The following is a 72089-nucleotide window of genomic DNA, read 5'->3' on the forward strand; positions in this document are numbered from 1 at the left end:
CTCCTTCCCCGCTGCCAAGTTCTATGGGAGAAATTGCTCCTGGTATCACGGTTCCCGAAGATGTGGAACGAGCTTGCACTAAAAACCATCAGCAGTTGTCCGCTGTTACATCCATTATTGAGGCAGCTCCAGCAAGAGGTAAAACTGACCTACAAGTGTTACAGGCAGAAGATCTAGAGATACAGGCGTTCTTGGTGTATTGGAAACGTGGTGGGGTCCCCTGAGCTTTGGAGCGGACAAAATCTCCAGCAGTCTTGGAAATGGTTCGCCAGTGGAATAGAATCCAAGAACAGCAGGGAGTCTTGTATCGGCGGAGTCATGTCCCTGGGGGTAGCGAGGAAGTGTTACAGCTGCTGTTACCACAGAGGCTGAGAAGTGAAGTGCTTACTAATCTCCATGACCATCACGGTTATCAAGGGGTGGAACGTACTACCACCCTTGTACGTCAACGCTGTTACTGGCCCTTTATGCGTCAAGATATTGAACGTTGGTGTCAAGAGTGTACTAGATGTCTGGCAGCCAAAGCTGTACAGCCAAAGGTGACAACTTTTATGGGCAGTCTGCTTGCTTCTAGACCTCTAGAGATTGTGGCCATTGACTTTACCACGCTGGAACGAGCTAGTGATGGTAGAGAGAACCTCCTTGTTGTGACGGACGGGTTTTCTAAGTTTGCACAGGCATATCCTACATCAGACCAGAGAGCTGGGACGGTCGTTCGAATTCTTATGGAACGATGGTTTTATACCTATGGTGTCCCAAAACGGATCCATTCAGATCGGGGACGAAACTTTGAGGGAGAGCTACTGAAACGCCTTTGTCAGTTGTATGGAATTGAGAAGTCCCGTACTAGCCCTTACCACCCAGAAGGTAATGGGCAATGTGAACGCTTCAACCGGACATTGCATGATTTGTTGCGCACTTTACCCCCAGAACAGAAAAAGAGATGGCCTCAACATTTGCCGCAGTTATTGTTTGCTTATAACACCTCAGTGCATAGCTCTACAGGATTTTCTCCTTATGAGTTGATGTTTGGGAGAAAGCCTCTTCTTCCTATAGATTCACTTCTGGGACTAACCGAGGAGGTGACATCGGGGGGGACAGCAGAAGATTGGGTTCGAGAACATCAGACGCATTTAACCTCAACATATCTTAAAGCACGAACTCAATTGGAAGCTGCAGCCGCTTCTCGAGCACAACATCGCTCTGTCCCTTTGCCAATTTTGCCTATTGGTTCATGTGTGTACAGGCGAAGTCATCCCCCTGGTCGCCATAAAATCCAAGACCAGTGGGAGCCTGTTGTATATGAAGTAGTACGATGTCTGGATGAGGTTGGGGTATTATACAAGATCAAGCCCAAGGGTCAGTGGGGCCCAGAGCGGAATATCCATCGACAAGAATTGTGCCCATTGCCAATGGATTTAGGCTCCCCTCACCCATGTGCGATTGATGTGGAGTTATCTAGAGATGTGCCCAAGGGTGACGTGGCATTCAGTCCTGACCCTAGTACAGACGAGGAATTTGACTTGGGGGTGTGTGCAGGGCCGCATTAAGAGCTCACTGGGCCCCGGGGCTATGAGTTACTGCAGCGCAAAACATGCGCAAAACTCAAGTGCGCTGCCGCTGTGCAAAACCGTCTCAAGTTCACCATGGTCTCAAAACGAGCATTTACAAAATGAATTCTCTCCCGCTGCTTACTGTGCCTGAGCAGTTTAAAATAATTTGTATTTAAACCACAATGCTTAAAAACGCGTTTAAATTCTAAACTTACATCATGATGGCGCAGCAAAATTTACATATTTCTACCGGATATATTATCGCCAGCCCTTTAGGCGAATATAGAGTTTGATCAGACACAAAAAGCAATATCATACATCCATCATATTAATAATCAAACTTACTGAAAATTGGTTCATGTTTTGCGCATGTTTCCTCTGCTGTTTAGCTGTTAAAAAATTCATTTTTTGAGCCCCACTCGCACATGCTTTTTTTTAAAAGATGACATTTTTATCTATGCTATCTTAGACGAAGATAATGCGTGACAATTTTAAGAATAGTCTAGAAAGTGAAGAGTGGAGCCGAATGATTGCGTATATTCTAATAAGGCGCGCGCAGCTAGCCATCATCTGATAGGCCTACGTGCAGCAGCAGGTCAGTCGTTCATAAGTTAAATATAGAATAAATGTATTTGAATGGTAGGCCTATATCAAATTAAAACGTGACGTTTCAATTCACCATGCCCTGCTGCCCACGGGGGTTTGATTGACAAGCGACCTGACCAATCATAACGCAGAATACGCAATTTTGTCCGACAACAAAACTTTCAGTAGATTAACGTCGGTGGACTTGAACTTGAAAAACGGTATTGTTTAAATTACTTAAATGACAATATTTGAAAGTTGAGACTTTGTTTCATATCAACAGTTAGCTGCTCTGAGCTCTCTCTTGTATGTCTGCGTGTAGTCACTCAGTGTAACGTTAGTCTTTGCCCCGCGATGTATTTTTCACTGCATGAGTGAGAACATGATGTGCGTGACTCGTGAGAGCCGCCTGGCTTGTCACACAGTAACTAAAAAAGGCGGGTCTTTGCGAACGGTCACTATAATATTAATGATAATGATTCCATGATAATGCATGGAATATACAGCAAAGCGCAACTGAATAACAGGGCTAATTTGTGGGGGGCGTGGTAAGGCAAGTAGTCAATCTGCTCCACAGCCAATCACGGGCCCCCTCCTTGCTCGGGCCCCGGGGCTTCAGCCCCGCTTAGCCCTATTGTTAATGCGGCCGTGGGTGTGTGTACCGTCTAATCCACATGATTCAGAAAGACAGAGATGTGGTGCAGCCCCGTTGGTATCCGGGCAGCTATATGAACAACCGGCTAGTCCAATTTCCAATTCCATGGAATTGAGTCAAGACCTTGAGCGTGGTAGATCGGAGGAAGAAGAACAAGCATCAATTCAAATAATGCGACGGACCGCACGGCTAACAGCAGGCCAGCACTCTAATCGGTTTCATCTCCCTCGTGCGGCCGTAAGAAATGGGGATGGTGGGGAGGAAGTTACAACTCACCCTACAGTCAATTCATTACATGTTGTGTTTAGACCCTGGTGTTGACCTTATTTTGTTTCTGTTACCGGGACGGTGACATTTTACGAGGGGGTGAATGTAGGAGGTAGGACACTAGGACCCAGTAGACGCCACCTTCGAGCGCTTCATTGCTCAGCCGGCTCTTTAGTGTGACGTAGTCACAGCGCGACAAGTAAAGCTAGCGTTGCAGCACAGTGTGTCGGTACAGCGTGGGGGATGAAAGCACCAGGATCGCGGGTTTAAACCAGTGCTGTTGTTTCTGGAGATTGGCCAGTGGACAAATCAATTGTTCTGGGCAAACTGCTGCAGTAACACTGTTTGAGATGCTTTGAGTTTTGAGGATACATCGTGCAAACATTTTGTTCGCTATTCAGGGAACGTGTCCAGTCACTGTTTTTCCTAGTAATTTTAGATATACAGTCTGCCTACCATAATTTATAACGTTGTGTTTGCCGAATGCCCTGTGGGCATGTGAAAAGAGAGAGAGAGGGGTTTGTTTGTTTTATATTGTATTTTTGTTTTGTTTTGTTTTGAGTCCTCTTGATAACCTTATGTATACTCTGTGAGGTTCGTTTCATTGAAACACTTATTGGGTAACGTGTAGTTTCCCAAAGAGACAAACGCCTGCAGTGGTGTGTGGGTGTGTAGAGTGGAGGGGGAATATTGCTGTGAATCACGTGTACTAGATTTAACTGGGTTATATTTACCAGTTGTATTCTTCTTAAACTTTATTTATTAAGAGTGACGTGTGGTGTGATTTAAATACTGGCACATCTCTGGAGGGAAACTTAGCACATGCTCTTAACCCTTCTGTGTTCTTAATTGAGGGAAGTTTCATGAGAATACATTTGTCCTCTTTTTTCTATTATTGAATTACTGTGAAATAAATGTATATTTTTGACACACCAGCTTCCATCTGCATCCTTTATAAAGGGTGGCTTGCGTGAAACCAGGTAGTTCTTTTGAACTGACTATTTCTCAATCATGAGTTTTTGATCTATATAAGTAGCAGTTTGAAGGAAGAGCTAAAAGACCCCTGGTGGCCACACATATACTGTATACAGCCTGTAAAAATAGACCTTAAAAATAATCTAGCCTATAGAATACTTTTGGGCTACTCCGTTTCTTCCTCTCTGTTAAATATGCAGCAGCAGCAGGTAGGGGAGGAGCTAGCACAGTCAACCGCAAGAGTGCGAGCTACAGTCTATTTATGAGTGCGAGTTAACAACTGAGACAGAGCGAGCAGGAAAGAAAAAAATAAAGAAAAATGAAGCAAACGAGACTTTGGGGATTTTTTGGAAAGAAGTCAGTGGGTAAGAATTCATTTTTTTTATCCTTAAAGTCTGAAGATCATCATCTGGCTGGCTTTCACTGTACTGTAGACCTATTTGTTTAACTAGCTAGTTATTATTACCATACCATAGGCTAACGTTATACGTTAGCACTTGTACTGGCATCTTCTAGTACAGAATCTCCTCCGGATAAAAACACAGGTTGTAACGTTCGGCCTAATCGGCAGAGTTACGAAGTAAATTAGGGGTCAGATTAAACTGTGTGAGAATTTTCTTAAGTGTTTTAAAAGATGAGACAACAACAGTGCTAACGGGAATAAATAAAGTGTATTTACAAATTTCACAAAGAACTTAAAACAACACCACAAAACTAGAAAACTTAGGTTGTAAAAAGCATAGAGTCCATAGGTTCCACACCTTAAAACAGTCCTTAGAAATCCTTGTGTGCTGAAAGTCCCAATGTGAAAGTGTCCACCGGTGTATATACAATCCAGCTGCAGTGAATCCAATGAAAAGTGATGAGGTTTTGCCGGAAAGGTAAGTCCTTAAGAGAAACTCCTCGATCCTGCTTTGGTCTGCTTGACAGAGACCTTGTTAGTTTGCCATGCTGCCTCTTTTATCCTGGCTACGTCCTGTTTCCTGTCAGGTGATCGCTCACCTGACAGTCAGCCTCATAAAAATTTAAAGACATACACACATAAAATAGGGAAGAGGAATAAAATGGACTAAAATGACTATGACAACATGTAAACCTATTAAACTCTAATATAAATAAAATCATCATAATATATACATAGAGTGGTTAAAACATGTGCCATGTGTGACAGCGTCACAAGGTGAAGAAGAAGCTGAAACAAGTGATAAAAGATTGCTCACTCACTCAAATATAAAATAACGTGATCATCATCAAACATTAAACAGTGTGCAAATCAAAAACCCGCTAAATATTATCAAAGGGGGACCACCTGTCCCGCATTTTGTGAAGCTGTGAATGTGAAGCTTTGTTGTCCTGCATGACGCAAGTCATAAGCAGTATGCCGCATTTTAATTTTGTCTGCATCATTTTATTTAATCGTCCTTTAAATTACAATTCTAAAAAAATGTAATAAGAAAACACTGAACATGCGCAGCCGTTGTAATTGTTTTTAGGCTAGCTAGAGCGGGAAAACAAACAAAAAAACTCCTCTTCGTGGAGAGGGTCTCTGCTGCATGACCATAGACTGTAAAAAAAAATAGTGCATGACAGAGACAAGGAACCACGCAAATGTAGACCTCATAAAAAGTGAACTCCTGGTGAAAGTGAACTACTAAAGCTATACCTGCCAGGAGTTCTACTGACATAATAATGTAATGTCTCATAATTAATGAGAAGACCCTACTCGAAGCTGCCAGATCAGACCAAAAATATAAATTTAAGATGCACTGAATCCAGTCAGAACGCATTTAATCGTTCTAGTCTTTCCTAATGGATTGAATTTATGTGCTTTTTAGCGATTGGATTATTATTTTCACTTAATTATTTAGATTGAATAGACACGTGCTGTTAAAATTAGTTTTATATTATTAGTGACGTGGTCAGCGGCGTCATTAACATTTTTATAAAGCCTATTAGCAATTTAAAGCATGTTAACATCACTGCAAAAAGACATCTAATATGAAATATATATTTATACACCTAGTATAATAGTAGGTTCTCTCCCTCGTGTCCCGCATTGTCCCGCAAAATCAGGTCTGCTGTCCTGCAACAGAGCAATAGCTAGGTGGTCACCTAAAGCCTAGTTCACACTACATGATTTTAAGCCCGATTTAAGCCCGATTTGCAAATCGTTGAGCTCGCCGACAGGTCAGGGTGTTATCGCGTGCAAATCGCGGGAGATTAGCGGGCGATGAACGCTCGCCAATCTGTTAGAATGAAAGAGCCAACAACGCATCAAAGACGCTCGCAGACGCCTCGCCGAGCCCAGAAAAATATCTAGCATGCTAGATATCCAGAGCTGTCGCACGACTCAAGCTCACGTGATGTCATGAGCTACAGCCAATCAGAGCAAAGCATGTTCGCGTGTTGCGTTCTTCTTCGTCTTCTTCGCTGGGTATTGGCGCGCGTGCTGTTTCGCGTCATTTCCGGTTCGTTTTATCGCGTGATTTTTCGTGACAAAACGTGGTTTGTAGACAAGATAGAATCGTTGGGTGACAAAGTTGTTGGCAACTCGTGTAGTGCGTTACCCCCTGTTGCGGATCAATCACGTTGTGTCGTGTGGTGTGAACTAGCTCAACAACTTGAACACTCCTGATTTCACAGAGAGCAAGTCATGTAGTGTGAAACGCACAGTTCAGCCTGACGTTTTAAAATCATGTAGTGTGAACTAGGCTTTAGAAAACAACTGTCTGTGAAGCTTTGGTAGTGTTGGACTCGTAGTCTTTGACATGCATGTGATTTTCTCAACTTTTTTGTTTAAAATGTTGCCTTTCTTTATGAAACTTACCAATATTCAAGTGTTGATAAAAAAAATAATGCATGAAGCTAATGAAATGTCTTTAAAATTAAAGTACAGTTAAAGGTATTTTTTAATTAAAAATAATATCTACATTTGAACATAATAGTATACTGCAAGTGCAAAAATAATACATAAATAGTGAACTATAACAAGTATAAGTTTATAAAACTTGCAAGTATACTTGCAGTATAAACTACTAAACTAGTAGTTTACTGAGAGTACACTTCAGTGTGTACTTTCATAAACTAAAAAAATACTAATTGTATTAAAATAGTAAACTACTACTAGTATACTTATAAGTTCACTTGTAGTACAGATGCATTACAAATGAGAAACCTAGTTGTGTACGTTGTATCGTGGCAAAAGCTGTCCGCCCACAGGTGAGAACTTTCCCGGGGAACCTGACTGCGTCCAGACCTCTGGAAGTTTCACCACTTTGGAGAAAGCGACAGACGGGCGTGAACATGTTCTGACATGACATGACATGACAGACGTATTCTCAAAGTTTACGCAGGCATACCCAGCCCGTGACCAGAAGGCCAGCACAGTAGCTAAATTACTTACAGAGGGTTGGTTCTATCGTTATGGGGTGCCCAAGCGGCTCCACAGCGACCAGGGCAGAAGCTTCGAGGGAGATCTTATGAAACAGTTGTGTCAGTTGTACCATATCGCTAAGAGCAGAACGACATCATATCATCCGGAGGGTAACGGGCAGTGCGAGAGATTTAATCGCACGTTACACGATCTATTCCGCTCGTTACCCCAGGATCAGAAACGTAAATGGCCCCAAGCACTTCCCCATGTTCTTTTTGCTTACAACACCACTCAGCATCGTCAACTGGACATTCACCCTTCGAACTGATGTTTGGACAGAAAGTGCGACTGCCGGTGGATTTTCTTTTAGGCAGCATCGAAGAGGAAATTGGCCCCGGGCACCCTCACGATTGGATGATACAACATCAGCATGATCTCAGGGCAATTCACACACATGCACGGGACCACCTAACCCTCTCAGCAGAACGTCAAAATCAGCAGGTCACCCCGTCAGCGAGCCAGCCACTTGCCCCTGGCACATTAGTCCACAGGAGGAATCATCCTTTGGGCCGCCATAAGATTCAAGACTTTTGGGATGCTACAGTGTATCGAGTACAAGAGGCCTTGGACCAGGATGGGAGAGTGTACAAGATCCGTCCACTGGAAGGGACGGGGCCAGAAAAGAACATTCATAGATCAGAGCTTCGAGTTATTCCAACTAAGGCACGGGCAGACTTGGACCCCTCCACAATACTTCACAGGGTACGGGACAGTCAAAATCCGGAGAAGTCAGGAATAAGTAGCTTGCGGTCGGCAGAGGATGGTGATTCTGAAGATGGGATTGTGCTGATGGAACCATGGACTAACATGGAGAATAACAGTGATGCGCCTCTCGAATACCATCTAAATCCACCTAAACCCCCTGGGCCGATGGCAAATGTGTCCAATAGGACGGAGGACCACACGCGCATTGATGTTTACGGCACCTCCACAATGGAGATCGAGCAAGGTTTCCCCCCAAACCCCGACATTGTGGTAAGGCGCTCAGCAAGGGCTACAGCAGGTCAACATAGTAACCCATTCCATCTGCCTAGAAATGTCTATGGGAATGTGGGCCAAACTAATTCAATTGAGGGTAGATGGTAGATTTACACCTCCCTTGTTAGTAACATTTAGACCGTGGGTATAACTAGAATGGGGGATATCTGAGCTCTCAAAGCTGGGGTGGATTCAATTCAATTCAAATTTATTTGTATAGCGCTTTTCACAATACATATTGTTTCAAAGCAGCTTTACAGAAAGTGCATTTCAGAAATGTACATAGAATAATATAGTTAGTTAATCATCATGTATTAATTTAGGGCATAACATATCGCCGGCGTTGAGTCATCTCTTCACAGGCGTCGAGTCGTCTCATCGCAGGTGTTGGGGCATCTGAAGTCTCCGTGAGAGGCTGGATACAAACTGGAGCTGACGAACGCTATTTACCTCGGGACTAGCGTCCCGAGATAACAGCAGAAAAGCAGATGGGAAATAATTAGCGTAGCTGCTGTTCATAATATTAATGCATTCGATCTGATTCAACAGTGGTATAAAAGGTAAGCATTATGTGAATGCTTATGGATGTAACCGGATTAAGTAGGCTATTTATACCTACTCCCTTCCTACAGAGGGAGTTTGTTGCAGGCTAACCTCCTTTGCATAGTTTTCCACGCAGGTGCTATAGGGTGTGGTTGGAACTAGGAAGTGGATAAAAGCAGCGCACAGGGTTGATGAGTTGTTTGGTTGGTTGGCTCAGTAAGTGTGCGTCAAGCGCGACATTTAAAAGTTGGACGAGAGTAATTAACTTATCCCGGGGGAGCAGCGCCTTGTTCTCAGCGTGAGCTGGAACAACGAGAGCTTTTAATTCACACTGGCGACGTATTGCTGTTCGTCGTTGTAAACAGGAACGTCTCTTTGGTTGTAAACGGGAAACATAGTAGCCAAGCGGGGATCCTTAGTGCAAGGTACATTGAGAAACGGAGTGCTTCCGGGTGTAATTGCCGCTTTTCCCCATTGTAATTTTAAGAATTATACTGTACCTCCAAGTTTTATTGTATATTTTGTTTATTTGTTTTGTTTGTTCTTTTCATTCTTTTTCTGAAGGGATGGTTGTTGTTGTTCTTTTGTCTGGCAAACAGTATTCTAACATTGTGCAGCACTTGCCCAAAGCTAGCCTCTAGTGTAGATTTGGTGTGGTTTTATATGTACTATTCAGTTCCGAGCTTGCTGTGTACAGAGTTTTTCCTATTTGTGGTGCTGTGCTAACTGAGATTGAGGTGCCTGTTGCACTGTGTTTTGTGTACTAGTGAGGCCTTGCTGTTGGCCGTTTGTGTGCCGCTGGATAGTATTATTTTCCAACATTCAACATTTTATCCATGCCATTGGTGATAATAAATTAAGAATAAATGTTTTGGTATATCAGTCTTTCTTCCTTTCTTTGAATCCTTTAAGATACCAGTTGAAGGGTAACAAGTAATGTTACTAAAGAACAGTAGTACAGTACCATAATGTTACATATAGATGTATATGTGATCAGATATGGAACTGCATGTGTAAAATATTGCATATATAATAGTGCTGCTGGCAACAAGGGAAAGACCTTGTGACAGCCTGGAGAGACAGCTGACAGAAGGAAAGAGACCCCAATGGGGCTGGTAAGCGTTAGCTACCCTTGTCGGCAGTATCCAGCTCCGTGTTTACAGGATGCTGGAGACACCCACCCAAGGCTTCTGAGAAATTAAAGAAAAAAATACCCCTAGAGTCTGCGAGAGCGGGGGCGGAAGATGACTCAATGTTGGACAACACGGTTAACGACATAGGAATGGAAACGGATATGAGTATGGAGAGTAAGACTAGTTCAAGATCTGCAGTTAGTAAAGTCATTGAACTCCAAGTTTGTGTCTGTGGCTGGAGCAAGGCGACAACGGTCAGGGGTTTGAAGGTTCATCAAGGGAAAATGAAATGCTTGAGGGAGAAGGGACAAGGGCCTCGCATTGATCAGTACTTCTTACGAAGTCAGTCAAGTCAGTCGAATGAAATCCAGCGATAGGAAGCAAACCACAGCTCGCAGGATATCAGCACCCCTGTCATAGAGGAGAGGAGGGCTTGCACAGTTAGTGATGAACATATTCATACTTGTGAACCCGGTCAGACTAACCAGCATAAAAGAGAAAAGAACCTCAACGGCATAGGCCTGGAGTTAGATGACCAAGAGCTTGTGAGAAAACTGCATGGGACAAGGTAAACACAGATCTATGCTTTGCATTGGAAAGATTAACTGGTACAGTTGAAAAGAAGCTGGATAAATTTGGGGACATCATTTACGCATATGGAAGTGAGAGGTTTGGTGTGGAAAAAAGGAAGGAAAAAGTACAAACTACTCCTGGAATGTCTAGACGGCAGCAGAAAATTGAAGGGTTAGTTAGAGAAAGGAGACAGCTGAGGAAGCAATGGAAAAGAGCAGAACAAAGTCAGAAGGAGGGACTCAATCTCTTACAAAGGGCCATAAAAGATAAGCTGGCAACATTACGCAGAGCTGAGCGCCTATGGAAACGCTACAAAAAGAAGGAACATGCGAGGGCTAATTTCTATAAAGACCCATTCAAATTCGTAAAGAAGTTATTCACCAGGGAGAAGAATGGCACTTTAAAAGCATCTAGGGTTGAGCTAGAGAGATATTTGGAGGAAACGCATACAGATGCAAAAAGGCATGAGCCTATGTCAATTCCATCAGACATACCACCTATCAACCCACCAGAATGCCAAATGGAAGTCTGTGCAGCTAAGTGGAAAGAGGTAGAGCAGGCTGTGAGAAAGGCAAGGGCTTCATCATCTCCAGGGCCTAATGGAGCTCCGTACAGAGTGTACAAGAGTGCTTCAGGAGTTCTGCGAATTCTGTGGAAATTGATAAAAGTGGCATGGGAAAAACAGGTTGTACCTAGAGCATGGCGCAGAGCAGGTGGAGTCTTTGTTCCTAAAGAAAAAGATGCTACAAGCATCAGTCAGTTTCGTCCTATTTCACTATTAAACGTTGAAGGTAAGATTTTCTTCAGCATTATTGTCCACCTACATATTAAAGAATGGCTTCATTGACACTTCAGTTCAAAAAGCGGGCATTCCAGGGTTCTCATGATGCTTAGAACACATCAATGTTATCTGGCAACGAATTCAGTCAGCTAAAAAGGAGAGGAAGGAGCTCCATGTGACATTCCTGGATTTGGCTAATGCATATGGTTCAGAGCCACATGAGCTTCTTTGGGCAGCATTTGATTTTTTCAGAGTACCAATGTCAATAACAAATTTAGTGAAAGCCTATTTTGGAGATTTGCAATTTAGTTTCTCAACTCCAAAATTCAGCACTGCATGGCAATGCTTAGAGGTTGGAATAATGGCAGGATGCACCATTTCTCCACTGGCTTTTACCATGGCAATGGAAGTAATCATTAGGGCATCAAGATGGGTAGTAGAAGGAGAGCGCTTGGCTTCTGGGATGCGACTACCACCAATCAGAGCATACATGGATGACATGACAACCATGACTACAACAGTAGCCTGCACTAATCGGTTATTGGGGAAGTTAACAGATAATATTGAATGGGCACGAATGCAATTTAAGCCCTCTAAATCAAGGAGCATCTCGATAGTTAAAGGAAAGGTAGTAGATAAAACATTCTTCATTAATGGTGAGGCAATACCAACAGTTTCTGAGAAGCCAGTGAAAAGCCTTGGGAGATGGTACGATGGGGATCTAAAGGACACAGTTCGAGTGGGAGAAGTTAGTCGACAAGCAGTGGAAGGGTTGAAGAGCATAAACAGCTGTGCTCTACCAGGCAAACTAAAACTCTGGTGCTTTCAGTTTGGTCTACTGCCGAGGTTGCTGTGGCCACTGACTGTGTACGAGGTTTCTTTGACAACAGTGGATAAGCTGGAAGCGTTAATAAGTTCATACATCAGGAAATGGTTGGGAGTTCCACGCTGCCTCAGCAGAGTGGGACTTTATAGTAAAGGATTATTGCAGCTGCCAGTCTCTGCTTTAATCGAGGAGTTTAAGTGTGCCAAGGTCAGACTGGAAATGACCTTAGTAGAGTCACGCGACAAATGTGTAAGGGAGGCAGCCCCTGTGTTAAAAACTGGTAGAAAGTGGTCAGCAAAGAAATCTGTAGTAGAGGCAAAGGCTGACCTTCAAATTGGGGATATCGTGGGACAGGTACAGCATGGAAGAGGGGGTTTTGGGCTCAGTTTAGCTCCTCCTAAATGGCACAAGGCAGGCCCAGCTCAAAGGAGGAAGCTGGTAGTCAACGAGGTGCGAAAGCAGAAGGAGAGGATGAGGTGTATAAAGGCCATTTCCCAGGCCAAGCAGGGAGAGTGGATGAGATGGGAGAGTGTGGAACAACGCAAGATGGGCTGGCAAGACCTTTGGTCAATGGAAGAGAGTAGGATCAGTTTCCTTATTAGGTCAACATATGATGTTCTCCCATCACCGCAGAACCTAAACCTCTGGGTAGGAGAGGATCCCTCTTGTCCTTTGTGTTCATCACCTGCCACATTAAGGCACATTTTGACAGGATGTAAGGTGGCTCTTAGCCAAGGTCGGTTTACTTGGCGCCATGACCAAGTATTGCGATGTTTGGCTTTAGCATTGGAAGGCAAGCGTAGTATGACCAATAAGTTGCCGCCTGTTCTAGCAAAACATTACACGCAGAAGACAATATTCCTCCGCCCAGGCGAGCAACCACCAAGAAAAGGTGTTAACACCAATTCTCGCCCAGGACAACTGGAAGCTGCTGGGGACTGGAAGATGCTGGCTGATCTTGATCAACGGCTTATTTTTCCACCTGAGATTGCCACCACTAACCTACGACCAGATATTGTTTTGTGGTCTGGGATCAGCACGCATTGTTCAACTGATAGAGTTAACAGTGCCATGCGGTAGATGAGGCATATGAGAGGAAGAAACTGCGGTATACTTATCTGGCCACTGAAGCAGAACAGCGAGGATGGAGAGTCCAGGTTTATCCAGTGGAAGTGGGTTGTTGAGGTTTTGTGGCACACTCTACAACCCGGTTCCTCAGAGACGTCGGATTCAGTGGCCAAGAGTTGCGTCGCACAGTAAAGAACTTATCTGAAGCAGCAGAAAGGAGCAGCAACTGGCTGTGGTTGAGACGGAAATATTCTAGCTGGCTGTGTACAGGTCGCCACGCTACGGTTTCTTAGAATTCTTGAAAACTTGAAGAGTCTGTTGGTTTATTTGTATAGGTTGTATAGTATTTACAGTCATTACGTTCCTGTGTATATTGCGTGAATGACGGATGGTTGGGCAGATATTGTGTTTTGCGGTAGGTGGTATGCCATACGGAACCGTTGCCGCTAAAAACTGCATTAACGCACCAGTGGGGCTCGACAGCCTTAATCAAACGCGGATTTGCTGATTTTGGCGCGTATGGTTGGGTTGCGGAGAGATTGTGAGATTGTGGTTAGGTCTCAGCAGCAGGAGGGATGTAAAGGTCAGTAAGCTGGGCTGAGTTGAGTGGGGGACGGAGGGGGGGGGACCAGAGTCACTGTCGAGCCCTCTTGAGGTGTCGGGGGCTAGTCGACGAAACACTGAGGACGGAAGGAGCCCACTTGAAGACCCTAGAGATGTCCCCTACTCGGCTCAATCCAGACGGTTGTCGTGCTGGTCCACTAGGGAGACCACACTGTAGTTGCAGCCGTCGTGTGTGCTGACGCGTCAAGTACACTGCAGCCGTTAACGCCGGACAGAAGGGGAGTCACACCACCATATGGAAAGAAGCATAAATGGATGAAGCATAGTTTACTGTAAAGCTACGTCTTAGTGTTGCTTATCTTGGCGAAAGCCGAGTACAAATCAGCATGAAGTTTTAACATCTACTCTCGTGTAATGGAAATCAGCATAAACACCGAATAAAGAGAAATATATTATGTTAGGCATTTCTCTTTTTTTTTTTATTTACATTACAAATGTTTATTATTTTATTAAAGCTATTTAACAAAAGCTCAAGCACACTTGTATATTCAGTTGTAACATTAGACAAGAGACTATCATTGTGCTAAATACTGCTCAGCTACAATGTTTAAATGATAGTATTTAACGTATTGATGCCATTTGCCCAATCGTCAACCAAACAACCACAGCCACTACTCTTCAGCACAATGGTAACCCCAAAAACTCAGACATACCAGAAAACCTTTTAAATTCCAAAATAATGCTACATTATTACACTAACAGATCTCCCCCTATATTAATATTGAGCAAAACGCATTAAATAACACTTAATTTTAACATTTGCTCCCCTAACAGTCAGAACCAAAGCATGCTGGGAACTAGAAATCTATTTTAACTCATTCCGTGAATGTGTGTGTATATTTTTGTGAACATGCATTTACATTTATATGGGAACATGTATGTGCAATATGTACACAATAAAGGATAAAACTTTGTGAATATTACATGTAATGCTATTTTTGTGTTGCTATTTTTGTCATTCATAAATATTTTATATGTATTAATATATAGCCATACATGGTCAATGCATATATTGCAGTAAATATAAGCACTAGTTTCCCATAAATGGAAAGGTATTATGAAATATATTGCATTATATTTTTCAGTATATTCCCATATATTTTTGTTCCATAAGGGTATAATGCTGCCTGAATCATTATCATACACTGTTCGTTCGTTGGCCAGAGGAGAACTGTTGTTGTTATTTTTTATTTATTTGTCGTGTGACTTGTCACTAAATAAAATATTTTTAAAAAAAGCATCTTCAAGTTGAACACAACTATTTTGATTATGAGGTTACATGAATTAAAAAATAAAAAGATGTGCATGGATAAATCATTTATAATAAATACTCCAATATTCCATAAAAAAAGATTGGTAAAGTTGAAGATTGCCAAAATGGTAAAGTTGTGGAAGATTTTCTAGATTTGGAGAACCTAATGATGGAATGTTACAAGTGCAACAAGAATGATTTGGCATCAGGGAGAAGTTTTTAGATTTAACTTTTATATCTCAAAATCTAGCTAGAATTAGTAACTGGAATTGAATAATACTCCAATGGGTAGTGATCACTTCCCTATAATATCTAAATTAGGGGTTGAAGTAGATATAGCAAATAGAGACATAATACATAGGTGAAAATTCAAAACAGCAGATTTGAATATTTTTAAGGAGAAAAAAGTGAATAAAAATGGCTTGCTTTAAATGATGTAAATTAAGATATTGAGTAATTAAATTATAAAATATGTGCAGTTGTTATTGAGACTGCAGAAGAGATTATTGGAAAAAATACAGAAAAGTATAAAAAGAAAGCAGTCCCCTGGTGGACAGAAGAATGTAATAAAGCAATAGGGATTGAAAATGTGCATTAAGAAAAGAAAGGAAAACATGGTAACACTTTACAATAAGGTTCATTAGTTAACATTAACATTAAAGGTGCAGTGTGTAACATTTTTGAGTATTTATTAACAGAAATGCAATATGACATCCATAACTATGTGTTCAGTGGTGTATAAAGAACTTACTTAATAAACCGTAATGTTTTTATTACCTTAGAATGAGGCATTTATATCTACATAGGCGCGGGAATCCCCTTCTATGAAGGTCGCCATATTGTGACGTCATGTTTCTACAGTAGCCGAACGCGAACAAACAGCGTTACAGAGCGCGTTTCGTCACTACCTTTAAATTGAAGCCGCAGGAAGCTAGAAGAAGCTAGTCATAAACACCGTGAGTAGTGACTTTTCCCTTGTCAATGGTGTAAATATGTAGTTGGATTGTTTCATGTAACTTAATTCTTCTCCCTCGCTGTGTTATGGCTTTGCTATGTGGGGATAAATGTGCTGGTTAAGTTTGTGAGACAGCTGATTAGTAGGCTACTCTTGTCATTGACCGTAAAACAGTTACAGGAATCACCAACCCATCGATCTTGGAAGCATTTTAAGTCGATCGAGTTTCCAAAATCAGAGTTAAAAGCCTATTGTGTGTGTAGTGAGTGTGTCTAGGGGATGCGGAGGCGCGCGCGCTGTTACAATCACGTCATTTTTGCCGCACGCACCTTTGGGCTCATGCGGACGCGTCGAGTTTAAACAAGGCTTGAAGCCTTGTTTATACTCGACGCGTCCGCACGAGCGCGAGTCTCCGCTGACTCCGCGCGCACCTCTCCAAACGGACGAGGCGTTTATACTTGACGCGCTCGCCGTTGTGCTATTCTGTGAAACGACAGGGGGCGACTCGGAGTAATTCTCCTCTAAACCACCATGAATCAGCAGTGAAGAAGTAGTTTGCCGTTTAGTTTATTAATTTCTGATTCATATAAAAAGAGTAATAAATGCAGTAGGTTTATTGTACTTTCACTGCATGTAAACTAGTTAAACAACTGAAGGCTTATTGAAGAGTGTTTAAACCTTAATTTCATCAGCAGGGCTTACTTCTGCTATTGTAGGCTTATTTTGTAAATGTAAGCAGTTACTTTACTAAGTGCAAACTGGGTGCTTAATGCAAATGTGTTCCTATTCACAAAATGAGAGGCTTTTATGGTCGCCCATCAATGCAAATGTCTCAGAAGGATCAACATGCTGGTACAGACGTACCAGTTCGGCCAGATTCGGCTGGAAGTCGTTCATCTTCGGATGTGGCGCCGCGCGCGATGTTACAAAAAGTGCCGTGCACACCGCCAGGCGAAATGGGGTCTTGCGCACCCAACGCGCACGACCGCCCACTCCGCAATGACGTCATTTTTGCCGCGCGCAGCTCGCGCTCTTGCGGACGCGTCGAGTATAAACAAGGCTTTACGCTTTAACCAGCTCAGCCACAGTAACAGCTCATATTAGCCAGCTAAACTTTTACTACCCTGTTAGAAAAAATATATAGTTGCATAGTTTCATGTGGTTCTTCTCCCTCGCTGTATTATGGGTTTGCTATGTGGGGAGAATGTGCTGGTTACGTTCGTGAGACAATCAGCTGATTACTATTATTATATTATGTATTAAGACCCTTGATCCTCACCTGAAACTTTATCCATGATGTGGTTTATATAATGGACTGTGGTACAGAAACTTGGTTTAAGCTGGCTATTCTCTGCTGTCTCAGACTACGATGTTTGTCCCGTTTTAGCCACCGTAGCTTCTTCGAAAGGGAGGGGTGAGCGGTGGGCTGAGCCCTTAGTGTAAACTCGCAACCGAACCGCTAGATGTCGCTAAAAATCACACACTGGACCTTTAATGGTAACATTAGTTAATGTATTAAGTAACATGAACTAACAATGAGCAATACATTTGTTACAGTAATGATGTAATAATAATTATTGAATAATGATTGCATTAACTAATGTTATAAAATACAACCTTTGATTTTAATAATGTATTAGTAAATGTTTAAATTATTATTAACTAAGATTAATTAATGCTGTAAGAAGTATTGTTCATTCTTAGTTCATGTTAACTTATAACTAATTACCCTTATTGTAAAGTGTTACGAAAACATTTGTATTCGATGATTTTAATTCAATTCAATAATTTATTGCCATGTCAACAAGTTGATAGGAATTTGTCTTGGTACAACTCTCAGACATAAATGACCTAAAAAACACAATAAGAGTTGCCTAACCCTAACCCTAACCCTAACCACGAACGCCATTCATACAGTTCAGAAGTTCACTGAACTTCATACAGTTCAGCTCACTTAGCACGTCATTCGTGGTTTGACTAGTCGAGACTGTTTTCCAAAGATGGCTCCTGTCTGTATACACGAAGTGGACTGTCTTTATAAAATATCTTCTTATTAAACGGTCTGTACACTTACAAAGTTCTCAATGCTTCGTTTTGCATGTAGGGACCCTCATTATGTTACTGTGTTAGTGTGGGGCTATTTTGAGCCTTGTTAGTAACTAGCGATTTGTTTTTACTTATTAAATGCCCCCATTACTAGCGTTATACGCTAAACAGTTTTTAGAGATAAAACTCTTTACATTCGATTATCATGAAAACAAATCTCAGAGAACGGTTGACTAGGTACCAATGTTTTATTAGACCAAAGGTTCATTTTGCGCCGGAGTTCTCCTTTAATAAGGTGCTGCTAGCAGTCAGTGCAAATTCAGATGTCTAATAGCCAGAGGGAAGGTGCTGTCTCTGAAGCGTGATGTGGAAGTCTTAATGCTCCTATATCTTCTTCCTGATGGGAGGAGATTAAAGAGATGGTGAGCAGGGTGAGAGTAGTCTGCTATGATGTTTTTAGCCTTTCTAATTATTCTAGTGAAGAAAGTGAAGGGAGGCTACAGGCTATGATTTTTGAAGCCCTGCGTACTACTCTTTCCATCCTAGTTTTGTCCTGAGCGGTTGTATGACCAAACCAGACAAGCATGGAGAAAGTGAGGACGCTTTCAATAGTAGACCCATAAAAGTGGGTCATGGCAACTCGGCTGACACCAAACTTTTTGAGCTGCCGCAAGAAGTGGAGTCGCTGATGTGCTTTACTGATCTTAATATTAGTGTTGAGCTCCCATGATAGGGATTCCTGGATTGTAGTCCCAAGGAACTAACCCTCTCCACCTCCACCCCATTTATGGAGAGCGTAGGGAGGGGACTAAAGGTCTTTCTAAAATCCACTACCAGTTCCTTGGTTTTTAAGATGTTAAGTGACAAGTTAAAACTTTCGCACCATTTCACCAGCCCCTCCACTTCTCTGCGGTAGTCAGACTCATCTCCATTAGTAATAAGACCAACTACAGAAGTGTCATCAGCAAACTTAAATAACAAAACTGAACTATTGTGTGACTGACAGAATTGTGTCTACAAAGAATACAGAAGTGGAGATAGGATGCAGCCCTGTGGTGCACCAATGTTCAGAAATTTTGACTGCGAGACGTAGTCACCCATTTTAACCACCTGCTTCCTATCACATAAAAAGTTAAAAATCCATTTGCAAAGTGATGTTCTAACACCTAGCTCCTGTAAAGTGTTAATCAACTTCACAGGAACGATTGTGTTGAACGTGTAACAGGTATTAATTATAACTTGTGTTTTATTTTAAATTCACACAAAATCCTTATGGTTTCTGTTAGAAATTAATATCCATATGTGAGAAAAGGAAAATAATTAATTTTTATATATATCTTTATGAGTTTTGCGTTCGTCGCAGTTGTGACGTCATTGGCGCGTTGTGCGCGCTCTCGCTTCAGTCCGCGGGAGATCTGAGCAGAGCGAGGTATGTGTTTCGTGCACTCCTGATATAAAGTTTGTTAAAAGTGGAAAAAGAGTTATTAATTAATTGATCTGTGTTTTGTCGGGATGTAAATGAGTATGCATGCCATTTAACTTTTCCTTTAAAACAGTTTTACCTGTGAAAGTGAAGTTTTAACCGAGTAAATGCAGTGCGATGTTGTATGTTAGTGTAAAAGTTGGCCTGTGAAGCGTGACTGTTAATTTCTCTTCTATTCGACTATTCGGCAGGAGCTGGCTTGATTACACAACCTGATTTTATACAACAATTTAACAGCATTTTCCCAACTTGGTATTTCACAGGTATCTGGTTAAACATTTTGATGTGGTTTTGTGATTCATTGTGTTTAAAATTTAATTGGTTCTATGTATAAACCAAATGCTGGAAATGTGGGTGATTGATATAAAATGAGTTTAATTTGAATAAGTGTTTGATATATAACAAACAATGTCAATATATATTTTTATATTCATTCATTGGCTGTTTATGTATGTAGAGGACATTTTCTATATAATGCAATGTTGTAGGCCTATGGGATGTGATATTATTTTTGTTATTGTAAATTAGATTCTGGCTGTAACGTGTGCTCTCGCTTCAGTCCGCGGGAGATCTGAGCAGAGCGAGGAGCTGGCTTGATTACACAACCTGATTTTATACAACAATTTAACAGCATTTTCCCAACTTGGTATTTCACAGATAAAAGAATCACTGAACCAGCAATTTCGACTCCAGTCTTTATTCACCACCACCACACACAACGCAGAGGGGTAGCCGAACCGGCTACAAACGCAGAGCTAAAGTCCACAAAGAGGACACGTGCATATGTAGATTTAAACTCCAGATGTTGAAGTATAGAGTGCAAACATAGTGAAACTGCGTCATCAACACTCCTATTTGCTCTATAAGCAAATTGGTGGGGGTCAAGTGAAATACTAGACAGATGTTTACATATCAGATGCTCAAACACTTTCATAATGACAGAAGTTAAAGCCACAGGCCTATAATCATTAAGACACGAGATTCTATCCTTCTTTGGAACTGGGATGATCACAGCTGATTTAAAACAAGCAGGCACAATACCAATTTGAAGAGACCAGTTAAAGATAAAAGTGAGGACAGATGTTAATTGATCAGCACAGTGTCTTAAAGTAGCATTACGCCTTCCTGATGTTCTGCTGACGGAGCAAGATTCTAACATCATGCTCAGAGATAGTGGGTGGAGAGTCCCCCTGCTCTCTATAGCAGGGTGGGGGCAGGTGACTTCCACTGTCAAAACGACAGTAGAAGTCATTAAGCCTCCCAGGAAGAGAGGGGTCACTGACAGGAACATGGTGTTTGATCTTATAGTCAGTAATGTCCTGCAGCCCACGCCAAACACCTTTGATGTCATTTGAATGTAATTTATTTTCAAGCTTAGCTTTATAGGAAGCCTTGGATTTCCACACAGCTCGCTGGAATTCATATTTCAGTAATTTGTATTGACCCATATCACCACTCTTAAAAGCAGCCTGTTTTGCCTTACATAGCACTCTCGCTTCATTATTAAACCAGGGCTGTTTACTGTTATTAGAGACATAAACAGCTCTAGTAGGAATACAAACACCCTCACAGAATTTAATATAGGATGTGACGGAATCAGTAAAGATGTTAATATCCTGACCATCAGACCAAAAGTTGCTCCATACCGTGGAGTCTAAACAGCCCTGTAATGTGTCTATAGCTTGTAGGGACCATTTCCTAAAAAGTTTGACAGTTGGTTTCGCCACTTTAAGTCTCTGGCGATATTTCGGAATAAGAAAGATAGTGTTGTGGTCGGACTCACCCAAGGGGGCCCTGGCCACAGCATGATATGCCTCAGGAATAGAAGAGTAGCATTGATCCAGAGTTTTATCCTTCCTAGTAGCAATCTAGATTTGGGGTTTGTATCTGGGGAGTGCCTTCCTCAAGGAGACGTGGTTGAAATCTCCCAGCACAAACATGGCGGCATCAGGATTATTGTTTTCTACCTCCGTGATATTATGCACAAGTTGCTGCAAAGCCGCCGGAGCAGAAGCATCCAGGGGAATATAAATAACCATCAAAACAACAGAAGAAAACTCACGAGTCAAGTAAAAGGGCTTACACATCACCGTGAGAGACTCCAACTCTGGAGAACAGGTTTGTGACAAGTTTTTGCAGTCCGAACACAGTTGCTATTGATGTAGCAGCCAACCCCACCTGCACGTAGTTTTTGTGAGCACGCAGTGCGGTCAGCACGGTGTAGAGAAAAACCGGCTAGTTGCAACATGGAGTCCGGGAAACTCTCAACTAACCAGGTCTCAGACAGGCAGATAGCGGCGGCATCCTTGAAGTCTCTCTGTGTACGAATGAGCATAGAAAGTTCATCCATTTTATTCACCAGGGAGCGGACATTGGAGAGAATCAGGCTTGGTAGAGCTGGGCGATAGACGCGACGCCTGAGTGGAACAAGAGCGCCACCCCTCGCATCCCGCTTCCGAGTCTTCCAGCATTGTTTAAGCCGCTCCTTGTGTGGTTGGAAATCCGGCGGTAGATCGGGCAGAAAAACAGGCATACTGTCCCGAACATGAAGTAATGCAGATCTGTCATACTGAACAATACCGAAGCTGGGTTCTAGGAACGTGCAGGACAACACCAAACAAACAAACAAAACAGAGAGTAGTACCAAGTCGCCATTGAGCAGCGCCATCATGTCACCTCATGTAATCTCTGGCTAATTTATTAAGTATAACAGGCTAAGGTAAGGAAAACGTTGGAGAAAATTATGTGGTACTATAGGGGAAAAGATAGACGTAAGTGATTTATTGGGAATGATCAGGAAGATAGGTGGAACCCAAAGATGTAATAATAACAACTTCCTGTTTTAATCAGTGACGTTGTTTCTAACAAATTGTTTCTAACAAACCCAGCAAATTGTTTCTAACAGTGAAAAAGCAGAAGAATTAGTAAGAACATTTATTAAAGTGCAGAGTAAAGGAAATGTCCAATGAACATAGTCCCAGGGCCGTCGCTAGTGGGGTGAAAGGTGGTGACAATTATAGGGGCCCCCACTGCCCAGGGGGCCCCACAAAATCCAGCAGTTATACTATTTAGGCCCCTGTTGTATGAATAATTCTAATATTTATATTAGTTGTATGCCTGCGATTTAAATGAAAACCACAAAAACGTGGAATTTGGGTAAATATTTTTCCAAATATCTGCTTCTCTTACCTCCATAAAAATGGTTTAGTCCGACCTAAAGTATTTATTAATTATTCAGTCAGAGTCAGTGACAAACATCAGATGGACCCAATAAAATTGTAAGTCCCGCCCCAGCTCGTGAACAGAACCAATCAGAGTTGAGGCGGCAGCCTGAAGTTAACGATGAAGTTGGTGGAAGAGCAGGAGACTATCTGACTGAAAAATGTCGGGGAAAAGAAAACAAAAATCACGTACCAGAAATGCCAGGAAAAGACGGAGAGGGAGGCAAGGAGAGTGGTTGTATCCCAGTCGATCAAGACGTTCTTAAAGACCGGTTATATATTGTTATTTCGCTGGGAATTAGAAAACTTGTGTCTACAGTCTGCTGTGTACAGTCATTTTTTATTATCGGTGCGCGCCACAGTCGACCGAATGATTACGTGGTCTAAATTCCTGTCCGTATTACGGAGCCCGGGAAGTCACCTGTGGGGGAAAAAAAAACAATCCGAGGCGACGGTTTTGCAATCCGTCCCCTCAGTTTATAAACTGTACTCACGAATTCTTAAACTGTTCCCTCGGTTTAACAATTCGTGCCCACGGATTAATAAACCGTAACCACGAGTTCCTAATCCGTGCTCTCAGATTTGTAAACCGTGCCCTCAGTTTTTGCAATCTGTACCCACAAATTCATAAACCGTGCCCACGCTTTCGCAATCCGTACTCGCGGGTTTGTAATCCGTACTCACGGGTTTGTAATCCGTACTCACGGGTTTGTGGCTCGTCCCCCAGAGTGTGCCGCGTGATTCAACCAGGCCTCCTGTTTAGATGCGGGATGCATTGCATTGTTTTTAAACCCCTTTTTTTTAAATGGATAATTTCTTGCATTTTCTAAAAAAAAAAATATTTAGGCTACTTTTATCTTTAAAGTCCATTTTTTAGAGGAAAAAGCTCAGTAGGCCTATAGTAAGCTAAAATAATAATAATAATAATAACACAGTTCAAAAACTGTAAAAGATTTGGTTATAAGTTATAAATTATTTAATGTTAGGCTAAACATATTACTGTCTTCGGTGAACTCATTCATAGTAATAAACGCAAATAATAATTCAAAATCCATTTAGGCTACATAGGCCTATTTAGAAGACGCTTTTATCCACAAAAAAAAAAAAAAAAAAAAAGAACAAAGCAATTCGTCAAATGTCAGTCTTAGACAATAATAATGGGCTAAGATTATAACAAACAAACACAGGTTTTTAAGCATATCCAAGTGTTTGTGTGGAGCGCGCACTGAGCCGCGGCCGCAAACGCTTGCATATGATGTTCCTATCAACAGTGGAACAATTTAAAATAATCTAGCATTTCTGGTCATACAGAAAAAATACATTATACATAATACATTATTTGCAACTACTTTTATTTGTGTAAACTCACAATAACAAGAAAACGTTGTGTATTTGTAAAATAAAATAAAACAATCAGGCGCGCTTTCATGATCTCCGGAGCGCGTCTCATAAATGAACTGAAACAAAAGCCTATATAAAGCTTGAAATGTCCACTTTTAAACGAACAAATTCGAATCGAAAGCAAATACCGTCTGATTATACAATCCGAAAGCTGCATTTCTCTAAAGGTGCATCCTTTACAGCGGAGATGGAGATATGTTTAGCCCGTCACTAGAAAACTGTTCATTTAAACAATAAAAATCCATCGTTATTTTTCAGAAACATTTATTATGATTAGCCTATAAATCACCTATAAATCATCTCTCTTTATGGTTCCAGAGACATGCTCTTCTCATTTAGCACTGCGGGCAAAATATAGTTTTTAGAAAGAAAAATCCATTTTTTTTCCATATTAATTTGCGAAAATTTTAAATGTTTAATAAAGGCAAAAAGTCAATGGTAGGCCTATTTATTTTTTGTGCACAAACACTTGGATATGCGTCAAAATCTTGTGTTTATTTGTGATAATCTCAGCCCTGTATTATTGTCTAACCTGTATTATGACTGACATTTGACGAATTGCTTTGTTTCTTTTTTTTTGATAAAAGCGTCTTATATCTAAATATGTAGCCTAAATGTAATAATAATAGCCTAATTATTATTATTAGGCCTATTATTTGCGTTTATAACTTTAAATGAGTTCACTTAAGACAGGAATATGTTAATCATAAAACAATTTATGAATGTTTTATTTTTATAGGCCTATAACTTTGTGTTTGTGTTATATATACTATATATAAATTTTTTTTTTTTTTTTTTTTTTTTTTGTATGTGAAGTCCTTTTAAAAACAATGCATCCCGCATCTAAACAGGAGGCCTGGTTGAATCACGCGGCACACTCTGGGGGACGAGCCACAAACCCGTGAGTACGGATTACAAACCCGCGAGTACGGATTGCGAAAGCGTGGGCACGGTTTATGAATTTGTGGGTACAGATTGCAAAAACTGAAGGCACGGTTTACAAATCTGAGAGCACGGATTGGGAACTCGAGGGTACGGTTTATTAATCCGTGGGCACGAATTGTTAAACCGAGGGAACAGTTTAAGAATTCGTGAGTACAGTTTATAAACTGAGGGGACGGATTGCAAAACCGTCGCCTCGGATTGTTTTTTTTTCCCCCACAGGTGACTTCCCGGGCTCCGTACTATTTACACTATTGTAAATAGAGTTTTAAAAAAATTACACGAGTCACGACGCATTGCATTATGCATCTGACCTGCCGGCTGATGATATTTAAAACATCGAGAAAACACGAATACAACACACTGCACTTGGATGAATAAATGTATTCGCTTTATTTAATAATATTACCAGTTCCATATTATCTTTATTAAAAAATAAGGCAATATGGTTTTATTTTTTTAATTAGACTGCATTCTTGTCAATTTCTAAATGTATACTTTTTGATTTATGAATTATAACAGACTGATGGGGGGGGGGGGGAATATTACTTTTTAAAAATTGGTTTTATTATTATTTAGCAATTTCTTGCTTTTTGTTAGTTTTTATTAGTTGTAATTTTTATATAAACATTTAACTTTTAAAATAAAGGTTTTACAACAACATCACCATCTTCTGTTATATGTGGGCCTCCATGTTCATCTATTGTACAGTATATGATATTGGTGGAGGGTGGTGGGGGCCCACATCAATATTTTTTTCAGGGGGCCCCGAATCCTCTAGCTACGGCCCTGCATAGTCCACTATGGATGTATTATTTTCTCTATTTGAATTGAAAAAAGTGCTAGTGGGATTGAAACATACTTCTCCATGAAAGGATGAAGTATGTTGTGAAATAATTAGAAACCTATCAGATATATCATTGAACATTATTTTAAGACTTTTTAACAGGATATGAATAGAAGGAAAGCTTCCGTCTACTTGGAAACATGGAGTCATTGTTCCAGTAGCGAAGCCTGTAAGGATCATTCTAACAAATTATAGGCTTTATAGGCTAGTGATTCTTAACATACAAGATTATCTCAACATTATCTCTGCAAGATAATGGACAGAATGGTTGTTTCATGGCTAGTTTGTGAGGTTGAAAGTAAGATTATGATGTATCCTCACCAGAGTGGTTTCCAAAAAGGGAGAAATACAATGGATTCAGTTATATGCCTAGAAACAGAAATCAGAAAAGCAATAGTAAATAAAGAAGTTTTATATGGTGTATTCTTTAATATTGAGAAGGCATATGACATGATGTGGAAGAGGGCCTTTTAATGAAAATGGAGAAAATGGGAATTAAAGGAAGGATGTATAACTGGGTAATGGATTTTATGATGGATCGTTCTATTCAGGTTAGCGTGGGATCATCATATTTGAAAGTTTACACAATTGATAACGGTACACCTCAAGGTAGTGTTTGTAGCCCTAATTTATTTTTTACATGATTAAAGTTGGAACAGGAATCTTTGTATGCAGACGATGGAAAAGAGGAAGAAATGTTAAGAAAGTTGAAGGAAAAATGCAGGAGGCTATTAATGAAGTTGAAAAACAGCTGGGGATTCAGATTATCATAAACAAAACTCATGTTTGTTTTTCAAGAAAGAAAAAAGATCAAAAATAAGGTTGTACAAACAAGTTTTAGAACAAGTTTCAGAAATCAAGTTCTTAGGAATATGGATTGCAACATTTGGATTGCATATTCAAAATATAGTAAATAAATGTAAGAAGGGAACTAATAAACTCTGATGGTGTTTAGATTGGGGAGTAAACCAGACCTCATTAAGAAGAATATATGGTGCAGTAATAAGATCTACAATAGATTATGGCAGCATTGTTTATTCTTCCGCATCAGCATTGCAGATAAAAAAGGTTGAAAGTATGGGTTTAAGAATTTGCTGTGGGGCTTTTAGAACATCATTAGTAGTGGCGTTACAGGTGGAAATGGGAGAAATGCCTTTGGTAAATAGGTGGCAACAATTGAAAATGGTTTACTGGATATCAGTAAGGACACAAGAATAGTCACCCTGTTAAAGATGTTCTTATACGAACTGCTGGGAATATGAATATTCACAAGTATGCAGTTTCAGATTGGATGCTAATAATGAGGCACAAAGAATGGGAATTTTTGATCATGAAAATAGTCAGACACATTGGCAAAATCAGCTCCATGGTTATTCCCAATGCCATTTCTTACTGGAAGAAATAAAAAGACCCTCAGAGAAAGATTTCTAAAGATTTGTTGGTGAAACAATATGTACATCAAGAGATCATTCATACATTATTGTACTCAAATATAAACTGACCGCTCAAAAGATCGGGTATACATCTGCAACAGTAATTCCACAGCTAGACTTTAAAATACGTAAAAGAACATCTAATTTCATATCAATTTATTCCTCAGAATTGATTGCTACTCAATTGGCCCTTCAATGGGTGGAAGAGGTACATTTGCCTCAAGTTGTTATTTGTTCTGATTCTTTATCAAGCCATATAAATCTAAAAAAAGGAAAATCTGACTCAAGACCCAACATTCTCGTAAAAAAACTCTTCAGATCCTGTTTAGAATTTATCAGTCAGGAATTAAAGTCTTATTTTTGTGGATTCCTGCTCATGTTGGCATTGTAGGAAATGAAATAGCAGATGAGTTGGCAAAAAAAGGCTTTAAAGTATACAAGAATAAATGTTAATGTCCCTCTGGGGAAAGCTGAAATAAATGTCTTAATTAAAAACATAATTAAGAATAGATGGAAAGAGATGTGGACACAGGAAGGAAAGGGAAGACACATATGCCCACATTGTGACGGCCCAGATCCGGCCCACATCTGGCACATGAGGAATGATGATCTGGCCCACATGCAGCGTGGAATGAAGGCCAGATCTGTGGTCTCATTAATAAAATGGTGCGTAGGATCCTTACTAAAAGTGTACGTGCGCCCGAAAGCCAAAAATGGTGTACACCAAAAAATATTCAGACTTATAAAACCCTGCGTACGAAATTCCACAAAATCCACCCCGTCTCCTCCCCGAAATAACCATATATGGAGCTTACAATACCTAGTTTTACTATGCATATCCTCATCTGCATATCATTTGCATATGCATATTCATCCACGTTATACCATGTTTAACGGTACAAGACATTAGGAAAATATGAGATACGGATCTGCCGTCACATTACATTGCTAAAAATCATTATCATAGTATCAAAATCATAGCAGCCTATCCTTGCCTTGTTTTTGAATAAATAAATCAAATAGTATAAAATACATTTCAGTGAAAGTTTTTCTCAATCTTTTCCACTGGCCAAAGAGTATTTTTAATTGCTTTATATTTTTGGGACAATAATATAAAGTAAAAAGAAAACATATTATAAATTATAAATTGCTTTATATTTTTGGCCCATTTGGGACAGGTCCTTACTGTCATACCGTTACTACAGTTTGCTTGCTATCTATGTCTTTGTCACGTAAATGCATATTACCTGGTTGCGATAATTTACAGAACAGTTTGGTCTCATTTGAATTTCCTAAAACGATGATATCAAGAAGAGGTGGATTCATTTTGTGAAGAACCACCTTGATGGAGAGCTGAGGATCACCACCAACACCCGCCTCTGCAGTGAACGTTTTACAAACTTCCATCGGAGACAACTGGGATTCACTGATAATCCACTGCTCTGGTAGAATAGTAGAATAGAAGCCTCCAGGCACTGTTATGTACAAATGAGCGGCCGGATCGCATTAAAGGGATACTCCACCCAAAAATGAAAATTCTGGGCACCATTGACTTCCATAGTAGAAAAAAAAATACTATGGAAGTCAATGGTGCCAAAGTTCCAATTGCTCTTCAAAATATCTTCCTTTGTGTTCAGCAGAAGAAATAAACTCATACAGGGTTGCAACAACTTGAGGGTGAGTAAATGATGACAGAAATTTCATTTTTGGGTGGAGTATCCCTTTAAGGATTTTCTGTTAGAACGGTGTCCTGTAAGCGGCCCCTAAGTTAATAGCTAATGATCTTTGCAACGGAAGTGAATCAATCAAAGCTAACTTTAGCTGGACAACAACTTTATTCTAGAGCTGCTGTAAAGCCAAAACAATCTCTGTTACTTTAAATTTCCTATTATCACTGTAAAGCTGCTTTGAAACAATCTATAGGCTATTATTAAAAGCGTTATATAAATGAAGGTGACTTGACTTGGTGAATGGGGCCGAACCGACTATCGTATAATCATGTAAACTTCAGTTTATACTGTTTTAAAGTAATTTACATCCTGTACACAATGTTTTGAATTTTTTTAAAAAGGATATCAATCTGTGTTGTGGTGTGAGGTCAAGTTTCATTTAGGAATCATCAATGGAGCATGAATGGCACCTAGTGGCCTTTGTTGGTATAGCGGGTCACAAAAAGCTAATCTTTTTAACTTGTCTCAAATTTGGAACACAACTTCTTTAGACTTATGGCTTTCATTTCATTTCATGTAAAAACATTTTTTTTTTCACACACACACACACACACACACACACACACATATATATGTATATATATATATATATATATATATATAATTTTTATTTTATTTATTTTTTTGCAGACATCTGTGCAAGAAACAAAGTGATTCTTCTTTAAAACAAGACCAGAATGAGGTTAATACTCCAAAACGTTCCAGAATTACATTCATTTGAACCTCGACAATACCTTTGCAGGTCTACACTCAAAAATGGGCGTGAAAGTTAACAGGTTACATTTGTATTTATTATTATTGTTATTATTATTTTTATTTTATTTCCATTCTCAGTCAATGCTTCAAACTCCACCCCAGTAGGTGGCGAAAATGCACCTAAGCTGTTTTGCCAACTGCCATTAAATTCAAAAGAAGAAAAAGAGGCAGGAACTTATATAGGACAATGTCAATATTCCAGTCCAGGCAGTCAGTCAGAGAGGGAGGGTTTATTCAGTGAGCACCATCTGGAAGGGCCTCTGCTCTTCACTGTTTAGTTACATCGTGTCTAGTGTCAGAACAGACAGAAGTAAGTGCAGGCTTGTGCTGACAGCTCATACATACTCATGATGAACTGATGGAGGAGCTCAGGTAAGAGAAATAAAGCGACAGAAATGTCATTGCAGTCGGTCATTGAAGACTCGCTGTATACAGAGTTCATTTGTGTATGTATGTGAACAGACATGCAGAAATACAGAGTTTAAGCGTTTGAAGATGTTCGGGTGTGTTTCTGTTTGCTCCCCGGTGCTTGTTTGTCAAGTGTTTGACGCTGTTTAACACACATCCATGTGTGTTTGTTTGACTGTAACTTTACTTTCTGTTCTGCCGGTCAGTAGTGAAGGTGACACGGGTGAGCAATGACAGAATGACAGCTCAACCTCATTTGCGTCTGTGACTGGTGCAAAATACAACATTTGCATTTACCATGGTAACAATAGCTTTCCTTATATCGGTTTCGTAGTTTCCATGTAATGCTAAAGTAATTATTTCAATTACTGTAAAAGTGTAATAAATGAATATGGGGACTACCTAAGAATCTTTCATTATCTTTGTTGTTTTTTATGATGACAGTGCACACAAATCTGTATAGTGTAGGGTTCTGTGGTGAAATCTATGGTTAGGCTACCATGGTATATTTTAAATTGACTGTGTGAATTCGCTTTTTATGTAATAACCATGTTTTTTTCATCTTAAAGTATTCACATTTAAAATACTAATAAATGCCAATAAAATACTAAAATGTAATCACTGCATGTGTATATATATATATATATATATATATATATATATATATATATATATATATATATATAAAATTGTATATTGTTTCATTACATATTACTTGATATTATATTATGGTTTAATATGATATATTTTCTATTAAGGCAGGATTAGCTGTAGAAGCAGGACATTTCTAGCCTGGGAAAACCCAGACAACTTCCGGCAAATTTAGATTTGCTCTGCAAGTTAGTCTGGCAAAGAGCTCATTCAAGCCCATTTCTAATCCGTCGAAATCGCGGCACCAATCAGAAACGTTGGGGCGGGCTATACACGATGACGACAGCACAGCGACGGTGAAGCAGATTTTGTAAATTTACAAAGATAGATGCTGCCGTGGAACTAGGGGTGTGACGGTTATAGTTGAACACCGTCATTAGAACTCTATAACCGCCAAAACCATGTTATTAAAATATTTTTTTCACAAAAAAATTGTATCATAGAGAATGTTAAAACTCTAACATCAGCTTACGAGGGAAACGGAGGCGGAGTTAGTGGTGCTTCGGAGGCTACTACTGCTGGAGATGATTCGGGAGAGGTCTGTGCCACTTTACCGATCAGAGCGCGCGCTGACACGGAGTAAAGCCTTGTTTATACTCGACGTGTCCGCACGAGCGCGAAGGTCCGCGCGGCAAGAATGGCGCGTTCGGTGCGCAAGACCCCCAACGTTTCTCAATATGCTTTCTTGTCTGTACTTGTGTTCTTGTGGACTTGTGAAACGTCATCAGTCACTGCCCAAGTACTGTTCCAATTCAAAGTTCATATCTAGCCAAGTCAAGTTCAAATCCCCGGATGTGTTCTTGATCCGCCCCGTTTACCGAGGATCAGAGGATGCATCGAGAGGTAGTCTCAGCCTCAGACGTCACGCCCACGGAACGTTGGCTAAACGTCTGATGCATATGGTACACTTAACTGGAAACACTTCAGGAATGTTGAAGTCGTCATCTGATTGGTTGAATTTTATCGGATTTCCGGGGGGCGCGAGTGTCGCGTTTGTTTTCGGTCCGCCGGGAAACAAAGCGCAGACGTGCGATTGCGGAAGAAAAATTGTTGTGTTTACATGAGTGACAATGAGCATAATCAAGATCAGCTAAACGTAGGATTCTCAAAAGTATGCGAGGTTCACGGCATAGACTCTTGAAGTGTTCTTCTCCTTCTTTGATTTTCTATGCTGACTGACTTGTTGCACGCAGGTCTGTTGTTGTGGGGACATTTCCACGCCCCGAAACGTGACGCTGAACGAAACGATCTGTAATTTGTTGTTTTACATGTCGGTCAAACGGCCTTATGGGCGGGCCTTTGCCAATGAATTCCAGACCTTCAGCCGTCAGTCTGAAGGTCTGGCTACGTGAGACTAATCGAGAGGTGACTTGTGCGGACTTGAGACAGCCACAGGTATCCCAGAATGCATCTCGCACCAACCAGCAAGCGTCAATAGCAGAGGAGAAAACCCGCGTAATATCAAAATACTGCTGTTATTGTGTCATGAAATGTAATTTTAAGAGTGTTTCAGGCGAGAATGTGGTTGTTTAAAGCTCAAATCTGTGGTTTATTTATAAAGATAGCGCCTATTTGAAAAATGTATCTGACGTTTTCGGAGTTGTGACATCCAGGCGTTCACCGCGGGTGTTCAACGCTCATCAACCCAGACTGGAGCAGCTTTTCCTCGGCTAGTGCTTCTGACGTTTGCCGCTGGCTCTGATGTCTCTAGTCTAGTGGATAAACTTGACGTATAATTCGTCTTGTGTATAAGTCGATCTTTGGTCTCATTAAACTATTGTTTGTTCCATCTTTTTGGCTGAGGGCAAAGTGAAGTTTCATAACTTTATATATTTAGGCTATTTAACTTTAACTTTGTAGCCTATTAGAGAGCTTACTTATGTTTGAATTGTTTGCCTTATTTATCATTGTAGATATTATTGATCATTAAAACTGACATTTAACAAAAAGAGACAGGGTTGTGTAATTTTATTTGATATACTTTAAAATATATATATTTATTTTAACATTCTCTTCACTATATGTACAATAAAATAAAATGACACAACCCTGTCTCTGTTTGTTAAATGTCAATAAAAATCAATAATGTTTCATATTTTTAAAATAAAAACAAAAAGATCATGTTCATGTTGTTATAAATATATGCAGAGAAGATAATGTACGCGTTGCCTAAACCACATGGCCATTAGGCTACTATGTTTAAGATTTTTAAATGAAAAGAGGCAGAGTGGTGTTTTATAACATATTTCGTTTTATTGTTGACGAAAAGAGGCAGAGTTGTAGCATATTTCGTTTTATTGTTGCCTAAAATATACATAAAGAGATAACCAGAGCGTGCTGAGTGACGCGATCAAGAACGCACTGTTCCATTTGCAGAATAACTGGACTCGCGTCCTCTCGTCCTCGGGAGTTCGTTCTCCTGAGTCAAACTTGGCAAGTCCGAACTACCAAGGACGCAAGTCCGAAGTTTGCTACTTGGTATTGAGAAACGGCTGGCTTGGCTGTGTGCATGGCTTTTTTTGTAACAGCGCGCGCGACGCCGCATCCGAGAATGAATGGCTTCAAGCCGAATCTGCCCGAGCATTACGGTAGAGATCCACTTTTGCGACACGACTGTAGCGTGGTGTCGCGACGCCTCCCCACATTTGTACTTTGATGGGCGTTCCTCAAGTTTACCGCTATGGGTGTGGTTTTGAGCCAGCGCCAGTCTAGAACAGAGGACCTGCGAGAGACTTCCCCCCGTCTCCATATGCTCTGCTTCTATTGGATAGTCGCGTCGCGTTCAACGGAATTCATTTGCATAAAGATGGGCATCGGCCAGCTTTTTGACGCGCATCATTTTTCCAAATGAAGCGCCGCCTTCCCGGGATGCTTTATTCCTATGGGTGACGTCACGCGACTTTAACGCGCCCGCAAAGCATCCCGGGAAGGCGGCGCTTCATTTGGAAAAATGCTGCGCGTCAAAAAGCTGGCCGATGCCCATCTTTATGCAAATGAATTCCGTTGAACGCGACGCGACTATCCAATAGAAGCAGAGCATATGGAGACGGGGGGAAGTCTCTCGCAGGTCCTCTGTTCTAGACTGGCCGCTGGCTCAAAACCACGCCCATAGCAGTAAACTTGAGGAACGCCCATCAAAGTACAAATGTGGGGAGGCGTCGCGACACCACGCTACAGTCGTGTCGCAAAAGTGGATCTCTACCGTTAGGCTACGTCTCACCGCACCGGCACCCAGTTTGCGCGTCTAAATTGCAAAGTTCATGGCAAAGTTTTTTTGTTAAGGTTTTGTTTACTGTGTGTGATTTATTTAATGGAAAGCACATTCACTTATAGTTGTCTTGCTGTTAATTTTAAATAAACGTAGATAACGTAGCTAATCAGTGTCTGCTCGTTTATTCCATAGACAGTAAAAGGTTTATTCAAACCAGAGAATGTCTAATATGGGTTCAAACTAAGTTGTTCTATAACAGACTAACGTCGCTCTGCATACGTCATCTCCTTCATCGCTCTGATTGGTTTTAGGTCTATCCAATTGCGCCCAGAGGCATTTGAGCTACGTCCATTGGTGACGCCCCTTTGGAAATGATTTGTCTATGAAGCTTTGCCAGACCATAACTCAGTTACAACTGAGAATGGTCTGGTTTTAACCAGGCTAGGACATTTCAGAAAAAAAAGAAATAAATCAAAACTGCTGCAGCCATTTGCTTTGTTTTCTCAATTATATCTTTGTCTTTTTGTGCCATAGTTCAAGGCTTAAAAATGGATGCTTCTCTTCTTGAATCTCCTCTGTCGTCCCCAGCATCCCCTCTCCCCACAGCGTTCTCTGCGTCTGGGCACACCATCCATCCAGTGTCCTCCTCTTCAAAGCCTAGCTCCTCCCCTTCAGCAATGACACCACCCCCACACCTTGCCTCACAGACAGGTCGATCCCAGCTGAATGCAGCCAGCACTGCCTTTCCAGGACAATCATCTTTTCCTCCACAGGGTACAGATTCAGATTCACACACAATTCATGCTCGTAATCAACCCGATCTTATGGGAAATAATTATTTTATGAGGTGGCGATTAAGCATGAAAGTCCACCCCTAAACATGCCCAAGCACCGCTACAAATTCTAATTCCCATTCATATACAAGTTTTTTTTTTTAAGTTCACCTCAGTGATCAGGAACAAACTTCCTGTTTCACTGGGCTCTAAATATGAAGTGACACACCAACCAAATTCTAAGTCATCCATCACTATGAGAAAGACCTGAGAATACATTAATGATTTGTCAAAAGGTTGTGGAGTTATATATATATATATTTATATATTTAGTGCTGTCAAACGATTAAAATATTTTATCGCATTAACACATGAATGTCATAGTTAACTTGCAATTAATCGCACATTTGTATCTATTCTAAATGTCCCTTGATTTCTATTTGTCCCATTATTTTTTTCTAATTTTAATGCTCTTATCAACATGTAAAAGTGGATCGGCAGTAAGTTTGTTCTTAGCTGTGGTATCCATGTGCTTCTGTCTGAAGTCATCCATTGTAGAGCTTAAATCAGGCCCAAAAAATCAAGCCCGACCCTACCCGAGCCCGTGCACATTGTGTCCGAGCCCAGCCCGCCCCGACACATTAACTGTAATTATGAGCCTGAGCCCGATTTAAACCCGTCCATTTTTTTAATACATGGGTCGTTATAACTGACGTTCTCAACAACTTTCTATGTTACTTTCTTCCGCCCACAACATTTTTGTCCCGCTCCCGCCCGCAAAAATACTTTTTTCTGTAGGCTACCTCCAAATACTTTCAAGTTAGCCTACGTGTCGCCACCATACACATCAGCATAAATGCTCCTGATAAATTATTTGTTATTAAAGCATTATTTAACACACAAACCACTGTTATAACTTAAAAGCAAGCAGGCTACTGCGTGCATGGTTTGGCATGACTGAATGCGCTCCCTTAAAAATTCCTAAAAAGCTGACATCAGTTCATCGCGATCTCACACATCTCTGTTATTATTAAAGTCCCCATGAATTCTAAATTGACCATACTTACTTTGTTTGCCTAAATTGATCGTTTTGTGGTGAACAATTCATCCATGCAAGTCAATCCACACAAAAAAATTTTTTGGCTTCGTAATCTTTAATCAAAATCTGAAATTTATTTCCAAACCTCTGCATTGGAGGACCTTCCCTGATGACGTAGGTTTGACGGTTTGGGTGTCTGCTTAACATCCGTTATCACGCCCCTCCAACTGACAGTAGACAGGCTGAATGAAAACACCTACTTTTCCTGATCCAATCAGGTGCTAGTTGGAAAAAAAGCCACGCCCACTATTTTGCCTCATTTAGTATTCCGTTTCTCTCGGAAATACGTCACAACACTGGAGAAAAGTCGTTTGCAACTTCCGGTTCACGGGGACTTTAATGAAGCTGACTGCACAATGAATCTTTCATAATATATACACTTTGTTTGTTATAATTAGAGGATTTGCCAGCATACAGAATTCAGCACTGAACAAAAAGTCAGTTTTGAGCGGTGAGGGGAGTCTATCTTAAATGCTTCTGATTGGCCATTGCGTTCAAGAAATCAACACATGCCTGTGATTGGCTACATCGCTCAATGCTGCAAACATTTGATAAAAAGAAACTCTGGCCTGTAAATCGTTTCTATTTTGTTTTAGTTGTTCTTTTGCTTTTCTGCAACATATGAATAAAAATGTATTAGTTTTTATGTTTTATTCATAGATATTTCTAGTTTGCGGGAGTCCCGCGAATTGTTTTATTCTCCCGCAACCCGCACACACAGAGTGAGTGCATAACCGCTCGCACTCGGCCATCAAATCTAGTCCCGCGCCGCACTATTGCGTTGGGAGTGCACGTCTCTAGATCAAGGGCCTTATTGGCATCCATTTCGGCGTCTCGCGCTCGCCATCCAAGGGGGTAATCCACCAGCCGGAAACTGAAGTCTCCCTGGGGGCCGCCATTGGCTAACAAGCCTTCACCTGCTGTTAGCATTCCATTGACTCCCATTCATTTTGGCGTCACTTTGACAGCGAATAACTTTACATCTGAGGCGTTTAAAGACTCCATTTGTCCATTGTTTATTTCTAAAGAAACACGACAATGTATAAAAGGCTCCATTACCTTGTATCTTACGTTATGGCCCCGTAGAAGCAGTTTTTGTAAAAATAGGCTAACACGCGACTCTCTGTCGCACAGTAGAGAAATTACCGTATAGACAGAAGTAGAAGCTCGCTCACAATCGGGGGGATGTGGAGGCATAAAGTCAAGGGAGAAGCCCATAGAGAGTTGTAAAGTTGCTCCTGCTGCTAGCTCATGGACAGCTAATACTCACAATCTCCGGCTCTGCAAGATTCGGAAGGGAATGATTCAGATTCCTCTTGGGACAGCTACTAAAAGACGTACAACTGTCAGACAGGTTGCTCCAGTGATGTAGTGGTGCCTGGAGAAGTGGGTATACTCTTAATTTATGCCCCCAATATTTTTTTTAAGCGTCCCAGCAAAGGATGAACGCTCTGTGTTATAAACAGTGACATGTAAGACTAGTCTTGCATTAGTATTGAATATGCAAGACTATAGAATATAATGAATACAATAGAACATATAGAATCACTAGTATTCTTGCATATCAGGGCCGTACGTAGGGTTTTCTAAATACCCAGGTCCCATAAATGATATTGCTTGGGGGTTTGGGGGGTTGATTAAACAATTAATCAATGTTTTTGGACTAATCTGTTCATTTAATTAATGGTTAAATTGCTCACTCATAAAGACCTTCTGGCTTAATGATGCAAGTTGCGCAAACACAGACAAGCGGAGTGATACAAACAGTGAAAAGTCGAACACATTCGAGGAAACGTTATACAAATATATTTATACAATAATAATGGCAATATATTTAATATTTAACTGTCTTTGATCAAACTGATTATTTCTGTCGGTCGACTTCTATCGAAAAACAGCCGTATATTTTAGCTACTTGCATCTTATCTCGCACTGTATGATCGTTAACTGAATTGAAGCATCACGTTGGGATTAGGGCTCGGCTCGCGCTTCTGTGAACAAAAATCCTGCTTGCTTTGATTGGTCTCAAACATTTTGACATTGACGAGCGGGTGTTTGAGTGCTGAAGCAGATCAGATGAGAAGGTCAGTCATTGCAGCAACAAATTAGAGTTAATATTAGGGGTACGACCCTGACTGGGTGTTTTTTATTCACGAGATTGGATTAGCAACTAAATGATGCGCATCAGAGGGGATTTAGAAGTGGGTATACGCAATGCCGACTGAAAAAGAAGTGGGTATACGCCGTATACCTGCGTATACCCTGCACTACACCACTGGCTTGCTCACGTCACATCTACGTCGTCAAGCTCAGTTTGAGCATGCGCAGTACGCTTGGCTATCAGGAAGTGAGTGCTTTAATTGACCTTTCGCCGGCCCCTCCCCCAAACCGGCCATTGTCCAATCACACATCATAGCAACTGTTACTATGTGAGCAGGTCCATCAAACATTGACTCCAAGCAAGATGGTGAAGCGGTGCGCCCACGGCCGATAGATTGTCTGGAGTACCCCGATAGATACCCCGATAGATTGTCTGGAGGAGTTGTGCTCTTTCCGTTTCCAAAGTCGAAAACACAACGTGAGCGGTGCTTACAATGGATAAAACAGTGTGGACGGCCCCACTCCCAGTTAAATGTGTCGAACATGGTTAACTCGCGTGCGTGAGACTGAGACACTGAGATTAGTCAAAGAAACATGGAGAAAGCAGATCAAGAGGATCCAGAAAGGAATTATGTTTTCTAAAGGGTTGTTGTTAACATGATATTCTCGGGGGGGAAATGAGCAGCAGTCAACTAGCAGTGCAGCACCCGTAGCTACAGTTTAGAGGAGTGCACGTTCGCAACGGGGAAAGCATGAAGCTTATTTAACAACATCAGTTCATATATCAATATCGTAACGAATAGAAATAACCTTAAATATTGTAACGAATAGAAATAACCTTAAATATTGTATGGTTATCTGCATCTTTCCGTCTCTTATGTATAGTTACTTTTTAAACACGAAAATCGCATTCAGCATGACACACAAGCGGTTCCCGTGATAATGAACAACCTGCTTGTTAAAGCGAATGTATAATCCTGTATCTGAGGCAAAATTACTAAATATGCAGCAGCAGCGCGAGTTATATATTTCTAACTCCAAACAATTAGCCACTGAACCAGCTTATAAAATCTTCAAGGCTGTGCTGGTTGCATTTGAGGTACAGGTCATGGGGTTTCTCAGATTTCGCTTGAGATCGGTATAAGCATTCGCCTCGATAGCAGTCGTTTCTCCTTCATTGCGTATTTTTATATTTTGAATATATCCCTCCACTGTATACTGTACTGTAACCCCGATCTGGAGGATATCACGGAGGTATTGCTCCAAAAAAGGTTACTGACACGCACGGGTATACCTCTTCCCGTCATGGCAATCTGTCGCGCTGGTCATGTTTGACCATTTGTTTGACGGGCGTAGTAACAATAACTAGGGGGCGTGGCTTTTGCGAACGGTCAATTGACTTCACTTTTCTCCGTCGTCTATGGGGTTGCTGTGTCCATTTCTTTTACTGTCTATGTCGCCATCCACTCAAAACGTAACGTTAGCCTACTACTCTTTGGCCGGCGCGCAAGCCCAAACAAGTGTGTGTGCGGCATGCCTGTTGTTTTGTTTCCGGTCTAGCTATCCGGTGTGGTGTTGTAGTTTTTTTTAACGTTACTAGTTGTTGCAACAGCATGTGAAAAAAAACTACAAAGTTTGCTAGGCCAAAAAGAACGTTAATCTCGCGATAAAAAAATTGACGCCGTTAAAATGGGTTTGTGTTAACGCCGTTAATAACGCGTTTAACTGACAGCACATACTGTATATATATATATATAAATAAATATATATATATAAAAGTGTAGAACTCTCAGCTTATGCTGGAACTGCATTGCTTAAACACCCGATATACTTATACGATATACTGGTGTAGTCAGTCGGCCTTAAAGATCTAATTTAAAAAAATATTTTTGGAAATCTGCTTTGATCAACTTAAGTACAAACTGGTTTGCTATAATTGAATTGAATGCCTTTATTGTCATTGCACTTAGCTGTACAATGAAATTCTTAAGTGCCTTGTGGTAAAATTAACACACAAGCACAATACAAAACACTAAGTAAAGATAACACACAACATACAACTCAACATAGCTGCAATAAATAGAAAAATAAGCAGTAGAAAGTATATTGCACAATCCCATGTGTATAAACAGTCAATGTACACAGTCCATACTTATACATACATATTTGTTGTGACAGTACAATAAGGTACAATTAGGCTGTTTGTGTGTGTGATTCTTTTAATTTTCCAGGTGAAATCCCAGAGGAGCTAACCATTGATGATCTTAAACAGAGGGCAAAGAATGGGGATGCAAAAGCACAGACCGAGGTCTGAATGCCACAAAAACACACTCGCACAATACATTGTTTTAGTAATTTGAAAACTTACACTGTTGTTGGACAGATTGGTAGATATTACCTGAGATTAGCCGAGCAAGAAGACGAAGAAGTAAATTCTGTCACCGCGGTAACATGGCTACTCCAGGCGGCGAAAAATGGACAGAAAGATGCAGTAAAGCTGCTACGACGCTGCCTTCATGACAGGAGGGGTAAAGCAGATACTTATGATCTAGATTGTAAACATATGACATCATTTTCTCTGTACTTACATTTAGACTGACTTTAGTGTGTGTGTGTGTGTGTGTGTGTGTGTGTGTGTGTGTGTGTGTGTGTGTGTGTGTGTGTGTGTGTGTGTGTGTGTGTGTGTGTGTGTGTGTGTGTGTGTGTGTGTGTGTGTGTGTGTGTGTGTGTGTGTGTGTGTGTGTGTGTGTGTGTGTGTGTGTGTGTGTGTGTGTGTGTGTGTGTGTGTGTGTGTGTGTGTGTGTGTGTGTGTGTGTGTGTGTGTGTGTGTGTGTGTGTGTGTGTGTGTGTGTGTGTGTGTGTGTGTGTGTGTGTGTGTGTGTGTGTGTGTGTGCGTATGCATGCCAGGCATCACAGCTGAGAACAGAGAGGAGGTGTGTTCCCTGGCATGTGAATCTCGTTTTCAGCGCAGTGTAAGAAAAGCAGCTCTGCTCATGTACTGGAAACTCAATCCAGAGAGGAAGAAAAACATCACTGCCTCTGAACTTCTGGAAAATGTCAGCCAGATCAACACTGAGACAGGTGAAACTTATGTTGTTGTGACAAGCCCGTAGGCAGGGGGGGTTCGGGGGGGGTTCTGTTTTCTTACAATACTAATGAGAATTTTTAATTAAAGTATATTACAAACTTTTCATTTAGACCCTAAAGAATCAAATTAACTTGTATGAAAATGGCATTATATGACCCCTTTAACTGTTATGAGTTTATTTTGCACCGATTCACTGATAGTGTGAGGATGTATGACGTCACGAGCATGTACTAGTTGAGTGAAGTTGGATGTACATACATCTAATGAATGAGTGTTTAGTCATTGACAAAGCTTCAAAAAAGGTGTTTTGACTGTTTTTATGTCAAGCGGTACAACCAAATAATGAGTATGGGGCGAAAAGAGCAGGAGAGACGGAAGAGAAAGCAGGCAGCAGCGTCAGCTAATCCAGCACAAATTAGAGCATAAAAGGTCACCAAAATGAAGTATTTGAACCTCATAATTAAATACAAAAGGAGGAGAAAAACTGCACAAAAGGTCCACTTTTTTAAAAAAAAGACCCCCCCCCCCCCCCCCCCCCCTTTCAATAGGCTGGCTACGGACCTGTGTGATCAACCAATTTGGATAATGCAGAATAGTTCATCCAAACGTGAAAATTCGGTCATTACTCTTATTGTTCTTAACCTGTACGCTGTTATTATTTTTCTGAGCAACGGCAAATAAAAAATTAAGAATCTTCATGCAGTTATTTTCCATTAATCAACAGGGTCGACTGTAACTATCTTTAGAACATATGTTGTGTTTCCTGCTCCTCCTCTAGATGGTGCTCCCAGCAGCCCTCTCTCAAGCCCAGCACAGAAACAAAGAAAAGTTTTGGAGAGTTTGGTCTCAAGAGATGGTGAATTCATTGTGTTGTCTTTGCAGAATCAAACATGTTTTAGACTTATATTGCATATGTGGTAATATGAATATAATAACCTGAATCTGTGTATTTTTGCTGTGACAGGGGCTGAATATGTTGGTGTAGAAGAGTTTGTTGAGTATACTAAACAATATACTGAGGGTATTTCACCAACACCTGCCATGGAAGCAGCAGGGGATGATGATGATGATGATGATGATGAAGGGCCAGTAAAGAACCCTGATGAACTGCCTTTGCATCAGAAGGTGCCATTATTATTTCTGCTTATTTCCATGGTAAAACTTGGCAAGCTTACTTGGTGTACTGCCTACATGGCCAGCTGTCCACACAAATGCCGCCCTAACTAAAGTGGAATATCATAAGTAATTGTTATGAGATGCTCATAGACAGCTACAGACAGGATTACAGGATACAGTATAAAACACCTATGTACTGGATGAAATGATACACCTTTAATTAGATAGAAAATGTTTCCGGTTACATCTGTAACACAGGCTCCCTGAAAAGGGAAGGAGACGCTGCGTCGAGATGCTGTGGGAACGCCTTTGCATGATTGCGTCAGGAAGCACGTGTGAAATCGGTCCAATGGTGTGACGGAACACGATCAGGAAACTATAAAGCACACCCAGACCAAACAGCTTTAGCTTCTGATAGGCTGAAGCAAGTCGATCAAAGGCATGCAGGGAGTATGGCAGGGCGATTCGTCGTCTCGTTCCCTTTTCAGGAAACCATGGTTACAGACGTAACCGGAGACATTCCCAGGGAACTCGCGCTGCGTCGGGACGCTCTGGGAACATCATACCCACGCCGCCATAATAGAAAGTTCCTGTCGGTGTGAAATCGAGCGCACAATAGGACGAGAGAGCGTCTTAGGGACATAACCCAGTCTAGGGTGGAGAAAGGCTTTCGCCATGCCAGGTGCAAATTCCAGGCACGAAGGTGCTACCGACAGGGCTTGTAAGTTTCAGATTCTTTTGAGAGACGAGATGGCGAGGAGGAACACCGCTTTAAGAGTGAGGAACTTTTCTGGAACCTCTTCAATAGGCTCAAAGGGAGCCAAAGTAAGGCCTTCCAATACATTGGCCAGATCCCAGGCCGGCACTCTATTGTAGAGATCGACCGATATATAGTTTTCCCGATATTTAAGCGTTTTTCCATAATTGGGTTTCAGTTTTGTAATATCGGATTCACTATAAATGGCGTTTTGAGGGGAGATGAGTCAACAATGGTGTTCAAAGGGAAAATAACTTGCATCCCTTAATTGATTGACTTTTTCACACAACAGCCATTAATGCATAAATGAGATATGGACAAATAAGATACGTTACATAAATGCTTAATTTAGTTTAAACTTGCCGCTAAAAAAAATAGAGACAACGTAGTCACGTAATCCATCAAGTCATGTCCCAATAAAGACGTAGCTTTACATGAATTAAATAAAACAGCCATGAATGAGTACATTTTGGAAATAAAAGGGCTGAATTTAATTCTCTCTCTGTTGTCTATGCTCATCATTAGTCTCGTGAAGTAGCGTTCCTACTGCAACTTGAAATCACGTGAAATCATTAATGATGCCTTCAGGGTGTAAGGGGTTAAAAGTGACAGCCAACAGAGAGCTTACATATCACTTATATAAAGATTGAATGATCGGGATCGGGATCTGTATCGGTCGATCATGATGACAAGAAATCGGTAGTCTGTATCAGCAGCAAAAGTCCTGATCGGAGCATCCCTACCTAATATTTTTTATATTCTCTCATAATTTAGTCCACTCTTTGAAAGTCAATGTAACACAATTTTCAAGCTTTAAAAAGTGCACTAAGACATTGTAAAAGTAAACCATATGATTTTAATGTTTTAATCAGGTCGACTGAAGAGACACGTTGCTTTATATCATGAGCAGATTTCATTAAAGGTGGGCATACACTGCGATTTTTGTCCGGTTTTGAGCCGAATTCTGACTCGTGCGACTCTTTTTCGGGTCGGGACGATTTTCAGCTTTGTCGTGCATCGTTTGTCATGCAGTGTACAGGGAGAAACGAAAGGCGATTAACCTCTCCCGATCGGCAATCAGATGGTCGGATGAATTTCTGAGATGTCAGAAATTGTGTTCGCTTCTCGTGCCTATATCGCACAGTTGAAGCAGAGCTACGAACCGATTGCCCTAAACTCTGTGTTTTTTCCCTCACTGCGCCTGCGCGAAAACAGAAGTTTAACCATTTCACCTGCAGCAAAAAAAAAAAAAAAAAACGAAAAGAGGGAGATCTTTAAGTTCTGTAGTTCAAACTAGCTACAAATTACTGTTGCTTACCTCCAGTTCGTGTTGCAAAATGGATTAACCATATATTACCCACGTCTTCCAAGCCACCTGGGATGAATCTACATCATGCCTTTTATTGATTTGTTAAACAATGTTTCTGAAATAAACCTGTTTTTAATTATTATTGATGACTAATTATTGCAGTGTTCGGATATATTATAGACTGTTAATAGTTAATTATATGCCTATAATTCATTGTAATCGACCTAAATGTTTTGACAATTTTCAATGAGGAGTAGTAAGCTTCTATGTAATATTTTATTATCCTCACAGCGCGTTGGTTATGCAGTGATGTGCTGTGAAATTATTGCGTGGCAAATTAATTATAATAGCAGATCAATTTAATAATAAAATTAGCCTAGGCCTTCCCTAATCAGTGGCGGTTCCTGGGTGGGGGGGGAGGGCAGTGCCCCTGTGACAACAAGCTTGGACCCCCTTGTGGCCCCCCTAAATGTGGAGTGTGAAATAATTTTTTACAGTGTCACGCATTGAGCGTGACAGTCACTCATTTCGGTCTTTTGTCACGCACTCCCACCACACATTGTATTTCTCATGCGGAAAAACTATTTATAATATATTTAATATGCCGCAATTTCTCTGGCCGCGCTGCTCTCACTATGGAACCGGCAGGAATAAAGCGCGTCTCCCCTGGAGTTTTGCAGTCGACCCTGACACTTATCAGCCAATCAAAAAAAAAAAAAAAGGTGCTACACAATAGCCAATCAGAAAATAGCACTATTGTATCTGGGTAAGATTTAACGCAACAACCAATGAAAAAAACACATATCCTGGAATTGTTCACATGATTCTGCTACAACATATTCCGAAAGTTTCATTCACCCTCAGATGAAACCACTGGAGCTCAGAGCATCACTTTGAGCACAGAGTAAGTCATGATCTCCTGTTTTAATGTTACAACAAATTCACAACTTGTTTGACACAAACAATGACAACTTGACTGCTGTTAGAGAATGTTTCCCAGATAATTAGCATCAGTTTTTCATCATTGAGTGTCTGTAACTTTGCCAACAGTTTTACAGCCTGTTCAAAGACAACACCTGCTCAGAACAAGTAGTCTAGGTCTAGTCATATTTTCGTTATCACACGATGACTGACATATTGTTATAAACATCTCTCTCTCCAAATAGGCTTAATAATTTTATTAGCACTAAATTAAAGAGTATTGCATAGTCGATGTTATAGGTCACTTTTAAAATCATGTCATATTTTATAATTATATCCTGGCCATGGATGCATTAATCATTGCATCTGTCTTTCAAAGATGTCAGGTAAAAAGCAATTATGCATCCTCTCATTCACCCTGAGAGGAAAGCCCCCTAAAAAGGCCAGGTTAGAGGATAATTTGCTGATCTTTTTGCAAAAAAAAAAAAACACAAAAATCGTGGAATACAGTTAATGTGACTGATACTGAATATATAATGCAAATGTAAAAAATATAATGGAAATGCAAATACAGTTACTGATACTGAATATGTAATGCAAATGTAAAAATATAATGGAAATGCAATTACAGTTACTGTGACTATACTGAATATGTAATGCAAATGTAAAAATATAATGGAAATGCAAATACATTGTTGGATTATTATAAACATGGTATTATGCCTGCAGTGCAGTGCAGAAAATGATATGACAACAATAAGGTCTAAATGTAACTGACCCCTCTAACAGTACAACTGGCCCCAGCTTGGCCCCCCCAGTTGAAATGGTCCAGAACCGCCACTGTCCCTAATAATGATAATACAATAATACTAATAATAATTTAATACATAAATTGAAAATGCTAAATCATCTTGATATTGATAGCTGATGCTTGTTTTGACTATCTCTGGATACATGATATCGTCTATAGGCGCAACCCAGCACGGGGGTTTAATCGCACATATTTCACACGATTAGTGTGAGCAGTCAAGTCGCAGCTCGATGATTGGACCGTATAGTGTGAGCACATAAATCCTGAGCTTTGGCTTTACATCGCATGCGGTTTACTCGTTCAGTGTGAGTAGGTACCTTGCTGAAATCGCACAGTGTATGCCCGCCTTTAGGGGTTTATTTACGTGCTCTGTATGCGTGTTGATCAGTGTTTCATCAAATATGGTCAACGATAGCTCAAAAGGGCTTGCCGGTTGAAAACAACGATTTTCATTGGCTTGGCAAAAATTATGAGAGAATAATAAAATATCATTGTTTGGTTTCTGAAGACGAACAAAAGCCTTATGGGATTAGAAAAACATTGAAATTTTTTGGTTAACCTATCCCTTTAAGACAACAAAGACTGAGTATTCTTGAAAATTGACGTCCCTGCTATTTAGTTTAGCAGCTCACCATGTCTTGAGACACAGACAATATTATACTGTACTAAATATTATTTTTGACTAACTAATTAATTTTCTTTATACTTACAGGTATTGAAGTTTCCCCTTCATGCAGTGTTGGAGGTGAAAGAGGTGTTGATTGACTGGGCGTCCCGTGCAGGCATGCAGTGGATTAGCGCCCTTATACCTACTCATCATGTCAATACCCTCATCTTTTTCTTCATCATCTCCAACCTAACCCTGGAGTTCTTTGTTCTTGTCATTCCTCTCATTATATTCTACCTCTCTTTTCTGTCAATGGTAACTTGTACTCTCCGAGTCTTTCAGAACAGCAAGGCATGGGAGAACTTTCGAGCATTGACGGCCATGTTGTCTCATTTTGAGCCAGGCATAGACCTCGAGCAGGCAGAGTCAAACTTCACATGGAACCACCTTGAGCCATACCTCTACTTCCTCCTTTCTTCGCTTTTCCTCATCCTTTCGATTCCCGTGGCAGACAAGTCCTGGTTGCCATGTTCGGAACTGGCAACAGTTGCAGTTTTCTTCACTGTAAGCAGCTACTTAAGCCTGCGACCAGCAGCGCAGCAGCATGCCAAACTTGCTCTGCTCTCCCAGGTTGCCTCCGCCATTTCTGCGTTCTTGAATAAGTTGCTGGGAGGCTGGGTGGGTCGTGTGGTTGGTGGCGCTTGGTTCAACATGCACCTTGGTGACTGGTTGGTACTGCATGTGGGTGTGCCTTGTTTTCTGTATCTCTACCTCCTGTATCAGTGTACCCGTATGGCCACAGTAGGTGGTGCACGTGGCACCTACTGTGTGCTGCTGCCCTACCTGGTGTGCTTCATCTGGTGTGAACTCTCCGTCACGCTGTTGCAAGAGTCTACTGCATTGGGGTTAATGCGCACAGCTGTGGGCTACCTCCTTTTCTTCTTCGCTTTGCCCGTGATTTCGCTGGCTCTAGCAGCCGTAATGCTGGTGCAACTGGTGCAGTGGTTCCTCGCCCTGGAACTGACCAAAATGGTCGTAACCGCGTGTGTTTGCGTCCTGCCTGTCTTGCTGCGCTGGTGGACACGTTTTAGCGTGTCCCCCTTGGCAGTGCTGCACTTTTTGCGGCGCAGCAGCGTGGTCAAGTTGATCCTTGTGTGGATTTCAGCTCTGGTGCTCTTCAGCTGGTTCTACGTGTACCGTTCTGAGGGGAGGAAGGTATACAACTCCACCCTGACTTGGCAGGAGTACAGCGACCTGTGTGGCCCTCGTGCCTGGAAGGAGCGTAACATGGCACACGCCCAGATCCTCTGCAGCCACTTGGAGGGACACCGGGTGACGTGGGAGGGTCGGTTTAAGTATGTTCGTGTCACTGAGATTGAGAATGGAGTGCTAGCTGTCATTAACCTTCTACCAGTCTTTTTAGCAGACTGGGTCCGATGTCTGTATGGCGAGGAGTACCCTGTCTGTGACAAGACCCAGCCGGGACCCGCTGAATCGGTGTGTCAGCTCAAGGCGCTTGCAAAGCATAAGTGCCATGTCAAACGTTTTGACCACTACAAGTTTGAAGTGACCATGGGGATGCCACAGAAGGGGCGCAATGGGGCACAAGATTTTGATGATGGCACCAAAGACATTGTGCTTCGGGCTAGTAGCGAATTCAGACACGTCCTACTGGCACTCAGCTCAGGCAGTGTGGTGGAGTTCAGCACGGTACTTGAAGGTAGACTGGGCAGCAAATGGCCAGTGTTTGAACTCAAAGCCTTGCACTGCAAGACATGTGCTTCACCGCTTGTACCAATACGACGACAGGTCAAGATCGAGCAGGACTGGAGGGTTAACGTCCGAAATGCCATTGCTTTCGCCTTCAATTTCCTGTTCCACCCTCTGCTTTCGGCTGAGGTAGACGTTACTGTAGCTACTACAGAAGTATCTGTGTGAAGCTAGTGGTTGACCACTGGCATTCTCTTTAGTATTAGAAAAGGAAACTGTTGAGATTTGATAAAACCGTTATTAAAACGCCTAAGGCGTTGTCATCTTGTTTTGTCTGTTTCATGTATGAAGGTGAACAAAGAAGTGAGAAGAGCCTTCTGTAGCTCAGTGGTTTAATCTTGGTTCTGTGGACCCACCGCTCTGTACATTTAGTATATTTTTATCTGACACAGTCAGTTCAGTTAATGGAGCACTTTCCTACCAAGCTGATGGTCTGAATGATGGGCATTAAATAGGGGAAACATGCATAATGTGCATTGCTATGGGTCCTCAGGACCAGGACTGAAAACCACTGCTATATGTGCTGCAGCAGGGGTGTTCAATCCTGCTCCCCAGCCTGCCTCCAACACACCTGCCTGGAAGTTTGTAGTAATCCTGAAGAACTTCATAAGCTGGTTTAGGTGTTGATGCTAAACCTGGCAGGAAAGTGGCCCTCCAGGAGCAGGATTGAACACCCCGGTGCTAAAGGAACCAAATAAAATACCACTTCAAGCCCTTAACTATTTCACAAAACTGAATCAAATGTTAAGAAATATGAATTTCATGTGGAAATTCAAAGCCATGCCTAAATTTCTAAAAAGTCTTTGCATCTGGACGAACTCATTTATCTGCAGTGAGAGGTTACATCCACTGGTTTTCCCCTGTTTTATTGATTTTAATAGGGCTTTTGAATATTTGATATCTAATTTAGTTTGTTTTGGAAGATAATGCATTAATACTTAGGTGTGTGCATGTGTCTGTGTTTTATTATCATTGATGCCTTAGATTGGTTCAAACGTGTCTTTTGAAGATTTAGGTAACTTGCATTTTAAGGCATATAGAAGAAATTTGAAAATGATTTATGACTTTTCTGTGAAAATACTGTATAGTACAATAGAGATTTTTCTTGAACAGGTCTAAAGATCTCTTTATTTTAAATACAATTTGGGTTATTATTGTCATATCTATCAATAATAAGATCTGTTTGAGGTTTTAGTTGACATTTCAAACATTAAACATTGCTGAACAGATGTTTGATGGCTTGAGGCTGCATTGGAGGTACAATTTGAACACTACATTGCACAATATTAAAATGCTGTACATAGTGATTGAATTTGTCCTGTGTAAAAATCAGTACTTTTATAAATTTCATTGGTGGTGTGTGAATGTTCCACACTACATTAGGCTAGATAACAGTCAATAATAATGAAGTGGCACTCATCGTTTATCATTCCTATACAGCCAAAGAGAAACCACCCACACATGCCTCTGTATTTCGACTGTGTTATCTTCATTTACACAAATAAACTGCCTTTGTTTTGCCTTTCTGTCTTGGTACGATATTTCAAGATTACATTTCTGGGGCTATATTCACGAAACATTTCATCTTACCACTAAGAGTTCTCCTAAATAGCAGTAAAAGTTCTTAGTTAAGAGTTTTCTCTTAAAACCTATTCACAAAGCTGATGAGACCAACCTTTACTGAGGAACAGAGAGGGTGGGGTTGATCTCGTTGCTATGGATGATGTCAACACGCTTACTAACTATGCCCACAGTGATGGGGGAGGGGTCTCTTTCAGTAATTTAATCATAGAAATATTGTAGAATAAGGTTTCATGTTGAGATATATTAAAATAAAGATTTTAAAATGTAGGCTAATGTTTCACTATTAAAAGTATATGTTCAGCGAATTGTCAGCCTACATTGCATCTCAAAAGATTGCAGAATTCAAGCGACAAATTATGTTTTATAAACAAAGTTCGGGAGGAGCACGTTCAAAATCAAATGGTTTATCTAATCAGCTCGAGAGGAGGCATATATACACAGCCGACTCTAGTTACCGCTAGTTAGTTTTCTGAATCCCTCCACCACCTATTCCCATCGGTTCCTATTCCCAGCCATGGTTATGGGAGAGAGTACTCTGGGTTTGGGCTAAATTCCAAGCTCGGAGGCTCCCCTCAGACAGCATGGCAAATACACTTATTTTACTAATTTACTTTATTCGATCATTTGTAAGTGTGAACTCGTGAAAACAACTGCCACAGGTAAACAGACATTATTTATTAAAGTAATTCAAAATTTTTGGGTGTTTTTGCCTTTTTATTATGATAGGACAGTGAGTAGACAGTGGGCGAAGTGGAAGGGAGAAAGGGGGGACGGGATCGGCAAAGGTTCAGAAGCCGGACTTCAACGAGGGGGTAATAATTTGGCAAGGGGTCGAAATTCGGCACAACACAGGAACTCGAACTTGGGTCACCCGAGCTGCCCACAAGGCAATCAGCACAGAAGATAGCTATGGAGCGAATTATGTGCCATAGTTAAACAGACAAATCCAGCATTTTGCAAACAAACTCGATCTGCTTTGCAAAGGAAAACTTGACTCGCAAACAAACTCGATCTGGTTTGCAAAGGAAAACTGGACTCGCAAATAAAACTCGATCTGCTTTGCAAAGGAAAAATCGACTCGCAAACAAACAAAGCAATTTGCAAAAGCAAAGGTCAATTTGAGCGAAAATGCAGTGGAGTAACCAATATTGTGTTTTACAAATATAAATAAATGAGCCAAGATAATAGGCTATTTCACAGATAAATACAAACCATCCTTAGCCTGGGTTTCCCCATACTGCCTTTGTGCAGCGCGATTTTATTCACGCTGCTAGGTAGTCGATACCATGGACCAAATTTTCGCCTCATCTAGGGAACCAATCACAGAACGGGGAGGGAGCAGCAAGACGATGACAACGTCTATGCGACACACCGAAGCAATTTGTTTATACCATAGATAGTTAAAGAGGTTTATACCTATGGATCCAACATGGCAGCAGACGCGAAGTTACCTTTCGATGCAGCCTTACGGCCGTTTCACACATAGGTTTCACACCGCAAGCGTGAGCGGCACTTGAGCAACGCGTCAGCGTAACTACATCGTCACTGCAGCTGCGCGAGAGTATTCACACTGGAAGCGTTTGTACAGTGTCACAGCAGCGGCTCCAAAGCTACACAAGCGAGCAATTCTTTACAAAGTCAACTATACATTTGTTTTTTTAGAAGTTGGTCATTTATAACATTGATAGTCTTGAAAGTTTGTAATGGGGAGGTGTACAACATTCGCATATAAATATATATATTTAATATATTTGCCTACTTAAGTTCTTGTTAAAACTCACTAGACATGCTTATTCTGTGCATTTTGAGCACTTTTTGTGTAAAATCATATTTATTTTTGTCCATCAAAAGTGTGCTTTCACTTTAATTGAGCGTGACCAGTGCAGCAAAAACAGATTCGACGCCGAAACCCCCGCTTCACTGCTGCTCACGCGCCGCTCCTGCTCGACGCTCACGCGCTGCTCCTGCTTCTGGTGTGAATGCACTCATTGATTAACATGAACGGCGAAAAAATTACGCACCGCTCACGCATGCAGTGTGAAACGGCCGTTAGATACACGCCATTTTGTACACACAAATCTTTGACCCATCGTCTTCTTCCTCGTCTAATTTCTGTCGCTCTACATACGTCATCTGGTATAATTGAAACGATTGGCTATGAGCTACGTACAGGCGCATTTGATAGACATTCTTAGCACCCAATAAACGGCTCTGGGCATTCGTAAACCACGCCTCAAATACGAGAAAATGAACATGTGGTTCCCAGACCCAAGTCTCAATGAGACTTGGGTCTGACGTTAGCCAGGCTAAACCATCCTACAAATTGCATGTAACCTTTGAACAAATACCAAATCTAGTGCATACAAATGCATATCTGTCACAGTAACTCGTTTAGGGGGGCATGGCCCGCGAATGCCCTTGGCGCCGGCCCTGGAGAGAAATGTTACTAAGTGCTAATGTGGATTTCTGTGTAGATATGTAATAAACATTTTGCAAAGGAAAACCTCAAGATGTTTATTATAAATAAAAGTAAGACAGAAACTTTTTCCTCAGCTGTAGGCAAAGGCAAGCGTGTTTCAAATCAGTGCTTCTACTGGGAGACTGGCGCTAAATTAATCCCCTATTTTAGCGCTAAATTAATGCTGGATTTGTTTGTTTAATTATGGCACATAATTCGCTCCATATACAGCACATTATTTTCAACTTGGTTGCAATGTTTTATTCTCCATCATTCAATGCATTTTGCCTGTACATAAATGAACCTTTATGTTATGTCGCAGATTAAAGGTGGAGCGGTGCATTCCACATTGTGAATGTGCTATAAGGTTGCCACTTCACTTCTATGTATTTGTGTTCTTATTTATATAATTTATTTTTAAATACCTTAATACCATACCATCCTGAGTGTGACTTTTCATGCTAATATACAACCAGATATCATTCCAATTGATTTTTTTTGTTTATACAGCTAGCAAGTGTCAACCATGAAATCAAGTCTCATGCCATTTAGATGAAGGGAACATTCTTTTTATTATTATTTCAGCAAACATTTTGGGGTCAAAAAGACCTTGAATAACACCTAGGGGTTACTATGTGAATATATTTTTCTTTAATATCTTAAAGAACTATAACCCAGTGGTTGGTTATAGAGTGGTTGATTGACTATAACCCAGTCAAACGTTTGACTGCAGTATCTTATGTGCCTTATAATCCGGTGCGCCCTATATATGAAAAATGTCCTAAAATAGGTCATTCATTGAAGGTGCGCCTTATAATCCGGTGCGCCTTATAGTGCGGAAAATACGGTAAAGTGTTTTAGCGTGCAAAGTTTGTGGGGTTTAAGCCATTCCGGTCTGAGGTCATGGATAGTTCATGCTGAAGGCTGTTTTGTTCATCTCTCATGGGACCTCTGGTCCTTAAGAAAGGCGTAGTCTGTTAGTCGCAGGGGTCAGGTGACTTCTTGTTAGGGCCTCTTGTTTCACCATTTCTGAACAGATCTGTCTTGCCAAATTATAAGACATTGACAACGTTCTTCCTTTATGCAACCGAATGAATGAGATGAGTGGTGTTGATTGACGATTGTGAGCACCAATCAGAAAGGAGTATCCACTATTTAAGAGATGGTTGGTTATGGCCTGGGATGCGTCACGTCCGGTTCCCCCCCTTCTGTTGTTGACAGTAGCTGCCTGTAGGTATGTGTGTTAGTATATAGTACTTTTTGTTTTTAGTTTCTTGTATGTATGTATGTATGGGACTGACGATTAGTGTTGTTTAGCCTGTCTTTCCTCTCCGGCTTCCCTCGGCTTGTTGCGATGGGTGCATTCGCTGGCTGCTCGCCTTTCAGGTATGTGCGAACTGTTTGTGGAAAGCATATTGTTTGTTCTCATTCGGGGGTTTAGGATCGGCTGATTGTGTTGAGTTATGTGCAGTGTCCCTGTAGTCCAGCTGAACAGCGGATTGCATGATTTTGAGTATCCGTGCCTGTGAAAGGATAAACACATTATGTGAACGCATCATCCCCTTCCGGTAAGTGTTGTTGTGCATACAAGTGTAGTTACGAGCTGAAAATTTAACAATTGAGGCATAAATCTTACTGATGTTTTTCTCTGCATTGGCTTAGGATTTTCCCTCTCGTCCAGGCGATTTGTTTTGCCTGCTGGTGCTATAATCGGTTCTGGCTTTTGCCTTTTCTGCTGTTGCTACAGTTTACATTTAACAACTTGTTGCTTCCTCGTGCCATCTGTGAGAAGATCGTGTCACCCCACTGATGAAGGGGATCGTTGCTGTCTGGTTTTACTTCATATATTGAGCTAACGCTACTTTGTGTGCTGAACTTTGGAGGCGGACGCTTAACGTTATTAGTGCTCAAATCGGAGCACTCCCATCTGCTATATGTTTCCTTTTCGTTATTTACACCTTTGTATGATACTTGTGATTGTCTGATATTATTGCTATCTGTGCACTATTGTACCATAAATACCATCCAACTGTGGTTTATTGCAGTTAGTATTTGTGAAGTTTGTCATTAATTGTGTTTTTCTTTTCCTTTTGTGATTTCACTCAGGTGCTGAGGTTCCATGGGTTGAGGATCTCTTTTGGTGGTGGTGTTTTCTCCGAACGTTTGCAGTGACACTTTTGAAGTCTTTGGGGTGTTGTGAGTGTGCTTTCGGTGAATTAGTTTAGTGATTCCTCTTCCTGCGGTCTACCTCAGCCCTGCCAGTTTGTGTCTTTTCATTTATTTTAATGTGTATGTCCTTGTTTATTTGAATGTGTGTTTGTTACTGAAAACCTTGCTAGTGATGCTCCAAGTCGCCTCTCTTTTTTAAATGTGACTTATTCTGCTGCTTTAAATTAAATTTTGTATTAATAAAACTTTTGTACAATTTACATATCCAAGTCTCTGCCTACCTTTATTAGGGACATGAACCTGAGTGACCTAAGAATAATAATTTGAGTGTTGTCCATATTTCCCGGGGCGCAATTCCCCGGGTGGCGTAGTCGAAATTTTCTTTACCTGTAATACCAGCCTCCCGCCACATTTAGTTAAACAATAAAAGGTATTTTTGATTGCAGACTCTCTGGGTGTGGTGACTTGAATCTGGAATGTGAAGCCTCTTTCGTGTGATTATGTATGAAAGCTTCAATTGTGTTTGGTTCATTCTCATAGTCGCTACAGGCATTACTTCTAATCACTTCTGGTTAGAAAATGAGTTTATAGATAACGAAGGGCAGAGACAGGAGTTGACAGACCAAGGGAAAAGTGAGCACTTTAAAAAATTGACAAAGATCACAAACTTGAATCAGCTTGAGCAAGAATGGCCCTTAGTGGATTGGCGTAATGTGCTAAAAAAAACAGATAACTTAAAACCCTGAGACCACACCTGAACAAATTTAATCTTCCAAACAACACCCTTTTGGACTCACAGTTCACTGCATTAGAAATAAAGATAATCCCGTATCTGAAGAGGAAGGCATGGAAGCGTTGGCCTAGGGAATGCATAAGGCCAGTGAAGTGGGAAAGTGACGTAATCTTAATAATAATAATAATTCATTACATTTATATAGCGCTTTTCTAGGCACTCAAAGCGCTTCACATGGAAGGGGTAATCTCCTCAACCACCACCAATGTGCAGCATCCACTTGGATGATGCGACGGCAGCCATAGTGCGCCAGAACGCCCACCACACACCAGCTTACTGGTGGAAAGGAGACAGAGTGATGAAGCCAATCAGTGTATATATATATATGGGGATGATTAGGAGGCCATGATGGACAGAGGCCACTGGGCAAATTTGGCCAGGATGCCGGGGTTACACCCCTACTCTTTCGAAAGACATCCTGGGATTTTTAATGACCACAGAGAGTCAGGACCTCGGTTTAACGTCTCATCCGAAGGACGGTGCTCTTTGATAGTATAGTGTCCCTGTCACTATACTGGGGCGTTAGGACCCACACAGACCACAGGGTGAGTGCCCCCTGCTGGCCTCACTAACACCTCTTCCAGCAGAAACCTGGTTTTCTCAGAAGGTCTCCCATCCAGGTACTAACTAGGCTCAGCCCTGCTTAGCTTCAGTGGGAAACCAGTCTTGGGCTACAGGGTGATATGGCTCTTTGAGGTTGGAAGGGCAAGAGATATTAGACCAGTGTTAGTGGACAATTGGACACTGGCAAGATTGATGGTAATGGTGGTTTTGAGAAATAATCCAAGCAGAAGTAGTCATCTGTGGGTAGAGATACGGCGACACAGAGAAGAGATAGAAGAAGTGTCAGTGACAGCTGAGAATGTTGCAACTCTGGACCAATAGAAAAGGCAAGAGAGGGAATAGCGGGAGGAGGCTCTTAAACAAAAAAGAAAGAAAAACTTTAATTTATTTATTTGAACCCCTAACATTAGACACCTGCACCAAAGAGGAACTTAACATATCAATAACCATGTGGGAGGGCAACGAGGTGAAATTGACTCCATCTCTTACTTATTTGTATAGGGCGGGAGACATAACTGCACGAGGCCGGTTGTTTGGGGAAAACATAACCTGGAGTTTCAAATTAATATACCTGGGGGAAGACATCATTTGGCAACGCAGTACAAACAATAGGCTAGAGGAAGTGACGCCGAAGCCACTGTCTGAGGTACCAATACGAACCATTTTGAAATATTTCAAGAAAACAAAACAAATGCCTGAATTGTTAAACATAAGCAGAAAAAGAGAAGTGATTGTGCCTTAACTAATTAAGTGGGGTGCTGAAACGATGGCTTCGGTGTCACCTCAAGAAGAGTCCCCCATAGAACAGCTTGCATCACAATATCCGAAATGTAGGGATACAATCAAGAACTTGTCAAAAAAGTGGGGAAAAAAGACCAAAAAATGAAATACTAAGTGGCCAGCAGAGGGAACATTTGATTTGGCTATGTGTAGGGAGATGGGAGCTCTGATAAAAAACCACAAAGCCCATGATAAGAGCAAGAAAAGAGATGAGAAACGGGGAAAGGAACAAGAGGTGCTGCATTTATTTAGAGAAAAAAGGGAGCACAATTGATCAAAGAACTTAGAGAGAGGGTAGGGAAAAAAGAAAGCATAATAGAAACCCCACCCCCATATGCACCACTCTATGACTTGACTGGTAAACAACTGCCACTAGTGTCTGGAAAAGTGACTATAAGAGGCAAGGTAAACTTTGAGGATGAGAATCAAGAAGAAGAACAAGATGAGGATGAGAATCAAGAAGAAGAACAAGATGATGTAGAGGAGAAAGAAGAGAAAGAGATAAAACAAGACTACAGAAGAGTAGAGGCTGCAGGCATGCGTGAATCCAAATATCTATCAGGTTGGGACAGCGTGAGTCGTGGGGGAAGTCAGAGCAGTGACCTGGACATGAGACATCTAACCAGCACACACAGAAGCCCCACTCTGTCTAACCCATACTGCCACGCAAGCAAGCCCTTGCAGGAACTTGGACAAAAGATGGAAAGAAGAATGGAAATTGACAGCCAACAGTTTGAACGTGAACGGGAAGAAATGGAAAGAGAGATATTGATAACTCAAGAACAGATACAACGAGAAACCGAAGTCATGCGACAGATCCTAAAAGACTCCATGGAGAAAGACCAACAGAGACTCCAAGAACATCAAAGACGAAGATCCCATTCAGCTGGCCCTCACAAGGAATACAAGCATGTGTCTGGAACCCTCCTTTTAGAAGAAGCACCCCACAGCTAACCACACTGGAGAAGAGGAGACAATTTGAGAGAGATACCAGCACGCAAACTGAGTACATATAAAGACGAAGAGGAACAACTGGAAGAAGGACCCTTACAATGCCCCATCCTGATCAAAGGACATCAAGGACAGTACGTGCCATGGTCAGGACAAGATCTGGAAGAACTGAAACCCCTCCTCTCTGACCTACATGAAGGGGCTGGCAAATGGATCAGACTGTTGGAAGAAGAGACAATGGGGAAGATTCTAGCCATCGGAGATGTCAAGGCCCTGCTGGCAAAGTGAGTTGGAGGTGCAAAGACTAATGAAATCCTTAAAGCCTCTGGACTTGGAGGTGCAGTCGATTCGACAAGGATGGATGCCACACCATTGGACAGGCACAGAGCTGCAATATGGCGGGCTCTTTGAGAACAGTATCAAACTCAGATGGATCCAAAGATGCTAAAAGGGGAACCAATAGGAGATGAAGAAAACCCAGTCACCTATGTTCAGAGACAGTCAAGAAAATGGAAGCAGGAGCTGGAGAGAGACCCTGAACGAGATCCAGTAATAACAGCACTGTTCAGATCTGCTATAATTGATGCCATGCCTCCCTCTGTAAAAGCCAAACTGGAAGATGTGGTCGGGTTGGGCTCAAAGACATCAAAAGAGTTCAGCGACCATGTGGCTCATGCAGTGGAACAGTACAGGAAGAATTAACTAAAGCTGAAGAATCAAGAAAGAGAGCTTCAAAGAAAATTGACCCAGCTACAACTGGATGAACTGATTAACAAAAAGAAGAAAGTTCAGGCTGCAGTAAAAGAAGCTGAAGATTAGTCTGCAGTGATGGCTGCTGTGAATCTACCAAGTCAAGCGCCACAAGTCATACAGCAAGCACCAGTCAACATGGGTCAGAATGTGCCAGTAAACGCAGCAAACCCACAACAACCGAATGCACCTTCCTGGACACCAAGACAACAGAAACAGAACAATGCCAGGAAGAGGAAGACAATACAACAACCAGCAGAGAAACCCTGACCAACAAGTCACGTGCTGGGGATGCAACCAGCCTGGACATACCAAGAGATGCTGTCCAGTTAGCCCATGGCCTCAAGATGAGTCGCAAGGTCAGATGAATCAACCATGGCAACAGAGAACTCAGAATCAACAGCACCAAGACTCAGGACCGGTCAATCCATTGCGTGGTCCAGATCAAGGATACTAGGGATGCCCAGAGAATCCTATGGGGAGGAGTCAGATGCCAATGCTATCATCTAATGCTGACCAAGAACCTATGTTGCGGGTTAAAATAGAGGACAAGATTACACCCATTATGTGTAATCCATTATTATTACACCCATAATAATGGATTACACCCATTATTACACCCATCAATTAGTTACTGTTATACCCCAATTTTACCAGTTGAAAAAGCCAACAAGTCAAAGTGGAGGTTAGTGCATGACCTAAGAGCAGTTAATGAAGTAGTTGAAGATTGGCCAGCGGAGGTTCCAAATCCGCATACGCTACTGACAAATGTTCCACCTGCTGCTAATTACTTCACTGTGATTGACCTCTGTTCTGCATTTTTCAGTGTTACACTAGCGGAAGAAAGCAGACTCCTTTTTTCCTTCACTTACCAACGTAAACAGTATACATGCACTAGAATGCCCCAAGGATTTAAACACACCTCATGTTTTCAACCAAGTTTTGAAATTAGATCTGGAAGACTTAAGACCTGATAGCACATTGATACAGTATGTGGATGATTTTCTAATTTGTTTAACAACGCTGGAACAGTGCCATCAGGACTCAGTCAAAGTGCTGACCAAATTAACAGAAGGAGGCAACAAAGCCAAAAAAAATTGCAATATTGCCTGCCTCAAGTTGAATATTTGGGCCGATTGATTGCACACCAAACAAAGGCAATATCACCCAGCCAACTAGAAGGAATAAGCAAAGCACCACAACCACAAACAGTGGGACAAATGCTGACATTCTTAGGGATTACTGGATTTAGCGCTGATTGGATAGAGGATTAAGTCCCTCCAGAAAAACGCGATTATGCGATCGCTGAATTCAATGCATAATCAGCCAAAGTCCGCATATTCATGCGGGGCCGCATTTTTTCAAATACTCCTCAATTTCGCCGCATAAATTGCTGATTTCCGTGCAAAATATCCGGAGCTTGCATGATTTCATAATCCCTGCATTTTCGTCGCACAAAAGTCACATATATCTTAGCAGAAAGTTGGAAAATGTTGCGTTTGCTTCACACAAGAGCAGCCGTTTCCCCCTGTTGCCATGGGAACGTTATGAAGTGACGTAATTACGCGACGTGAACATCATCGAAAAGCTGTAAGACAGGAGCACACTTTATTTTTAAATATTTCATTTATTCATTTTTACTGAAGTTGTAGCATATTCCTCTAGTAAAGCTACAGAACTGGTTTGACTCATCAATGTTTTGTAAGTTTGATGTGTTTATTAAGGTCTTGTAACGCGTTGTGTCGGGAAGAAAAATAGGGATAGCTCACAGCTGAAGTTATTGCAGAGGCCAGACAGACTCACGGAGGCGATTGGCATCTCACAACTCGCACTTTATTCCCAAATCGAACTCGTATAACTGTCTGTCACACGTTCTACCGTCCACATCGTTACTTAATAAACAAAATAAGATAAAAGAAGTAGCATCAAACAGAAATTACCCGCACATAGACATGTGCTGGTATTCGGTAATGCGATAAATCGCGGTAATGAATATGCACGATATTGTTATCGCGGGCACTTCAAAATACCATGAAAAATAATAGATTCGAATTTAGACTTTTAGAACGCGCATTAGCTTATTTTCCATCAACCGCTTAAACACTGCGTATATGCTGCGCAAAACACGTGCGCACTCTGATGTAAACAATCCCCACATGTATAAGCACTGTGTGCATGCGGCGCAGTGCGCACTCTAGTCTAATGTAAACAATCCTCACATGGAGTAAAAGCATGGCGGAAGGAGGAACGCTGCCGACGATTGTAGGGCTGCCAACTCTCACGCATTCAGCTTGAGACTCAAACGCCTTTCAGACAGGACGCGGAACACGCGCGGGGACGTTTTGTTGCTGCGTCGACCAAAGCACGCCTGGGTCAAAGTTCAAAATAGTTCAAATTTTATTTGCAAAATAGCAAATCGCGTTGTATCTGAAGGGCAACGTTGAACCCAGCGGCCAGTGCAGCGCATTCCGCATCCTGTCTGAAAGGCGCTTTACGCAATTGACACTTTTCACACTCTCACGCAGAGAAAAATCGCGGAGCAAAGAGGACACTGACACCGACAGACTAGACAGAGCAGGTTACTTTTGATATAAAAAAACAACAACCATTCAGCTCTTAGGTTCTGTGACAGATCGCTGCGCCTCAGTTCAAGTAAACCGATCATCAGTTACTTTTTATTTAAAAATACAGTACAGCGAGGAGTATCTTGCTAAATATGTGCACTATATTACATATTTATTATATGTTTACTTGTCATTACATAATTGTTATTATAATGAAAACCGCATTGTATTTCATTTCTCTCTGTATGTTTACAGCATTATGCGAGATATATTTTTTTCTTGAGAAAAATTAACATCCAGACTGCAGCCTACCTAATATTTATCTAAATGAGTCAATATTGAATTAAGATTGAAATCAAATCCAAGAATTTAATTGAATAATACAAACAGTAGCCTACCAGTCATTGTACCATGTAAACATTGTAACATGTTGTCACTAAACTTAATAAAATTGTTTAGATACCAATCACAATCACAATTACACATTGTGATGCAAGTTGCTGTTTTTTTAGATACCCACAATCCATCTGTTTCTCTTGAGCAATTAAATATTCGTGATAATACCGTATACCGTGATAAAAGCTCAATCAATTAACCGCAGCATGAAAATTTGATACCGGCACATGCCTACCCGCACACATGGGGTGTTCGAGGCGCATGCACATACAATATAATACTGCAGACAGTTCAACAGGGAGCGCAGCTTTTAAAGGGGCCACACCTTATTTCCACTCGTTACAGTCTGAAATAAAACAAGATGAGAACTTAAATATTTCCAGCACTTTCTGTGATGTAGTACAGGTCCTTCTCAAAAAATTAGCATATTGTGATAAAGTTCATTATTTTCCATAATGTAATGATAAAAATTAAACTTTCATATATTTTAGATTCATTGCACACCAACTGAAATATTTCAGGTCTTTTATTGTTTTAATACTGATGATTTTGGCATACAGCTCATGAAAACCCAAAATTCCTGTCTCAAAAAAATAGCATATTTCATCCGACCAATAAAAGAAGTATTTTTAATACAAACAAAAAAAAGTCAACCTTCAAATAATTATGTTCAGTTATGCACTCAATAGTCAATACTTGGTCGGGAATCCTTTTGCAGAAATGACTGCTTCAATGCGGCGTGGCATGGAGGCAATCAGCCTGTGGCACTGCTGAGGTGTTATGGAGGCCCAGGATGCTTCGATAGCGGCCTTAAGCTCATCCAGAGTGTTGGGTCTTGCGTCTCTCAACTTTCTCTTCACAATATCCCACAGATTCTCTATGGGGTTCAGGTCAGGAGAGTTGGCAGGCCAATTGAGCACAGTAATACCATGGTCAGTAAACCATTTACCAGTGGTTTTGGCACTGTGAGCAGGTGCCAGGTCGTGCTGAAAAATGAAATCTTCATCTCCATAAAGCTTTTCAGCAGATGGAAGCATGAAGTGCTCCAAAATCTCCTGATAGCTAGCTGCATTGACCCTGCCCTTGATAAAACACAGTGCACCAACACCAGCAGCTGACATGGCACCCCAGACCATCACTGACTGTGGGTACTTGACACTGGACTTCAGGCATTTTGGCATTTCCTTCTCCCCAGTCTTCCTCCAGACTCTGGCACCTTGATTTCCGAATGACATGCAAAACTGAGCAACAGTCCAGTGCTGCTTCTCTGTAGCCCAGGTCAGGCGCTTCTGCCGCTGTTTCTGGTTCAAAAGTGGCTTGACCTGGGGAATGCGGCACCTGTAGCCCATTTCCTGCACACGCCTGTGCACGGTGGCTCTGGATGTTTCTACTCCAGACTCAGTCCACTGCTTCCGCAGGTCCCCCAAGGTCTGGAATCGGTCCTTCTCCACAATCTTCCTCAGGGTCCTTTCACCTCTTCTCGTTGTGCAGCGTTTTTTGCCACACTTTTTCCTTCCCACAGACTTCCCACTGAGGTGCCTTGATACAGCACTCTGGGAACAGCCTATTTGTTCAGAAATTTCTTTCTGTCTTACCCTCTTGCTTGAGGGTGTCAATGATGGCCTTCTGGACAGCAGTCAGGTCGGCAGTCTTACCCATGATTGCGGTTTTGAGTAATGAATCAGGCTGGGAGTTTTTAAAAGCCTCAGGAATCTTTTGCAGGTGTTTAGAGTTAATTAGTTGATTCAGATGATTAGGTTAATAGCTTGTTTAGAGACCCTTTTCATGATATGCTAATTTTTTGAGACAGGAATTTTGGGTTTTCATGAGCTGTATGCCAAAATCATCAGTATTAAAACAATAAAAGACCTGAAATATTTCAGTTGGTGTGCAATGAATCTAAAATATATGAAAGCTTAATTTTTATCATTACATTATGGAAAATAATGAACTTTATCACAATATGCTAATTTTTTTAGAAGGACCTGTATTTTGGATGCGCCTAGCATAGTGAACTCTTTACATGATTCGGTTCTGGCTGAAGTAGAGTCAGTGCAGCAGGGCAGATGGGTGACAGTGAGAGATCGCTCTAGTCACGGATCAAAAAACCACTCTTCCGTTTCGATTACCATAACAAATCGATTTTCCCCACTCAGTGAAACACCCACTGAGAAATCTGTTGATTGTGCCCTGGTAATTGGTGATTCGATCACACGGAAAGTGAAAATAGAGACACCAGCCACCATAGTCACATGTTTGCCGGGAGCCAGAGCGCCTGACATCAAAGCAAATTTAAAAGTGCTGGCTAATGCTAATTGTAAATTCTCTAAGATCATTATTCATGTCGGCACTAATGATGTTCGACTCCGCCAGTCGGAGATCACCAAAATTAATATTAAAGAGGTGTGTGAACTCGCAAGTACGATGTCAGGCACTGTAATTTGCTCTGGCCCCCTTCCTGTTCGCAGGAGTGATGAGATAGTTAGTAGATTGTGTTCGCTCAATGGTTGGTTGTCTGAGTGGTGTCCGGCGCTGTCCGCGTAATAATGTAGAATTCATAGAGAATTGGAAAAGTTTTTGGGGCAAGCCTGACCTGTTAAAAAAGGATGGTATTCATCCCTCCTTGGCTGGTGCTGCTCTTCTCTCTAGTAATTTGGCTCATAGTCTTAGAGCTAAAACATGACTATCTGGGGCTCAGGTCAGGAAGCAGACAGACTGGCTAAACCGACCGTCTGCTAGCGGCCTCACTTTACCAAGGTCAGATAAATCCCATCACATAGAGCCTCTTTCACCTAGATATCATCATATAGAGACTGTATCTGTTCCCCGAATTTGGAAATCCAAAAAACGTCAGGTTAAAAATGTAATTGATGTTCAACAAATAAAAAACAGATATAATACAGATGAGCAAACGATAAAGCTTGGGTTGCTGAATATTCAATCCCTTACTCCAAAATCACTCATAGTTAATGATAAGATTTCAGATTATAATCTAGATGTGCTGTGTTTGACAGAAACCTGGTTAAAACCAAACGATTATATTACTTTAAATGAGTCAACCCCACAAGATTACAGTTATAAACATGAACCTCGTCTGAAAGGCAAAGGGGGAGGTGTTGCTGTAATTTATAGTAATATTTTCAAAACCACTAAGAAATCTAGTTTTAAATATACTTCTTTTGAAGTGTTGGTTCTTAATGTAAAAATATATAGTGTAAACGATAAATCACATTTGAGAATTATGCTGGCTACTGGATACAGGCCACCAGGGCACCATAAAGATTTTATCAAAGAATTTGCGGACTTTCTATCAGAATTAGTATTGGCTGCAGATAAAGTACTAATTGTTGGCGATTTTAATATACATATAGATAATGAAAAAGATGCATTGGGATTGGCATTTAACTCTCTGGGGTCGGCGGTATCGCCGGCGATACCAGCTCACTTTTTTCCTTATCAGTGCAAAAGAGACTAAAATTACTCTGTTGATTTTGATCTTACATATAAGTGTTATACATCATTCGATTCTGTTAAGTTTGTATTTTTTTTGTGGAACCTCACAATAAAAACAAAGTGTTGTGCTTTTCGCCAAATAAAGAAAAATAAACATGATGCGCGTTCTGCGTTCTCTCTGTCAGTGAAGTCCATTCTGAAAGGCGTCCGAAAAATGAACTGTAACTAAGTCAATACTTGTCACAGAGATACGAGACATGTGTCTTTTTAAAGCTTGTATTCTCTTCTTTTAAATGAAGTAATTTATTAAAAAAAGAAATATTTCCAGTTTATGTAATCCGTTTGAAACCAAGGAGAGGTACAGTTTTTTCGTTCTCAGTTCATTATCTTTAATTAGCTGAGGCCGCCACGCCCCCAGCGCTTTTCACATGGTAAATAGGTGATCTAACGTTATGCATCGCACACTCCCAGCGCAGCGATCAATGGCATAAAAACACGAAGTTTCTCCATCAGATTCACTGATAGTTCATTGCGTTTTGAGAATGGCACTCTACTCCTTCAGATGATTCTGGACAGCGGGGAAGGATTCACCTTTTCCTCAGAGAAACTCGGACGACCAACGGCTGCATTTTGAAGAATGAATTGACCCCGCCGAGGATACAAGCTCGGAGTAAGTTGTTTAGTGTTATATAATTCCTTTTCTGATTATAGAGCTCAAATGAATTTTCAGACTATATTTTGCCTAGTTTTGGCTAGCTTTTGACATAGGAAAGATTACCTCACAGTCACAATATCCCTATACGTAGGCCTATACGCTCGTGTAAACATTTTAAATGTGATATTAGCCTACTATACATATATTTCACTTAGTTTTGAGATTAGTTTATGACACTGATTATCGTGCTAAAATACTGCCTTATGCGTAATTTATTTTGTTTGCGAATAACTGCTTAGGTTATATAATGATTTAGTGAAATATATTTCAGCCTCTGGTAAAATATGTGATACTGTCTAAATACAATATATTATTTATGTATAAATGTTCAGTTAGGCTAACTGAAATAAAACCATGTCTATATTGTGAAGGGTAGTCAACTCTAGCATGGGTGTGTTCACTTATTCTCTAAGCACTGTGTGTGTGTGTATATATATATATATAATTAAATTGCAATTTTAACCAGAAAAATCTACAATGCATGCCCAAAGTCGTGCAGCCATATAGTTTCTCTTGATATCAGCATGTTCAAAGGGGTTTATTTTTATTTATTATTATTTTTTTTACAGGGACGAGATGCCACTGATGAGTCCTGCTGACTTCAACATTCAACAGTCTCTGTACATGAACATGGTAAAATGAAAAATCAAACACCTTGGAAATGACAGGTATGTAGCTACTATGTTTCAGGAATGGCACACTTTTTTGTCCTTTGTTGTGTATCTTTGGATTATGTATCTTTGGACACTGAAATCAAGCTGAGATTGGTGGAGAGGATGCTGGCGTTGTTTGTTCGCCGCTTCTCCGACCGAAAATCCTTGTGGCAACAATTGTTGCTATCTAACCAGGCTATACAAGCTTTTCCTGTGTCTGTGCATCGCTTCCTACCATCGAGAGGTTCCTGACCAGGCTGTTGCTGATGTCTGCGGGGTTCTGTTGAGTCTGGCGGCTCTCCTCTGCTCAGCACGGGCACTGTGGCCGGACACCAGGCCGTTTTCCGTGACCGGCACGATGTTTAAGTATTCCGTCACCCAACTGAGGAGTTTCAACAACTGCAACATTCCATCATGCACACCAGTCATTAAACAACTCGGATTGCTTCGCCGGCCGCACTACACTCACAGGAGCTGCGGCAGAAAGTTTGTTTTCTCCCGGTCTAATCACAGCATTCCATCCCTTTGGTCTGGCGCACGCCCTGTCGCACCTCCAACACGTCATCAGGGCGCTACCCTTCCCAGAATAAGTAACGCTGGAGTTTCCACGGCAACGCTGAGCACGGATCGGGAGGGAAAACGTGGAGTGGATCTCAGTCTACTCCGGCCAATACAGAGACACACTGTTCCATCTACCATCACGATTGAACTGTTCAATGCACAATCCATCACAAATAAATCCTGCCTTATACAGGAACATATTCTGGATAAATGTCTGGATTTGGTGTGCATTACAAAAACTTGGCATAAACCAGATGTTTTCTCTGTTTTAAATGAGACCTGTCCTCCTGGCTACTGTTATCTACAGAAAGCCCGCAATACAGGGCGGGGCGGTGGTCTGGCTGTCATCCACCGAAGTGATCTGGGCCTGTCCCCCATCACCATGCCCGAGCCATTTTCTTTTGAATACCTCGCTTTTAAATGCAAGCCCCCTCTCTCCGCAACAATATTTCTCATTTACCGGCCACCCAGACCAAACCCGTCTTTCATCCCAGAAATGTCTAACCTTCTGACAACATTCTGTACTATGTCTGCCAATATCATAGTTCTTGGAGATATGAATATCCATGTCAACTCCCCCTCCTGTCGTTTTGCAGTAGAATTCCTTCAATTACTGGACTGTTTTAATCTGACTCAACTTGTTGATGTCCCCACTCACACTAGGGGACACACACTCGACCTGTATATTACAAACTCTGACCATCTCAGCAATCTCCGGGTCTATGATCTGGGCATCTCTGACCACAAGGTCATTTCTATGATGATGTCTTCACCGTCCGCACTCATCAAGCCTAAGCACCAAATCTGCTTTAGAAATCTAAACAACATCAACCCAGAATCTTTGGCAACCGACCTTCAGCATCTCTTTTCTGTTAACTGCTCACCAGTCATGGACCCTGGGGACTATTACAACAACACCCTTAAGAGCCTCCTAGATATCCACGCACCAGTCAAAACTGCGACTCGGACTCGAGTGCGACTTAAGTCGCACACACAGTGACTTCAGACTCGACTTGAGACTCGTCCTCGAAAGACTTCAGACTCGACTCGGACTCGAGCTGCGGGACTCGTGAACAATGTTTATTTTTAGGAAACGTCTGATGAGCTCTCTGTTATTCCCCTCCCTCCGACCCGTTACCTAAAACCTGCCTACATAACACGTACTACGTGCGCGTGGCCACACATGAGAGGACAACAAACAAACATGTCGACTGCACCGGCCGCTGCTGTGCCATTCATCGTAAGCTTTGGGTTTAAAAACTTCAAACAAGACGGGCCAAATAAAAGAAGCGCTCAATGCAAAATATGCGGTATCTGCGCGCGTGCACCTCATGGTGTTCCATGAGGGAGAGAGAGCGCGAGAGGTATGGGTGAACGAGAGAGAGAGAGAGAGAGAGAGAGAGGGACGTGCGAGAGGCGCTACGGCGCTCTGCAATCAAATACGATTTTAAATAGGCTTAGTAAAAAAAAAAAAAATAATCGAAAATCAATGTGTGGCGGTCAGCCAGTGTTGATATTGTGGCGGGCCGCCACAAATATATGAACGTATGAGGAACCATGTATTTCACATCATTTGGTTCCAATAGTGTTTTGCATTTAGCTACACTGTGATGTTTTGCACTATGTCAATTTTAGTGCTGTGAGGTAGGCTATAACATTTTCTATATTTGGTCTTATGGCTCCAGCTCCACAGAGCCAGCACAATAGGAGCCAAGGCCTTTCATTATAATTCTGCAACAGACATCAGAGTCCTTTTTCTTCAGAACCTCAATTTTTACAGATGCAGATATTAACTTAAAAGTAAAGCATTCTTGGTGTTTTTGTCATGTTGAAATAGCCTGTTTACACTGATTATATACCTAAATCAAAGCTGATACTGTATGCTAATAGATAAAGGAGTCATAATAACATTACATTGCTATGAAGTGTTCTAAACAGCCTGGATGGGCCGCTGTACGTGATGCAACACTTATGTAACCAGGGCAGGAATAGCCTGGAATTTGATTAATTTCCCTGGTGATTTGCCCTTATGTTTCCTTTCACTCAGCTTTGCGCGCTGTCCCCTTTAAGAGTGTGTGCATGCGCAGGTGAGAGAGAGCGCGTCAGACTGAAAGAGAGCGCAGTTTGAGACGGAGTCACACAGAGGGAGAAATAGTCGATTAAACTGTTAAAGGAAGAACATTTCCAGTTTAATATTGACTTGTGAATCTGTGGCGATAACAGTCGTGTGGTAGTGTCGAGTGTATGGTTGATTTAGTTGCTTATACGAGTGTGGTGTTCCTGCACGTGAGTGATTTTCCGTGGGGGAAGGGAATTCAGAGACGTAGAGGAAGATTGAGCGTGAGTTAATCTGTAATATGTTATAAAAAATTGTTGAAATGTTAAATAACACTGTTTATTTCATATATTAATGGAACATTGAGTAATTATTGTTCTTTATGCTGTGTTAGAGGGGAGAACAGCCACACGTGATATTGCACGTGCTCCAGCTACTACATGAGCTTTTTCTGTGTGCTTCAAAGTCTCAATAAGAGTGAGTTTTGATCATTTTCTTCTCCTAAAGTGTTCATGTATAAGTAATGAAGAATATTTGTACCTTTGTTCAAATGTATACTATTTTCTTGAGTGTATTTACTGTTTGATTTGAACAGAAGGGTTCAAACTGTGGATTGTAATGTATTCATGTGGTGAAATGTGCAGATTTCTCATTTATGCTGTTTTATTTCTTTCATTAGGCACATACAGGCCACTACCGTTGTTTTCGGCACCCATTTTATTTGTTTTTGAGATTATCAATGTGAAAACCCACCTTTTCTAGCCATTTTGTTTTGTAAGACTTTGTTTTCTGCACTCATTAGAGTCAGTTTGACAGTTAATTTTGTTTTGCCAATTCCACTTATTGGAAAGTTTTTTATAAAACTGCTTTTCGCCTGAACAAAAAATCTGCATTAACGCTGTGTCTCTTTCGAGTCTCAGTCAGGAATTAAAGAACCCTTTCCTTTAGATGTTATGGCTGTGTCTTATTCCCTGACATTACGTTTGAACGGCTACATCTAATTTGGTACCAGGAGTGGGGTTCCGTTTTTTGTTTGGGGGTTGGCTTATTTTTGTGATAAGAGTGCTAAAATAGTAGGGTGCAAACAACGGTAGTGGTTAAGAGCGGCTGAGTGCTAGAAGGACCTGCAGAAGATTGTGTGCCATCCTAACAGAAAGCTGCAGGAGGACCAAGGGCCAGCAAACCAGGACTGCTGCGTGTGAGGAGATTGTGAAGGACGGTGCTTGTTGAACTGACTGTTTAAGAACTGAGACTTTCTGCAACCGCGAGTCATGGATGCTGAGGGCATGGACGCTGAGGGCATGGACGATGCAGCCGCCCAGGCTGAGGACATTCAAGGTGCAGGTGCTGCAGCTCCGGAAATGGACATTGAGGGAGGTAACCCCATTTTGCAGCTACAGTCACAGATCCTGGAGTTGGGACGTAGACATGACCAAGTAATGTCGACGCTTTCTAACATGACTAATGTACCTACTAGATCTTATGTGTATATCCCTAGAGAAAGACAAATTGTACCTTTTAGTGGGGATCCAGGTAAAGATTGCCAAAATGTGGATGATTTCATTGAGGAACTTGAGAGAGTAATCAGAGTGAGGGGTCTAAATACAGAGGATCAGGTGGATTTTATCCTATCCCACTTAAGGGGTTCCGCTCTAGATGAAGTCAGGTTGTGTATGGGAGGGGAGGATAAGTTACCTCAAGACATGTTCTCCTACTTGAGGGCAGCCTTCAGGGAAAAGCGAAGCACCCCCCAGTTGCTACATGCATTTTACGCACGGAAACAATTGGATGGTGAAGATTTCCGTGATTACTCGCACGCCCTGTCCTTGCTGCTCAATGCTGCACTCCAGCAGTCACCCCATATTGTTCCGGACACGCAACTGGCATTGAGAGATCAGTTTATAGAGGGGGTGAGGGATTCAATTCTCCGTAGGGAACTACGTAAGGTGGTTCGAGAGCGACCTCACGCTACATTATTCGAAGTCCGTGAGGAGGCCCTTATGTGGTGTCTGGAAGAGAGACCCCGTACAGCTAATCTAGCTAGAAACCGAAATCTAGTGGGTGTGGGGGAAAATGTAGAGCATGCGAGAATGTCCGCCACCGTACCAAGTGACTTGACTGTAGCCCTGCAGGAGGTAATTAAGGTAATTACACAACAAGGGAAAGCAATCGGGGAACTTACCAATGCTGTCCGCGACCTCACAATCCAGAAGTCTGACCCAAGGGGTGAGAAACCTAGTAAGGCCAGGTTTCAGCCAAAATATACCCATGATGGCCAACCCATTTGTTTGAGATGCGAGGGCATTGGACACATAGCCCGGCAATGCACTGTGTCACGCTTCCATGAAAACCCTGTGCCAGCTGCGCCAGAGCCTCAGAGTCTTCAGGGAAACTGTGTGCCTCCATTGCGAAGAGCCGAGCAATGAGAGGTGGCACTGATGGCTCAAACAGTGGCACCCTGACCAAAGAGCGATTCCTGGAGCGTGCAGTGGGCAAGTGCCCAGAAGTCAAAATTCACATTGGGGGGGTAGCTGTCAGGTGCCTATTGGACACTGGCAGCAATGTGAGTACTTTGACAGAGAGGTTCTTCAAAGAGCATCTTCATGGAGAAGATAAAGACATGCATTGTACGACCAAGTGGTTGAAGATAACCGCTGCCAATAGGTTGCCGCTTCCCTACCTTGGGTATGTCGAACTTGATATCCAGGTAATGGGTCTGACTATACCTGGGTGTGGATTCCTGGTGATTCGTGACCAAGAGGGAGGGGTGACCGACTCAGTGCCCCCGGGCATACTTGGCATGAACATAGCGCAGCGCTGTAAACAGTTGATTCTGGCCGAGTTTGACAATGCTTTGGAAGGGACGTTGGATGCTGACTGGAGAGCCGTTTTCAACAGGGTGCAAGAGGCTATCCCTGTGGAGGCAACCTCTATAGTTCGGACGGTGGGCACACATAAGTT

At 41.4% G+C, this 72089-nt stretch overlaps 1 protein-coding gene and 1 long non-coding RNA gene across 5 annotated transcripts; both read left to right on the plus strand.

The window, feature by feature from the left end:
* Nucleotides 1-30275: 30275 nt before the first annotated feature.
* Nucleotides 30276-50207, plus strand: wfs1b (Wolfram syndrome 1b (wolframin)). 4 transcript variants are annotated; one of them, XM_056251233.1, is made up of 8 exons: nt 30276-30432; nt 34865-35104; nt 40534-40610; nt 40686-40830; nt 41210-41383; nt 42169-42246; nt 42355-42515; nt 47017-50207. In XM_056251233.1, the coding sequence occupies exons 2-8, from the start codon at nt 34879-34881 to the stop codon at nt 48847-48849; spliced, it is 2694 nt and encodes an 897-aa protein (XP_056107208.1). In that variant the 5' UTR covers nt 30276-30432; nt 34865-34878; the 3' UTR covers nt 48850-50207. The 4 variants fall into 4 exon arrangements, with proteins under 4 accessions (XP_056107208.1, XP_056107209.1, XP_056107210.1 ...); XM_056251234.1 differs by having other exon boundaries at nt 40546-40610; XM_056251235.1 differs by having other exon boundaries at nt 34919-35104.
* Nucleotides 50208-60192: 9985 nt separating this feature from the next.
* LOC130085437 (uncharacterized) lies at nt 60193-60627 on the plus strand. Its single transcript, XR_008807150.1, has 2 exons — nt 60193-60300; nt 60519-60627. It is a non-coding gene; the product is annotated as an uncharacterized LOC130085437 (long non-coding RNA).
* Nucleotides 60628-72089: the final 11462 nt, after the last annotated feature.

This window comes from Rhinichthys klamathensis, unplaced genomic scaffold (genome assembly GCF_029890125.1).
Source record: "Rhinichthys klamathensis goyatoka isolate OS25496 unplaced genomic scaffold, OSU_Roscu_1.1 h1tg000079l_1, whole genome shotgun sequence".
Taxonomy (NCBI): domain Eukaryota; kingdom Metazoa; phylum Chordata; class Actinopteri; order Cypriniformes; family Leuciscidae; genus Rhinichthys; species Rhinichthys klamathensis.

Coding starts and splice junctions, on each gene's coding strand:
- wfs1b (XM_056251233.1), top strand. CDS start 34,879: ATGGATGCTTCTCTTCTTGAATCTCCTCTGTCGTCCCCAGCATCCCCT. Junction 40,611..40,685: donor ATGCAAAAGCACAGACCGAG/GTCTGAATGCCA, acceptor GTTGTTGGACAG/ATTGGTAGATATTACCTGAG. Junction 42,516..47,016: donor AACTGCCTTTGCATCAGAAG/GTGCCATTATTA, acceptor TTATACTTACAG/GTATTGAAGTTTCCCCTTCA.